Raw genomic sequence first — 71,925 nt, 5'->3', positions numbered from 1 at the left:
TGGGCAGAAGTTTGAGATGCACTTTATGAAGCAAGTGTGGAAGTGAGACAGAAGAGAAAGAATGAAAGATGGGAATGATTAACCAAAACAATGATTGGAATGATAATAGGACAAGTCCTTAAGTTAAAAATGGTTTTCAAGAAAGCATAAATTGATCTGCACATTTTGTGTTTGGGAGATGGCTGTTAATGAGTTTTTTTATATTTACACCACCTCAGAACCTATTACCACACTCTTTTCTCTTTCAACCATCATTTCTTTTATCATTTAATTTTTCCTGTCTGGTTCCACCTGTCACCCTATTTTTGTTCTATCCCTCCCTTTCTCATTCCCTGCCTTGCCTTTAACTTGCTCCATTTCTAATTATTTCTTGACACTTTTGATTAAAATGTCACAAGGAATTAAGGGCTACGGAGAGAGTGCGGGTAAGTGGAATTGAAATGTCCATCAGCCATGATTGAATGGCGGAGGGGTCTCGATGGACCGAATGGCCTTACTTCCACTCCGATGTCTTATGGTCTTAAAATGTTACTTGTTTATCTCCATGGACACTGCTTGGCCTGCTGAAAATTTCCAACACTTTTTTGTTTCAGATTTCAAGCATTTTTTTGTTTGAAGGATGTTTAGTCTACACAGAACATGATGGAGAGTATCCTCTGTGTGGGATGTGACTTACCTTTTCCAAAGAGTCTGCAATAGTCACTTCTCCAAATTCTGTTGGTAGATGCAAATTTCTCCTGATCAGATCAAGTAGAGTTTCCCTCTCAATACTGCCCCCCTGTGAAAAATCACCGACAGACTTAGTCTGGCAGCTATGTGCTTTAAAAGTTGTCAGCTCAGTAAGGGAAGGTATTAATGAGTCACTCCTGGAGATGGGCTTTAAGTTCTCCCACCCACTGTACTTCCTGTGCCTCTTGCCACACTCTGTGATTAGCATCATAGAGTCATAGGAAACACCCTTTGGTTCAACTCATCCATGACGAACAGGTTTCCCAAATTAAACGTAGACCCATTTGCGTATGTTTGGCCCATTTCCCCCTCAACCTTTCTGAATAACTCCATGAAGGCTGGTATTCCATCAGCAAGTCACTCTTTATCTATTTATGCATGCATGGTAAATGACACTGGCCTGGCTAGCACCAAGCTTGCTCCTCGAGTCGTCAGAATCCCTCACACGCCTGTTAATATCTGTCAGTCAGGCTGTCAGCCCCAATTAGGGAAATCATATTCCATGAGATCCTGGCTGACCAAATTCCATTCCCTACACTTTCCTATTCATGAATCTGTCCAAATGTCTTTTAAATGTTCCTGTACCTGCATCTACCACTTCCTCTGGCAGCTCATTCCATATATGCATCACCCTCTGTGTGACAATATTGCCCCTCGGGTCTCTCTTAAATCTTTTCCTTCTCATCTTCTAGGAGAAAGTGAGGACCATGGATGCTGCTTTCCTGTAAGAGGACTTATGCCTGAAACGAGGATTATCCTACTCAAATGCTGCCTGACCTGCTGTGCTATTCCAGCACCACACTCTCTTGATTTCACCCCCCCCCCCCCCCCCCCCCAGCCCTCAAATTTCTGACTTGCATTCCCCTGCCCTGCAGAAAACACCTTATCTATGGCCATCATGATTTTATAAACCATTATAAAGTCACCTTTTAACCTCCTATGCTCTGTGGGAAAAACTTCCAGCTGCTCCTTATAACTCAAAACCTCCACTCCTGGTAACATTCTTGTAAATCTTTGCTTTACAATTTAGTAACATCTTTCTTATAGCAGGGTGACCAGGATTGCATACAGTACTCCAGAAGTGCAGTGCTCCCACCAGCTTCCTGTGCAGCCACAACACGATGTCCCTACTATTAGACCGATATTCCATGCTCTGACCGATGAAGGCAAGTGTGTGCCAAATGTCGACTTTAATAAAAGACTGAAAGAATTGTGCATGCTGTAAATCAGAAAGAAGAATAAATTGCTTGAAAAACACAGCAGACCTGGCAGCATATGAAGAGAAATCTGTTAACATTTCGGGTCCAGTGACCCTTCTTCAGAACTGGAGTTCTAAGGAAAGGTCACCGGACAAGAACATTAACTCTGACTTCTTTTCACGAATGCTGCCAGACCTGCTGAGCTTTTCCAGCAATTTGTTTTTGTTGCCTCCCTCACCACCCTGTCTACCCGGGCCCCCCAATTCAAGGAATTATGAATCTCAACCCCAAAGTCTCTCTTCTAAGTGATGCTCAGCATGGAGGATTGCATCAGCTGGAGGATGATAATCGGCAAGAGGTTTTATGTTCGACCTGATGCCTTGAAATTTTAATGTTGGTGATTTTGGGCCATTGCTTCCTGAGTGTGTGCCATTGTTCTGATACCTCTTGTGGAGGTATCTTGCTTTCATTGGTCAGAGCATGGAGTATAAGTCATGTTATATCTGTACAGGATGTCGATGAGAGCAATTCTGGAGTACTGTGTACAATTCTGGCCACCCTGCTACAGGAAAGATGTTATTAAATTTGAAAGGAATTCCTCCGCATCTGGCAGAGATTTTCCTGCACATCCAAACACTTCATCTATTGCTTTCTATGTGGTCTCCTCTACATTTGGGGCGACAGGGTGCCAACACACTGAACATTTCAAGGAACATCTCTGGGGGACATGGGCCAAACAACCCCACTGCACTGCGGCTGACCGCTTCAACTCTCCCTCCTGCTCTGCCAAGACATGGAAGTTCTGAGCCACCTCGACCGCCAAATACAAGCCACCCGATGCCTGGAGGAAGAATGCCTCGTCTTCTGCCTTGAGACCCTGCAACCCAAGGCATCGATTGTTGACTTCAATAGTTTCCTCATCTCCCCCCATTCCACATCCGACACTCCAACTCTTCATTGCCCTCTTGAACTGTCCAGCTCCCTTCCTACCTATTCCACTCCATCCTGCCTCCAACTTATCACCATCACCGCCCCCCCCCCCCCCCCCGGTCACCTGCATCTACCTATAGTCTCACCCCTCCCCACTCCCACCCTCCTATTTATCTCTAGCTCCCTTTCTCCCAAGCGCCCTCTCCCCATCCCCTCATTCCTGAAACGCCGATTCTTCTGCTCCTCGGCTGCTGCCTGACCTACTGTGACACTTTTTTTTGACTGTGATCTCCAGCATCTCCAGCTCACTTTTCCCCACCTCTTGTAAACCTGTCTTGTCGGTGGAGATGGAGTAACCTGCAGTGTTATGAATGAGAGTATGACTGTCAGACAGCTACTTGACGGGTCTGTGAGAAAGTCTTTCTGATTTTTACCCAAGTCCTGAGATATTAAGAAGATTTAATTTTCACAGGAATAACTTGGCTGGTGTGCCTTTGTTGTATCCTTGTGTAAGTCAACATAACGGTCCGGCTGGTTTTATTCTCATAAAACCACTACAATAATATCTGAGACTCTCCCATTAAAGTATGTGACATCATTCCATGACTTATTAGCTCAATATTTCAGAGTCACATTGTTAACCAGCCTGGGTATGTTTCCTTCCTGAAAGGACATGAGTGAACCTGTTGAATTTAGAGAACAAAAGCAAAATCCTGTGGATGCTCAAAGTCTGAAATAAAAAAACCAAATGTTGGTGAAACTGAGTCTGGCAGCATCTGTGGAGAGAGAGAAAAACAGAGTTAATGTTTAGAGTCCAGTATGACTGATGAGTCGCACCAGCCTCAGAGTGTTAACACTCTCTTTCACAGGTTCTTCCAGGAGTGCTGAATTCCTTCAGCCTTCTCTGAAACTTTAGAACAGTTTGCTAGTTTGTGATCATAATTACAGATTCCAGCTATCTTAATTGTTCAACGTTATTTAAAATCTTCTATCAATGGTTGGGATTTGAGCTCTTATCACTGAATCAATTGGGTGGGCATTTGAAATACTAATCTATCTCTATAACCCTCAGGCTACAGTAACTGTTTCTAACATGAAGCGCAAACTGGCTGTGCCTATTCAATCAATCCATAATGCAAGAGGTGGGAGTCTGCGTTAATTCTCAATGATGTTAAAAATCACAAAACGCCTGGTTTTAGTCCAACTGGTTTATTTAGAACTACTAGCCTTCGGAGCGCTGTTTCTTCTTAAGGTAGCTATGGAGCAGGAACATAAGACACAGGTTTCTTGCTATGAATTCTGTGTCTTATGATCCTGCTCCACAGCTACCTAAAGAAAGAAGTGCTCCAAAAGCTGTTACTTCCAAATAAACCTGTTGGACTATAACCTGGAGGTGTGTGCTTTTTAACTTTGCCCAACCCAGTCCAATGCCAGCAACTCCACATCATGAGGAGGAGGAAAAGATGTCTGCTCCATTTGAATACAATGAAAGGTGGATACAAGTTTATTTCTGTTTGTGTGGGAGGGGTATGTGTGGAATCTATATTGTAGAACTGATGCTATACACTGAGTTATACCGTTTAGTGCTGTTCTTACTTGGTATGCGAGTTTCACTGCACCATGTGACCTTGCTCTTTGAGAAGTTGTTTGACTAAAGAAAGCATCAGCACTGAGTCTGAACCAATCCTCAGTCAATATTCCCACTGAGATGACAGGAGTAGCATATCAATTGCATGGCACTGTGATCTTCTGCTATAAGTTTTGTATCTTATGATCCTGCTCCACTAGCTACCTGACAAAGGAAATGCACTTCAAAAGCTGGTACTTTCAAATAAACCTATTGGACTTTAACCTGGTGTGGTGTGATTTTTAAACCATGATCTGAAAGGGCATTCGTCAGCTGAGCTGAAGTGTGTGGGATAGGAAATGAAATGGAATGAGGTTCTCCAGTGTAAAATTGTAAAGATTGCAGAAGATATTTGTACTTAGAATATTCAGGTTTTTTTCAGGTTATCTTTTCTGATTCCCTATCTATTCTGTCACACACCATACTGGAAATCAAAGTGCTACCATTTCTAGAGTCATCCCAAAAGTTGAAAGTTTTATCGAAGTACGCAGAGGCACTAATTTACTGCTTAGAGCAAGATTAACAAAACATGGCATGTTTCTGTACTTATTGTTATTTATTGCAAATAAATTGATTCTACTTAAGCACAAGTAAACAGCTGTAAACATATAACTCAGAGTTGTAAGCATGGAAACTTCAATCCAACTTGACCATGCCGACCAGATAACCCAAATATATCCAATCCCATTTGCCAGCACTTGGCATGTATGCCCTGCAACCCTTCCTATTCATATGTCCATCCAGATGTTTTTTAAATGTTATAAATATACCAGCCTCCAACCACTTCCTTTGGCAATTCATTCCATACACACACAACTCTGTGTGAAAGTGTTGTCTATTAGGTCCCTTTTAAGTCTTTCCCCTCTCACCTTAAAACCTATGCCCCGTAGTTTTGTACTTCCCTCACCCCGAGGAAAAGCACTTGGCTATTCACCCTATTCCTGCCTGTCATGATCTTGTAAACCTCTATAAACTCAACTGTCAGCCTCTGATACTCCAGGCAAACAAGCCATAGCCTCTCCCTGTAGCTCAAACTCTCCCATCCTCGCAACATCCTTGTAAATCTTTTCTGGGCCCTTTCAAGCTTTGCAACATCTTTCTTGAAGCAGGGAGACCAGAATTGAGACCATATTTTAAAAGCGGCCTAATCAATGTTCTGTACAGTTACAACATGACCTTCCAACTCCAATACTCTATGCAATTGCCAATAAAGGCAAGCATACTAAACACTGCCTTCACTTTCCTGTCCTTTCTGGGCCTCCAATTTCAAGGAATTATGAACATGCACTCCAAGGTCTCTGTTCCCTTACACTTTATCTTTCTAAAGTGCACAACCTCACATTTATCTAAATTAACTGTGTCTGTCACTCTTTGGCCCATCTGATTAAGGTCCTGTTGTACTCTTGAGTTAACCTTCCAAGTTCGCTATACCTCCAATTTAGGTGTCATCTGCAAACTCACTAGCTATACCTCTGATGTTCACATCCAAATCATTTATATAAATGATGCAAAGCAGTGGACCCAGCACCAATCCTTGTGACACACCACTGTCTCCTACCTTTGAGCCATGTCTGTATACCATGTGATCTATCTTGCCTGCCTGTCTGCTGTAAGAAGCCTTGTCAAACAATTTATAGATCACTTCCACTGCTCTGCCCATATCAATCCACTGTTACTTCAACAAAGTCAATCAAGTTACTGAGACATGATTTCCCATGCACAAAGCTATGTTGACGCTTCCTAATCAGTCCTTGCATTTCCATGTGTAACACTAGAGCCAGGTTGCAGTAGACCCAGACTGGGCACGCCTGGTCATCAGCGGGGTGGTGGTGGTGGTGGTGGTGACGGCGGCGGTGGCAGTGGCAGCTCTTGGTTGTAGTAGGCCCGGAGCCGGGCTGTCCTGGCTATTGGTGAGGTAGCAGTGCCAGAGACGTCTAGTTGCAGAGAGAGTGTGAGTCTAGCATGGGATCTGGCATCAGCCAGGTGGGCCCAGTGACAATGATGGCACCTGAAGAGTGGTAGCTCCAACTTGGTGGGTCCAGTACAGTTGATGACAAGGTGGTGGAGGAGGCATGGTGGTGCTGATGTCATTGATGAGTTAGCTGAAGACTCTTGGTGGAGGAAGCAGAACAAAGCTGCACTCTCTTTTAGCAAATCTTTTTATTCTTAAAACCATTTAAAATGGCATTGGATTGTTACAGCAGTTGAAGCTTTCCACTATTTTACTGTATCATTTACTGTCAAATAAAAGTGACAATAATTCATCATTCATTCACATTAAGTGCGAAGATTGTCAAGTTACTGGTTAAAGCCACAGCTTACAGCAACTGCTGAAGTGAGGTTCTTGTGATACAGTGGGCGTGTCCCTACTTCTGAGCCGGTTAATTAGAAAATATTTACAGCAATTAATGAGGTAAAATAAACTGGCGTTTTTTCAGGCTTCAGATTTGTTTTTTTACTGGAACAAAAGACATGCCACTTCCCCTTCAGGGATGTCCAAAGGCTTCTGCCAGTATTGCTCCCACCCACAAGCTGTTGAGGTACAAAAAATACAATATTTGCACCTATCCCTCCAATCCTTCCTTGTTTCTGAATTGCTCGATGAGAAGCAAGCACGCTCCTTTAGACAGTTTCTTGTGTCTGAAGCCTTTTATTCTGCTGCAAAAGAGATAACAGAATAAAACCAAGCATGCTTTGGTACAGCAGTCATTACCTTGAGTATAGTAGTGCAGCAATCATGTTACTGGATTAATAATCCTAAATCTGAGATTTCAAATCTCACCATTTTAGAATATGAGCTTAGCTTTCAAAACATCGAGTGAAAGTCATTGTGATAAGCATGTAGCTGGTTCGTTAATGTCACTTAAGGCAAGAAAACAAGGAACAGACATAGGCTTTTCAACCCTCCAGCCCAATCTTGTATTCAGTAAGGTCAGGCTGATCACATTTTAACCTCAAGTCTATGTTGCTGGTGACCTTTCACCCTTTGCTTATTCAGAATCTATCTGCATCGTGACATAAAAATATCCAAGCACTGCTTCGACGGACTTTTCATGAGTTACCCACTTCCCCTTTTAAAATTCTGTTTTTACCCCAGTGTTCATGCGACTCTCCTGAAAGTGATTGCAATCCAAATCAAAGTTAATCAAGCTCCTTTACTTTGTGAGATTTCAACATGTGATCCTGGACTCAGTGTTTGCTTATGTTTGGAGACTAGCAGTTACCTCCACTGAGCTCTCTGGGATACCAGTTTAATAAACATTGGCATAATTCAAACCCTAGTTACTTCAAATTCTTTCACTTTTGATGTAGACTCGAAGAGTTAACTCTGTTTCTCTCTCGGCAGATGCTGCCAGACCTGGTGAGTTTTGCCAGTGTTTGTTTCAGTTCTGCGACTGACTTGTGACTCTGCTGATATTCTCTTGCAATAATGTGTGTCTTCATTTTATCAACACCCCATCTCCATCCCATCTTACTCACTGCCTTCTCAAACTCCACGCACACAAAAAAAAATTGTCAGGCATGACTTGCCTTGTGAGACTGACACTGGGCTGACAAGTTTCAAGTTACCGGGTTTATCTCTCTCTCTTGTTACACAACCACCCACACCTATAATTCTTTGGAATATCTTCCATGTCAAAGGAGATTGAATGTCTGCGAACAGAGCTTTGCCTTCCCTCGGTCGATAGGATGTAAATCATCTTTTTAATTAAAATTCCCTACATTTCACCAGCATTTCCTGCTCTATAATTATCATTCCAATATCTCCTTGTGCTCCTAATATCCTTCTCTCACACTGTACAGAGGAAGCTCAATTATCTAAAGGACATGGGCGGGAAGTATTTTGTTCGGTTAATTGAATGCTGGATAACAAAGCTAGCCACGCATCAGGACCTTACGATCTTGTTCAGATGATCCAAAGTCCCGTTAATCGAATGCCAGATAATTGAGGCTCCTCTGTATTGTGTTGCCGCGAGCAAAGAGCAAAGTACACGTTCATAGTTGATTGAAAGTGGAGTCACAGGGCAATGGAGAAGGCATTTGGTACGCAGTCCTTTGTTGGTCAGTGCACTGAGTATGGTAGTTCAGAGGTCACGTTGCAGCTGTACAAAACATTGGTTGGGCCACTTTTGGAATACTGTATTCAGTTCTCATCTCCCTGCTATAGGAAAGATGTTGTGAAACTTGAAAGGGTACAGAAACGACTTACAAGGATGTTGCTGGTTTAGGGGGTTTGAGCTATAGGGAGAGGCTGAATAGACGGGGGCTGTTTTGCTTGAAGCATCGAAGGCTGAAGGGTGACCTTATAAAGGTTTATAAAATCATGGGCAGGATAGGGTAAATCAAAAAGGTCTTTTCTCCAGGGTGGGGGAGTCCAGATCTAGAGGGCTAGGTTTAAAGTGAGAGATCCATTTTAAATCCTTCTCCTCCATGGCAACATTTTCATGCAGAGGATGGTGCATGTAGGGAATGAGCTACCAGGGGAAGTGGTGGAGGCTGATACATTTACAACATTCAAAAGGCATCTGGATGGGTATTTGAATAGGAGGAGTTTAGAGGAACATGGGCCAAATGCTGACAAATGTAACTAGGTTAGGTTGGGATGTGTGGTCACATGGACAAGTTGGACTGAAGGGTCTATTTCAGCGCTGTACATTTCTGTGACTCTTCTAATGAGGTGAGGAGAGATGAATGCACTTCCCTCTTTTCAACCTTTCTGGTTCCGGGTTTTCTGATCATTTTAACCGCAATGCTATACCTCACTCTAGTTATTCTTCTATCCTAGCGTGCTGGTGTCACTGTTATGGCAGGCATTTATTATCCAACCTGAGTTGGCCTTGCTTTGTCTGGCTCTTTAGGCCATTTCAGAACAAACCACATGGGTCTGGAGGCACATGTAAGCCAGACCAGGTAAGGACGGCCGATTTCCTCCCCTAAAGGGCATTAGTGAACCAGATGACAAACCATAATTAGATGACCACCATTGGACTAGCTTTTAATTCTAGATTTATATCAAATTCAAATTGCACTATCTGCCATGGTGGGATTTGAACAGATATCCCCAGTACATCAGCCTGGGGTTCTGGATTACTGACCTGGTATCATTACCACTGAATCACCATCATCAATCAGAGAGTGCACATAGCAAGGGGAATGCAGTAGTAATGGCTGATATCAAGCTACATACAGACTGGTGAATCTAATGGTAATCCTAATAGAAGTTTATAAGATTATGAATGGCATCGATAGAGTGGAGGTATGAGGCTTTTTTGTGAGATGGAGGTGTCCATTACTAGGGGACACAGGTTCACGGTTGGGGGGTGGTGGGGGCGGGGTGGAGAGAGATATTTAAAAGAGATGTGCAAAGCAAGTTTTTTTCCATGCAAAAGGCAGTGAGTACCTGAAACTTGTTGCCAGAGGAGGTGGTGGAAGGAGACACAATAACAGCTTTTCAGAAACACTCATATATAAATCGGAAGGGAATAGAGGGTTACAGATCCTATAAGTGAAGACTGTTTTAATATGGAAGGGCAAAATGTGGTGGTGGAGGTTTGAAGGGCTGGAGGGCCTGCTGCTGTACTGTATTGTTCTTTGTTCTTTTTGCACTGATACCCTGGAACCATCCAGGGCATAAGGTATTTTAAATCTAGTATTAAACAGTGAGAAAGGTTTATTAGTAATCATGTTATAACAGAAACTTCAGGAACTGGAGGCCTTAGTATTATAGAATTTTCCAGTGACTTTGTAAAGGCAAAGATTGATCTAAAATTGGGACTTTAGATGTTAACAGGGGCAATTCATCTAAATTGTGCAATCCCCACATTCTATTAAGTTCACACCAACCCACTGAAGAGCATCCCACCCTCCTTCCTGGGACTCTGCACTTTCCATGGCCCAACCACCTAATTTGCATATTTTTGGTCTGTGGGAGGAAATCAGAACATACCCGCATAGACACATCGAGAATGTGAAAACGCCTGATGGTAGAATTGAATTCAGGTCCTTGCTGTTGTGAGATAGCAGTGCTACCTACAGAGCCGCTGTACTGTCCAATTATGGAGGTTTGAGAAGGAAGTTGGCTGTAGTGGATTAAAAGACACATTAAATGGTTTCACAATAGATGGGCAATGCCTAATATTTCAAAAAAATTCCTTCCTCCAAGGCAAATGCACCCAACAGAAGTGTAAGAGAACCATGGCTAACAAAGGAAGTTTCAGATAGTATTAGATCACAGCTGTACACTTATAAAGTTGCCAAAATAAGTTGTCAGACTAATGATTGGGAGAATTTTAGAATTCAGCAAAAAACTCATAAAGAGATTGGAATATGAATATAAATTTGCAAAAATTACAAAAATAGACTTTTAAAGCTCCTATAAGTTTCTAATAAAGAAAGGATTAACAAAGACAAATATGGAAGGAGTACATGAAGACTTACCAAAGAGCCAAGTGGCCTACTGCTGTTTTTGTTTTCAATGCTGCTGCTCGACAGCACGTAACCTATTTCAAATCCACAAAGTACATGACAGTCATTTGGTTTTTCATTGCTGGGACAAGGCCCTGATGAATCAGGGTCAAACTGACTGACTATTAACTGTAAGTCATCATTTATTGGTGTACTCTCCGTGGTAATGGCTCTATCATTCAAGAATTCACTTGCCAAACAATCAGCACTCTCCTTATGCAGTTTTAAGGCTGAATCGGTATTCTTGCAAATTGTCCTGATGGGTCTGGGAAGAAAGGCTTCAACAGGTGCTCAAATTCTGTGCTTCCAAATGATTGCTTCTCTCACGTCTTATTATTCCTGTTGACTTTCTTCCCCTTATGTTTAAATTTACACCGTTCCCCTCAGAACCACGGTGGCACAGCGGTTAGCACTGCTGCCTCACAGCACCAGAGACCCGGGTTCAATTCCTGACTCAGGCGACTGACTGTGTGGAGTTTGCACGTTCTCCCCGTGTCTGCGTGGGTTTCCTCCGGGTGCTCCGGTTTCCTCCCACAGTCCAAAGATTAGATTAGATTAGACTTACAGTGTGGAAACAGGCCCTTCGGCCCAACAAGTCCACACCGACCCGCCGAAGCGCAACCCACCCATACCCCTACATTTACCCCTTACCTAACACTACGGGCAATTTAGCTTGGCCAATTCACCTGACCCGCACATCTTTGGACAGTGGGAGGAAACCGGAGCACCCGGAGGAAACCCACGCAGACACGGGGAGAACGTGCAAACTCCACACAGTCAGTCGCCTGAGTCGGGAATTGAACCCGGGTCTACAGGCGCTGTGAGGCAGCAGTGCTAACCACTGTGCCACCGTGCCGTCTAAAATGTGTGGGTCAGGTGAATTGGTCACGCTAAATTGCCCGTAGTGTTAGGTAAGGGGTAAATGTAGGGGTATGGGTGGGTGGCGGATCGGTGTGGACTTGTTGGGCCGAAGGCAGTCACTATAACTAGTGACTTGAGTCACAAATCTGTTCCCAGGCCCATGCACCTCAACGCTGGGTTCTTCTCGGTCTCAGTACAGGCTGCAGTTCCAAACTCAGTTATAGAATTCTAGAGTCACATAGCATGGAAACAGACCCTTCAGTCCAACCAGTCCATGCTGAACATAATCCCAAACAAAACTAGTCCCACCTGCCTGCTCCTGGCCCATATCCTTCCAAACCTTTCCTATTTATGTATTTAGCTGAATGTCTTTTAAACGTTGTAACTGTACCCACATCCACCACTTCTTTGGGAAGTTCATTCTACACACAAACCACCCTTTATAGAAAAAATTCTGCCCATCATGTCTTTTTAAATCTCTCTCCTTAAAAATGTGTCCCCTAGTCTTGAAATCCCCTATCTGAGGGAAAAGGTAACTGCCATTATTAACTCTATCTGTATCCCTCATTATTTTATAAACCTCCATCTTTCAACCTTCTACGATCCAGTGAAAAGACTCCCAGCCAATCCAGCCTTTCTCTATAACTCAAACCTTCCGTACCCAGCAACATCCTGGTTAATCTCTTCCAAGCCCTCTCCAACTACCTTCCTATAACTGGGTGGCCAGAACTGGATACAGTGTTCCACATGAGGTCTCACCAATGTCTAGGCCTGTCCGCATTCACTGGCCACACAATGGGCTGCACAGTCAATGATGGGCTGATATTGAGGATGATTTCTAATTTCTTCATTGATGCTCGTGATATAATACAATGAGCATATGGGATTATGTCTTCAGTTCGCTTGTACTTTCCCAGCCCCTCTCGCTGTGTTTCCATTCAACACTGGCCTGAATGTTTTCTCATAATGGAGAGATTTTTTTCTCTGTTGTTTTCTCTTTTAATAAATGTTTGTTAAATTCCTGAATCCTTTGAGTCTAATCGCCTGACTGATCTGGCTCCTATTGTTTGAGCGACATTTGGCTCCATTGATGAATTTAGTTTCCCAGAGGAGCAGGACTGAGGGAATTGAGAGGGAGACAGGGAAAGTTCACATTGTGTCTCTTGTATTGAACATACAGGAAGATCTGCATTACTACGATAAACCCAAGGCTGTGATTGCAGCAAGACTTGTCATACTTTGACTCCTTATTCATTATTTTCTTGGACGTGCTATTTATTTTCCTGTTATTTATGGTTCTCTAACCACACAAATGTGCCTCCCCCCATCCCAATCCCCAATGCATTGCAACAGCAGGTAGAATCTGTATGTTTGGAGACATGACCAACTGGCTCAAGCAAAGAGATTACATTCAGCACTGTCCCCCTCAAACACTCCCTGGATAGGGATAGCACGGAGTTAGATACAGAGAAAAGGTATCTCTATACTGTCCCCCGAAACATTCCCCAGATAGGGACAGCACAGGGTTAGATATAGAGTAAAGCTCCCTGTACACTGTCCCCATCAAATACTCCCTGGATAGGGACAACACAGGGTTAGACACAGAGTAAATCTCCCTGTGCACTGTCCCCATCAAATACTCCCCGGATAGGGACAGCTCGGAGTTAGATACAGAGTAAATCTCCCTGTGCACTGTCCCCATCAAATATTCCCCGGATAGGGACAGCACGGAGGTAGATACAGAGTAAGTCTCCCTGTGCACTGTCCCCATCAAATACTCCCCGGATAGGGACAGCTCGGAGTTAGATACAGAGTAAATCTCCCTGTGCACTGTCCCCATCAAATACTCCCTGGATAGGGACAATACAGGGTTAGACACAGTGTAAAGCACCCTCTATATGATCCCTTCATGTGAATCATCAATAATTGCAGGAAATATGCTGACAATGGTCTTGAATCATGACTTCATCTCAAAGCGTGAGAAGGGAAGGGAAGTTGCAATAAAATCGATTTATCCTGGAAAGTGGATGCTTTATCTAGATGTTCATTTGTCCGCTGTGATTTATTACTGATTCAGCTTCTAAACAAGTCCTCCTTCAGACCACAATGGCCATTCTGTACGTAATCATTGCTTGTTCAGATACAACATTGATGTTTTACTGTAGAACCCAAAAAATTGCACTCAGTGACATTTCACCCTGGGCGGAGAGGGCCAGCCTGGTTTTAGTTTTAATTTTAGTAATGGTTTTAGTTTTGGCGTGGCCATGAGACAGTGGAAGTTGCAAACATCACCACTGCTCCCCCGCAACCCCCACCCCCAGCACAATCCTTCTGCAAACACCGCCTCCTCACTCCGAGTACTTGTCAAATGTGTTCCAATCATGAGTAACAACAATACGAGTGTGTAATGCTGATGAGGAGTGAGATAGTGTGTGGGGGCCATTGTAATAACCAACCTTGTCCCAAAGTTGGAGGGAGAATCACCAACAAACTTCTTGTCAATAAGATGTAGAAGCAGATGTAGACCATTCGGTCCATTGAGTCTGCTGCAACATTCAATAAGATCATGGCTGATCTGATCATCCTCAACTCCACTTTCTGGCCTTTTCCCCATAATTCTGATTCCCTTACTGATTAAAAATCTGCCTCTCTCAGCCTTGAATACACTTAATTACCCGGCCTCAACAGCCCGTAGTGGTAAATAATTCTCTCAGACTCATTACTCTCAGAGAGAAGAAATTCCTCCTCATCTCTGCCTTAAATGGGGGATCGTTTTATCTGAGATGATGCCCACTGGTTCTAGAAGCTTCCACAAGGGGAACCAACCTCTTCACATCCACCCTGTCCAGTCTCCTAAGATTCTTGTATTTTTTTTATGCCTCTACATTACTGCTTATTTTTATGCATAGCATCTGTGTCGTGTGTGTGTCGTGTGTGTGTCGTGTGTGTCGTGTGTGTGTGTGTGCAGTTATGGGAGTCAGTAAAGCACCATTGTGGAAAATAATTTTATTCAACATTTCTACCACCAGGAAAAACACCTGTGTAACCAGGGGACCAATAACAAGCAAAGCCCAGTAGGAGCAATGCTTAGATGAAAGAAAAAATAAGGGGGTGGATAGGGACTAAATCAAAATAGAATTGGAGGAAGAAATAAAACACTCCATTCCCCCTGCGATGCCCACCTCTCCCTGAAGGCATCAACTGTGCTGGTGGACACCATGTGCTTCCTCTCCAGGGTCACCCAGGCTCGGACATAACCGCAGATGAGGGGCAGATAGTCAGCAGAAATGACCCCCTCCACAGCCCGCTGCCTGGACCTGTTTATCGGCAGCCCAGCCAGGCCCAGGAGCAGGCCCATGAGGAGATCCTCCTACCTGCCTGCGCTGGGTGCCCCAAGATCTGGTGTGGGGCTGAAGTGTAACCAGAAGCAAAGGAGAAGATAACTTAAAAAAGCAAGTGCAAATCCCCACAACCAACCTAGGCATGGTCCATGGACTTCGCAGCACTGCAAACCATTGGGCAGAACCTTGTATGTTTCAATAAGATGGCCTCTCAATAGACAATAGACAATAGGTCGCCATACTATAGGAAGGATGTGGAAGCTTTAGAACGGGTGCAGAGGAGGTTTACCAGGATGTTGCCTGGAATGGTAGGAAAATCTTATGAGGAAAGGCTGAGGCACTTGGGGCTGTTCTCATTGGAGAAGAGAAGGTTTAGGGGAGATCTGATAGAAGTGTATAAGATGATTAGGGGGTTTAGATAGGGTAGATACTAAGAACCTTTTACCGCTAATGGAGTCAGGTGTTACTAGGGGACATAGCTTTAAATTAAGGGGTGGTAGGTATAGGACAGATGTTAGGGGTAGATTCTTCACACAGCGGGTTGTGAGTTCATGGAATGCCCTGCCCGTATCAGTGGTGAACTCTCCTTCTTTATGGTCATTTAAGCGGGCATTGGATAGGCATTTGGAAGTTATTGGGCTAGTATAGGTTAGGTAGGATTCGGTCGGCGCAACATCGAGGGCCGAAGGGCCTGTACTGCGCTGTATCCTTCTATGTTCTATGTTCTATGTTCTATAGGTGCAGGAGTAGACCATTCGGCCCTTCGAGTCAGCACCACCATTCATTATGATCATGGCTGATCATCCACAATCAGTATCCTGTTCCTGCCTTATCCCCATAACCCTTGATTCCACTATCCTTAAGAGCTCTATTTATCTCTTTCTTGAAAGTATCCAGAGATTTAGTATCCTTAGGAGCCACACACTCAGATGACAAGCAACATGAGTTCGACTGGGGCAACACTACTATTATCGGACAAGCCAAACAGAGAACAGCCAGGGAATTCCTAGAGGCATGGCACTCATCCACAGATTCAATCAGTAAGCACATCGACCTGGACCCAATATATCGGCCACTGCAGCGGACAGCTGGAACTGACAACTGGAAGCGGCAGATACAAATCACTATAAATGTCGGAGGAAACATGACAGAAGCGCTTCACAGGAGGCTCCCCAGCACTGAGGATGTCACCTTGACAGGGAACGAAACGTCTGCAACACAAATTCCCAGCTCGGCGAACAGAACCACAACAACAAGCTCCCAAGCTACAAATTAGATTACTTACAGTGTGGAAACAGGCCCTTCGGCCCAACAAGTCCACACCGACCCGCCGAAGCGCAACCCACCCATACCCCTACATTTACCCCTTACCTAACACTACGGGCAATTTAGCATGGCCAATTCACCTGACCAACATATCTTTGGACTGTGGGAGGAAACCGGAGCACCCGGAGGAAACCCACGCAGACACGGGGAGAACGTGCAAACTCCACACAGACAGTCGCCTGAGGTGGGAATTGAACCCAGGTCTCTGGTGCTGTGAGGCAGCAGTGCTAACCACTGTGCCACCGTGCCGCCCCAAATCTTCTCACAAACTTTGAACTTAGCCTCCACTGCCCTCTGGGGCAGAGCATTCCATATATCCACCACTCTCTGGGTGAAGATGTTTCTCCTCAACTCTGTTCTAAATGGCCTATGGGCGAAAGTGAGGACTGCAGATGCTGGAGATCAGAGTTTAGATTAGAGTGGTGCTGGAAAAGCACAGCAGGTCAGGCAGCATCCGAGGAACAGGAAAATAGACATTTTGGGCTAAAAGCCCTTCTTCAGGAATCTTCATGAAGGGCTCCTGCCCACATCGATTTTCCTGTTCCTCAGATGCTGCCTGACCTGCTGTGCTTTTCCAGCACCACTCTAACCTAAATGGCCTACCCCTTATTTTTAAACTGTGTCCTCTGATTCTGGACTCACCCATCAGTGGAAACATGCTTCCTACCTCCAGATTGTCCAATCCTTTAATAATCTTATATGTCTCAATCAAGCCCAGTCGCTCAATCTCTCGATATATGATAGTCCCGCCATTCTTGGAATTGACTTCATGAACCTGTGCTGCACTCCCTCAATAGCCAGAACGTCCTTCCTCAAATTTGGATACCAAAACTGCACACAATACTCCAGGTGCAGTCTCACCAGGGCCCTGTACAGCTGCAGAAGGACCTCTTTGGTCCTATACTCAATTCCTCGTGTTATGAAGGCCAGCTTGCCATTAACTTGCTTCACTGCCTGCTGTACCTGCATGCTCTCGTTTGTCTAAATTCCAACAAGCCTCAATCTACTCCACCCCTTCTCCTAAGACATTCTTTCCATTCACCCAAGAACACCAGTGCCAGTCTGCCTTTCCTTAAATAAGACACCCATACTATTCAGTGTTCCTATTGTGGCCTGACATGTGTCCTGCATAACTTTAGTGAAACCTCCCTAAATTTATATTCCATTCCTTTTGAAATAAAGGCCAATGTCGCATTTGCCTTCTTTTGCCTGCTGAGCTTGGATGCTAGCTTTTTTGTGATTTATACCCTAGCACCTTCAAATCTCTCTGTTAGGTAGCTTTCTGTAGTATTTCTAAATAATATTTAGCTCCTCTGTTCCTCTTACCATAGTATATAACCTCGCTTTTTCCCACTATATATTTCATCTGCCCATTCACCTAACCTATCCAATCTTTCTGTAGATTGTCTGCAACACTTGCCTTGCCACCTATTTTTGTGTGATCCACAAACCCCGTTACCATTTGGAATGGGGATGTTGAGGGAGTCACAGATTAATTCCCCTGGGTCAGTTTCTGAAAACACACTGGGCTACAGCCTCAGTGAACCCAGTTTAGCCACTTGTCTCTGCTGTATCAGCAGCTCAGCTATCAGTCTTCTGTTTTCACAGAACAAGTGACCTTAGGGGGAATGTGAATATCCTGCATACTGAGATGAGAACTTGTGCAGTTCCCCCACCACCCACACACACACACACACACAGACTCCCAGCCTTGGTCAGGTTTGTTTAGCTTTCTCCCCCAGCAATGGTCACAGTTTAGTGCAGTTCAACATGTCCTTCTCCACCCACTTCACTCAGTACTGGCAGTCCCTAGAGACAGAAGAGACTGATCTGCCAGAACATTGTGGTCTTCAGGTCACTCTGAGTCAGACTTCAGAGGGAGAAATGACCTCAGTGCCCTCCAGCCTGAAACTGGAGAGATCTAGGGAGTGTTGTTGAACAAATCATGTTCCTATTCCTGATCAAGACCCAGCCTCTTTATCCCTGTGCCCGCAAATCTCTTGAGATCTGATTTGACTTATTATTCTCACATGCACCAAAATATGGTGAAAAGTATTGTTGGGTGCTAACCAGGCAAATCATACCTTATGTAAGTACAACAGGGTAATGGGACAGCCTGCAGAAAATAGTGTCACAGCTACAGAGAAAGATCAACTCCAATGACGGAGTTAATGGAAGGAAGGCTGGTTTGTGTGATGGACTGGGCTGTATTCACAGCTCCCGGTAATTTCTTGGGCAGAGCAGTTGCCGTACTAAGCTGTGATGTGTCCAGATAGGGTGTGTTCTATGATGCATCTTTATCATCAGGATAAGGAGGGGGGGGCAGGATTCAATGAACTTTGGACATGTCTCGAGGAGAAATGTCTTCTCTTGGAGGGTCATGAACCTTTGGAAGTCTCTAACCCCCTCCCTTCCACCCCGGTGGGCCAAGTTGACTTTGATCAGTCTCAGCCTTGGTGTGTGGTGCCTCAGGGATAGCAGGGGGCAATGGACAGAAAAGACTCATTGAAGCTGAAGGCAGTGAATGATTGTATTGAACGGCCAAGAGGGTCCAAGGAGTCATATTGTGCACTGCTGCCAGCCCCAGAGAGATCTCAGGAGGCAAATAAATTAATAAAATATGGAATTCCCCAGCGCCGTACTGAGTGACAATATTTAAAAAGACTCAGCCAACAGGATTTATTGATTATAAATAATATGTTTAAAAAAATACAGTTGTAGGTAACACAGTGATATTGTTGGTGATAAGAACCTGAAGATTGAACACAGAGTAGACACCTCACCCGAGTGCACCGGCCCCACCCTCCAACAGAGTTATAATGTTTGTTTAAAATCCAGTCTTTCCACACATGCAGCTCCAGCTGATGGCACGGTGCTGGAAGTGGTTTGGGATTGTACCATGTTAAGCTGGTATTCTGAAGCAGTGTTGGGCTTCAGTACAGTCAGGACGGCCTCTGGGTGGTCAGTTACCACACCTGCGTCCCTCTGCGAGTGTCATGTCCAACTCAGTAAAGGCACGTCCGGGCACGGCTTAAGCTTGCCGATCACCCGGGGCTGACTCGATCGTAGAGTGGCCGCTTCGATGGAGAACAGGTGCTCGTCCTCCACCTCTGGGCAAGCAGAGCGCATGAACTGGGCCAGTCTGAGCAGGTAGTCCAGGTTGTGGCCGGAGTGGCCACTGCAGCAGAGAATCTGCCCTGCGATGTGCTCAGTCTTGGCAGGGCCCAGGTACAGTGGGTTCTGTGGGGTGGCAATGTAAGCCAGCGCCAGGATGCTGCCACGGGCCTGCAACCCCTGGGGGTGAAAGGTCACCATCTTGCACACGTATCCACCCAGCACGCCTTCCCGATGGTTCAGGTACTCCAGGGAATGCCTGAGCTGCTCCTGCTGGACCTGATAGGCCACCCCCCATGTGTCAGCCTGGGAAGAGGGAGAAGGAGAAGACATTAGATACACAAATGCTTTCTAATCCTGACTCCCCATAGCCTGCCCATGAGGCACACATCAGGAGTGTGATTGAATACTCTACACTTGCCTGGATGGGTGCAGCCCCAACAACACTTGACACAAAAGCTTGACACCACCCAGGATGAAGCAGGCCTCTTGATTGGCACCACATTCACAAAGGTCCACTCCCTTCGCTATTGACACTCAGTGGCAACAGTGCGTAATGTTCCTGATGAAAGACTTTTGCCTGAAAACGTCAATTTTCCTGCTCCTCGGAAGCTGCCTGACCCGCTGTGCTCTAATCTGGACTCTAATCTCCAGCATCTGCCTTACCCACTTCCACCCATGCCCTACAGAAATTCACTGAAGAAGGTCAGTAGACAGCACCTTCCAACCCAACACCGCTTGCTTCTAGAACGGCAAAGGCAGATACACGTGAACACCATCCCCACATAATTCCCTCCAAGCCACTCACCATCCTGGACATATCTCGCCATTACTTCACTGTTGCTGGATCAAAATCCTTGATTTCCCGCCCTAAGAGCATTGTTGGTCAACCGACAGCACGTGGACTGTAGCTGTTCAAGACAGCTCACCATCACCCTCTCAAGGGCCACTAGGGATGGGTAATAAATGCTGGCATAACCAGTGATACTCATGCCCCATCATGAGTGAGTGAAAAAGGCTGGTTTTCCTTACTAGGTGCCAGTTGCTGATGTGATCGATGATCCAGCACTGGCCAAAATGGGGACTACACACCAGCAGGGTCCTGGAACAGGGAAGAAGGTGTCTAAAGAGTGCCAGTCTAGATTATTCAACCCCCCAGTACCATCCTGGTGATTTGACTGAAATTCAATGATTCAACCTGTTTTGGGTACAATGCCCAGAACTGACACATTATTTCAGTTATCATCTAATCAGATCTGAATATATCTAACTTGTATCCTTATATATTCCAGCCATCTTGAAAGCTAGCCATTTTAACTCATCTTATTTATCCTGTCTACTCACTGTTTCTCGGTTAGATTAGAAACTCTAATCTCACAGATCTACAGCTTGAAGATTCTAATTGATCAATAATGACCATGGACCAAATTATGGGGACTGAGATTAGATTACTTACAGTGTGGAAACAGGCCCTTCGGCCCAACAAGTCCACACGGACCGGCCGAAGCACAACCCACCCATTCCCCTACATTTACCCCTTTACCTAACACTACAGGCAATTTAGCATGGCCAATTCATCTGACCTGCATATCTTTGGACTGTGGGAGGAAACCGGAGCACCCGGAGGAAACCCACGCAGACACGGGGAGAATGTGCAAACTCCACACAGTCAGTCGCCTGAGTCAGGAATTGAACCTGGGTCTCTGGCGCTGTGAGGCAGCAGTGCTAACCACTGCGCCACTGTGCCACAAAGCAGCAATGGGAGAACATTTTAGTGACAGCGAGCACAACACCATATGTTTTAAGTTTGTTATGGAAAAGGGAAAAAGATGGTCTGCAAGAAAAGGGTTTTGTATTGAAGGGGAAGGCAGACTTTATTAAAATAAGGCAGGATCTGGCCAAAGTAGACTTGGAACTCTCAGGAAAATCTACAGCAGAACAGTGCTGAATATTCAAAAATAAATTGGGGATAGTACAGACCTAACATGTGAAATGATGGAATGTAGGAGCAACAAGCCCACAGAATTCTGAGCGTCTAGGAGTATTAAGGACTGGCTATGAAAGATTTTTTTTAATTTAAAAAAAAGGCTTTTGGCAGATTCAAAGGGAATAAATCAGATGAGATTCTAGCGGAGTGTGGGAAGTGCACGGGGATTACTTAAGAAAACAATTAGAAGAACAAAGAAGGGGCATATAAAAACACTGGGAGGTAATATTAGGGAGAATCCCAAAACATTCTATGTGTATCAGAGGGGAACCAGGGAGAGAATGGGCCTGTTAGGAATTAAGAGAGCAATGTGTTTGTGTGGAGCTGAAAGACATTGACAGAATATTAAATGAGCGTTTCACATTTACCTTCACTCAGGAGGAGGTTGTAGGTGCAGAATTTGGGAAGAGGGACTGTAGGGTTTTGAGCAGATTGACAGAGGGAGTGCAGAGGTATTGGAGGTTTGGCAGGTTTAACAATGGACAAACTGCAAGTCTGAATGTTTCCCAAGACGCTGTGGAGACAAGGGAGGAAATTACACAGGCTCTGACCCAAATTCTTAATTCTATTCAGGCCACAGGGAAGGTACCAGAGGACTGGTGGACCTTTCAAGAAGGGTGATGGAGATAAACCATGGAATTACAGTCTTGTGTCAGTAGTAGAGAAATTTCTGAAGGAGAGAATTAATCTCTACTTGATGAGGCAACGTTTGATCAGGGATCATCTGCGTGGCTTTGTCAGAGGGAGGTCTGAATTAGAATCCCCACAGTATAGAAACAGGCCCTTCGGCCCAACAAGTCCACACTGACCCACCGAAAAGTAACCCAGCCAGACCCATTCCTCTACCCTATATTTACCCCTGACTAATACCTTTAGCATGGCCAATTCACCTGACCTGTACATTTTTGGACTGTGGGAAGAAACTGGAACACATGCAGACACAGGGAGAATGTGCAAACTCCACAAAGTCAGTCGCCCGAGGCGGGAATTGAACCCGAGTCCCTATTGCTGTGAGGCAGCAGTGCTAACAACTGAGTCACCATGCCGCGCTACAGTTGAGTTTCTAAAGGTGGTGGTCAGGTATGTAGATGAGGGTAACACAGTTGATGTACTTTGTGGTTTTCAGCAAATCCTTTGACAATGGAGACTAAAAAAGGATGTATAAGCATATGGGATCCAGGGTAACTGGACAGGGTGGATCCTAAATTGCTTCACTGGTGGGAGACAGAGGGTGGTTGTAGAAGGCTGTTTGTGTGGAGGCAGTGTTCAAAGGCACACCACAGGGATCAGTGCTGGGTCCCTTTTTCTTCATGATCTATAGAAATTATATCAATGAAAGTGTTTGTGAGATTGCAGGGAGTCAGAGAGAAAGAGATAATAAGTGAATTTGTGGATGACCCAAAGGCCAGTCGTGAGGCAGAAGGTGTCAGGTAATTGAAAGATATAAATGGGTTGGTCAGATGGGCAGATCATTGGCAAATGGAATTTGATCCTGATAGTTTTGAGATAATGTACTTTGGAAGAAGGGTCTAGACAAGGAAGTACTTAATGAACGGCAGGACATTCCTAAGCTCTGAGGAACAGAGGGATCTGGAGGTGCTTGTCCCTGAAGGCAGCAGGACAGGTTAATCGGGAAGTGAAGGCGGCATAGAGGGTGCCTTCTTTAACAGCCGTTGCATGGATTACATGAGCTGGGAGGTCATGTCGGATCTATACAAGACTTTGGAGAGGCCACAGCTGGGGTACTGTGTGCAGTTTTGGTCTCCGTGCTATTGGAAGGATGTGATTGTACTAGAGTGGGTGAAGAGGAAATACTAGGAGAAAGTGAGGACTGCAGATGCTGGAGATCAGAGCTGAAACATGTGTTGCTGGAAAAGTGCAGCAGGTCAGGCAGCACCCTGAAGAAGGGCTTGTGCCCGAAACATCGATTCTCCTGCTCCTTGGATGCTGCCTGACCAGCTGCGCTTTTCCAGCAACACATTTTTCAGTAGAGGAGATACACCAGGATGTTGCCTGGGGTAGTGCGGTTTAGCTATGAAGGCTGGTTAAACTCAGGTTGTTTTCTAGGTGAAAGTGAGGACTGCAGATTAGAGTCAAGATTAGAGTGATGCTGGGAAACTACAACAGGTCAGGCAGCATCCGAGGAGCAGGAAAATCAACATTTCGGGCAGGAGCCCTTCATCAGAATGAGGCTGGAAGCCTCGGGGATAGAGAGATAAATGGGAGGGGGTGGGGCTGGGGAGAAGGTAGCTTAGAGTACAATAGGTGGATGGAGGTGGGGGTAAGGGTGATAGGTCAGAGAGGAGGGTGGAACAGATAGGTGGGAAGGAAGATTGGCAGGTGGGACAGGTCATGGGGATGGTGCTAAGCTGGAAGTTTGGAACTGGTGTAAGGTGGGGGGAGGGGAAATGAGGAAACTGGTGAATCCACATTGATGCCCTGGGGTTGAAGGGTTCCGAGGTGGAAGATGAGGGGTTCTTTCTCCAGGTGTCGGGTGGTGAGGGAGTGGCGGTGGAGGAGGCCCAGGACCTGCATGTCCTCGGCAGAGTGGGAGGGGGAGTTGAATTGTTGGACCATGGGGCGGTGGGGTTGATTGCTCCAGACGTCCTGGAGATATTCCCCGAAGCGCTCTGTGAGAAGGCGTCCAGTCTCCCCAGACGATGTAGAGGAGAGCGCTTCGGGAGCGACGGATGCAATACACGACATTTGTGGAAGTGCAGGTGGAACTTTGATGGATGTGGAAGGCTCCTTTAGGGTTTTGGATGGAGGTGAGGGAGGAGGTGTGAGCACAGGTATTGCAATTCCTGCAGTGGCAGGGGAAGGTGCCAGGATGGGAGGGTGGGTTGTTGGGGGCATGGACCTTACCAGGTAGTCATGGAGGGAATGGTCTTTGCGGAAAGCGGGTAGGAGTGGGGAGGGGAATATATCCCTGGTGGTGGGGTCCATTTGGATGTGGCGGATGATGCTGTTTATGCGAAGGTTGGTGGGGTGGAAGGTGAGGACTGGAGTTGGGGGGGTGGGGGGAAGATACTGTCCTTGTTATGGTTGGAGGGACTGTTTTCAGGTTGTTTTCTATATAGCAGAGAAGGTTGGGAGAACGGATAGAGATGTATAAGATTATGAGGGGTGTGGTTAGGGTGAATAGAATAGGGTTGAAGGATTGATAATGAATGGGCATAATTATAAAGTGAAGGGCAGGAGAGGATTTGAGGAAAAGGTTTTCCACTCAGAGGCTGCTGGGAATCTCGAATGCACTGCCTTGGAGTGTATTTAAGGTGGCAAACTCACAACCTTTAAAAAGGCGTTGGATGAGATTTTGAGGGGTCATTACATTCCAGACAATGGACCCTTGTGCTGGAAAGGGGGACTGGTGTAGGTAGGTGAGTGCAGACTCAATGGACCGAAGGGCCTCTCCTGGGTTCTAAGACTCATTCTTAAACCAAATGGTTTCCTTGACAATGTATTCATGGTTTCCTCAACGTCATTCAAGCTTTGAATGTTTTCTTCCTTCCCCAACTGTGTAAGCTGTGTGATCTGGACCTAGGCAATGTGTTCAGTGTTTCATAACATTACGTCACTGTAAAATACTCACGTTAGCATCTTCCAGCAATGTGACAACACGGCCAGGCTGAAAAACAAAACAAAACCAAACCCAAATAATTAACTTGTATATGGAGACAAACAAGGGGCAGCTCCAGGCTGCAAAACAGAGTTTGTGGGTCACACTGTAAACAGCAGTTTAGAGCCATCCCATGCAGTGATGGGGTAGAGCCTGTCGCTATGATTCCCTCACACTCTGGTTCATGTACTGTCAGCTCAGGGGCCCTGCAGCTGAGCTATCATCAAGTTCTACCCTGGGCTAGGCAGCATCAGGAAGTGGAGAAGTCGACATTTCGGGTATAACCCTTTTTCAGGGAATGCGCAAAATGTTGACTTCTGCACCTCTTGATGCTGCCTGGCTACCTGTGTACTTCCAGCCTCCCCATGTGTCTACTTTGGATTGCAGCATCTGCAGTTTTTTTTGTCTCTAACATGTTAAGGATCCCACAGCACTGTTCTGAAGAACAAGTGAGGGAGTTACCCTCAGTGTCATGGTCACTATCAACATCACAAAAAGAACAGATAATCTGGTCGTTATCACATTGCCACTAATTGAGTAGAAATTGGTTGCTGTGTTTCCTGGGTTACAGCAGTGATGACACAATGAGAGTAATTTGATTCCTCTTGCTTAATGAAAGGTCAAGAGTCTCTGTGTGACACCCCCCCTCCCCACAGAGATGGGGTTTCTGTGTGAGCTCCCTACCCGCCCACCCACAGAAATGGGCCATGTTTTGCAGATTCCTCAAGAACAGGCAACCCCATCACTGTGGGTCTGGAGTCATGTGTAAGCCGGACCAGGAGAGAACAGCAGAATTCCTTCCCTGAAAGGAAGGGATTTACAGTTGATCACGGTTAGAAGGTCTCAATTTCAGATTGATATCGGATTTGATTCCCAGAACATTAGCCCCGTGACCTTCCCACCAACTCCCCTTATTCCGTACAGTCTCTGTGACCCTGTAGCAGTTCCCAACTCAAGGAGACCCCAGTTTGCAGACCCCCTGGACCTCCCCGCCCAGCTCCCTCTGAGAGTCCTTTCAGACATTTCTGATGAACATGTTCACTTACTGCCTGCTGGTTCCCACGGTGATAGGAGTCTCCCTGCCAGAATCTCCTGCTGTATCCCCGGATAAAACCGATCCTCCTGGAGGTGAATTGAAATCCCGGTTTCCAGATGAGAGAGCCGTACCCGAAGATCCACACAGGCTGTTCCTGGAGACTCGGGTGATCCTGGGGCAGTGCAGGAACCTCCACATCCTCACTCACCTGTGGCGGCATCAGTGACCAGTGTAGCCTCACTCCTTACTCCCTGTCTGTCTCTGACAACCTGTCACCTCTCTCACTCCCTGTCTGTCTCTGACACAATCTCTGAAACACTCACTCTCTCTGACACTCTCACTTTACCTGTCTCACTCCGTCCCTCTCCCCGTCTGTCTGTTTCTCTCTGTGTGCATGTATTATGCTTCTCTGTCTCTTTTTCTCTGTCCGTCCTTAATCTCCGTCTTTCTTTTTCTTTCTTTTTTTTCTCTCTCCCTCCCCCCCCGGCTCTCTGTGTGTACGTGTGTCTGCCTCTCTCGACGCTGTCTCACACATTCCCTTTATCTGCAGCCTCACAGTTTTCAGTGGGCGAGTTGTTAATGCAACAGTTGACCAATCGGTGTTTTCTTGGGTGAGGTTTAGATTGAGAACTTACCAATCAGTGAATGGGTCCTTCAGGGAATGAAACAGCTGGAAGAAATTGCATCAGAACCAGCAGGAACAGATAGAGAGAGAGAGAGAGAGCGAAGTTCTGAAAGAGCCAGCTGGGCAGAGACACAGAGAGAGAGACAGATTGAGAGAGAGACACAGACAGACAGAGGGAGAGAGACTGGGGAAGAGAGAGACGTAGGAAGAGAGAGTATTCCTTAACATTGCAAGTGCACAGGAGATATTTCCCTGTTCACTGATGATTTCTGTCTCCACCACCCTTACAGACAGCGAGTTACAGATCCCCACCACCCTCCCAGTCTCCTCTAGATCCTCTGCCCCTTACCTTAAATCCACGTCCCCCTGGTCATTGATCCCTCCATCAAGGGGAAAGGTTTCTTCCTGTCTACTGTATCCATGTCCCTCTTAATTCTATCCATCTCAATCATGTCCCCGCTCAATCTCCTCTGCTGTAAGAAAAGCAACCACAGTCTGTCCAATCTCTCTTCATAACTGAAACTCTCCAGCCAAGGTAGCATCCTGGTAAATCTCCTCTGCACTGTCTCCAGCGCAATCACATCTCTCCTGTAATATGGATTCCAGAACTGCACACAATAATCTCGGGGCCTAACATTTTATTCAGTTCTAGCAAGGTCTTACATTCGACACCCCAGCTAATAAATGCAAATATCCCATATGCCCTCTTAACCATAGCTACCGAGTAAATCCATTTTAAATTGAAAACAAAGCTGCTCTACACTGTCCCCATCAAACACTCCCAGGACAGGGACAGCACAGGGTTAGTTACAGAGCAAAGCTCCCTCTACACTGTCCCCATCAAACACTCCCAGGACAGGGACAACACAGGGTTAGTTACAGAGCAAAGCTCCCTCTACACTGTCCCCATCAAACTCTCCCAAGGACAGGGACAGTACAGGGTTAGATACAGAACAAAGCTCCCTCTACACTGTCCCCATCAAACTCTCCCAGGACAGGGACAGCACGGGGATAATAGAATGAGACTTGCAATGTCTTACAGGTCCAGTCGATGCCCACACCCAGTGTAACTGAATGAACATTAATGAATTTAAAACCAGAGTAATACTCAGCGCAGAGTGTGTCTAGGGTGAGGCCTGACCCTGGAGAATGAAGGACACAAAGAGGCAGATTTTGGAGCAGAAAATGATTTCATTGGACAAAAAAATAAATTCAAACTTTGCCAAGAAGTTAAAACCATGTGTGAAGTGATAAGTGTATTTACATGTGAAGACATTTATAAATATACATTATATACAAAATAATTATATAAAAGTAGAAAGTTCAGTGCTTCACATTTAAATTAATTATGAAATACCCAACCTTAACAAAAATAACATTATCAAGGGATCATAATGGGGCTGTCTGTATTTGAGACCCTGCTGTCTGTCTGCTTCACATGAAGATGTTAATCCAGTCTCTGGGTCGAGGGAGTCGGTGTGTGATCTTGGCTTGGTCCAAAGTGCCCCTGCCTGGGGCTTAACTCAAATCCAGGCCCTGGGCTACTTCAGTTAGTGTGAATGAGGAATTGGGTGCCTCAGGGTTAGAAAATGGTTCTGGTACAATTCACCCACCCTTCTGAAATAATAAATAGAGACCGGGCCGTGCATCAGGCTCCCGGGTCTGTATGCCTTCACAAATACAGCAGCATCTCCAAGGGAGGACAGTGGTGTGAATTCATGTAGTGTCACTCAGCGTGGTGTCCCTGAGGTCCTGGATGCACCCTTGGAGCTTTCCGTTCATTCCGCGACCACGGCTCCCAGCCAATCTCCCGCTTTCTTCCCCTAGCAGCCACCCGTCGGGCTGAAGGGTTGGTGGAGTTAATCGCCAAGGGCACCATGCCATCCAGAGAATCTGAGAGGCAGAACGTTACCCTCGTTGCCCACAGGCCCCAGTCTTCAGCTCCTCAGACCCAGGAGCAAGTGGCGAATAAATAAAAAGAGCAGTCCCACTTTGTGTGAACAGACAGGGCGGAAGAACCTCTCGACAGACTGTCAGCTCTCCTGCATCAAGCAATTAAACCTGCACAAAGAGAGAGGGTGGTCATTTCCCATGCTATCACCTTTTCACTGGGTCAGACCCCCCCCCCTCAGGGACTGTCATGTCCAGGTTATCAGTCATAATGCTGAGGCTCCTCAGTGCTGGATTAGATTAGTTACAGTGTGGAAACAGGCCCTTCGGCCCAACAAGTCCATACCGACATGCCAAAGCGCAACCCCCCACCCAGACACCTAACACTACAGGCAATTTAGCCTGGCTAATTCACCTGACCTGCACATGTTTGGACTGTGGGAGGAAACCAGAGCACCCGGAGGAAACCCACTCAGACACAGGGAGAATGTGCAAACTCCACACAGACAGTTGCCTGAGGTGGGAATTGAACCAGGGTCTCTGACACTGTGAGGTAGCAGTGCTAACCACTGTGCCACCGTGCCGCCCAATTAGGGTTCATCATCTCACTGACTGAGCTGCTCTCTGACAGAGCCCTGACCATTCAAACTACACAAACCTTCCACTCAGAGACAAGCCAGATGCTGAGTGACAGACCTTCCCCACCCAGCCCACAGCCTCCAGAGAGAGTGTCGCTTGGCTCCCCACTCCAGGCTTTCAATAGATGAAAGTGAATGTTTTCGCCTAACTCAGTCTTCAACCCTCAACCTCATCCCAGACTCACAAACCCCCCCAACCCCTCTTCCTCTTGCCCCACCAAGGGACCCTCTGACCCACCGCCACCATGGGAACCTCACCCCCTCCCCCTCACCCACCACATGGCCCTTCCCCCACTCCTTCCCCCACCATGGGACATCCTCCCTCTCCCCCTACCCCACCAAGGGACCCTCTCCCCATCACCCTCCCCCACCATGGGACCCTCTCCCCCCACCCTCACCCACCACATGGCCCTTCCCCCTCTCCTTCCTCCACCATGGGACACTCCCACTCCAAGGGACCTCCTTCCTCTCTCCCTATCCCATCAAGGGACCCTCTCCCCATCACCCTCCGCCACCATGGGACCCTCTCTCCCCACCTTCACCCACCACATGGTCCTTCCCCCTCTCCCCCTACCCCACCAAGGGACCCTCTCCCCATCACCCTCCCCCATCATGGGACCCTCTCCTCCTCCCCTTCACCCATCACAGGATTCTTATCCCTCCCTCTCCCCCCACCATGGAAACCTCACCCCCTCCGTTTTCCACTCCCCTACTATGGGAACCTCTCCCCTTCCCCCCTCATCATCCTCCACCATGGAACCTTCTAACCAAACCCCCCACCCTCTCCCACCCCCTCCCCCACCATGGGGAACTCTTCCCTCTCCTTCCCCCAACATGGACACCTCTCCCCATTTACAACTTCCTCCTCCCACATTGGGATCATGTCTCCCTCTCCCCTCCCCCTCCCCACCATGAGAACCTCTTCGCTCCCCCTTCCCCCTCCATGGGCACCTCTCCATTCCCCCTCCCCCACTGCTGGGACACTCTCCCTCCTCCTCCTCTCCCCCACAATGCTGGTTTCCAGCAGCCCCCTTCAGCAGTGAGTGTGGTTTTACCTCAGTGATGATATCGTGCATCCTGCCCTCACTAGTGCGGTACACGGGCTGGTACATTAAGCCCCGGGCACTTGAAACTGTGGATATTCTGCACTCTGGCTGTTGATGACTAAAACAAAACACAGGAAGGAAACCAGGTGAGGGGATGAGTCAGAGACAGCAGGAAGCTACAAGCAGAACCACTCCCCTTTGGAAGCTAAGGGGTTTGAGCATAGCAGTTTAATTCAGATAAATACGAGATGTTACATTTTGGTGCGGTCACAAGTCACATAACACCCGGGTATAGGTTCATTCGAAATCGCAAGCTTTCGGAGCACAGCTCCTTTGTCAGGACCTGGTTTCAAATAAACCTGTTGGACACTAACCTGGTGTCATGTGACTTCTGACCTTGTCCACCTCAGTAAGACAAACCAGGTCAGGACTTCCACAGTTGATTGTAGGGCCCTGAGGAGTGTTTCCGTTTAAGGAGACCTAGGGACGCAGGTACATAGTTCCTTGAAAGTGACGTCACGGTAGACAGGGTGGTGAAGAAGATATTTGGTACACTTGCCTTCATTGGTCAGAGGATTGGGTACAGGAGTTGGGATGTCATGTTCCAGTTGCACAGGACATCAATGAGGCCACATTTGGGGTGCTGTGTACAATTCTGGTCGCCCTGCTATAGGAAGGATGTTATACTGGAGGGGATGCAGAAAAGATTGACAAGGATGTTACCAAGGTTTGAGTTATAGGGAGAGGCTGGATAGCCTGGGACTTTATTCCCTGGAATATAGGGGGCTGAGGGGTGACCTAAAAGAGATTTATAAAATCATGAGGGACATAGATAAGCTGAATAGCCAAGATCTTTACCCCATGATAGGGGGGTCCAAAACTAGAAGGCATAGGTAGGATTAGGTGGGGACAGATTGAAAGAGAACTGGTGGGGTGAGGGGGGTTACTTTTTCACACAGAGGGTGGTGCATATATGGAGTGAACTGCCAGAGGAACTAGTCGAGGCGAGTACAGTTACAACAGTTAAAAGACAGGTACATGGATAGAAGAAATTTAGATGAATATGGGCCGAAGGGCTTGTTTCCTATGACTCTATGAGGCTAGTGTTGGACTCTCAATAGGCAAAAAGAGTCCACCCACTGGGTCCAGATGGGGTTGGGGGGATGCTATTCAGAGCTGGGCATGGTTCTAGTACATAAAAATCAAGTCCAAATATCAACTGAGGGTGGGCAGATTGTGGTGAGAATGGGAAGGATCTCCATTGTACCCAACACGGTGCCACATTATTAGGGTGGGTAGACAGAGATAGGGAGAGACAGGACTAGGATGACAATCATGGTGAACATGAGGGTATGGCTTTTAAATGACCACCATGAGTGAGAGACTGACAGAATAACATTATATTTCTGGGACATTGCTACAGAAGTGAACTCAGCTCATCAACTGATTCTGAAACTGCAGGGAGATCCACTTTGTCTCATCACTTCAGTAACTGCTTGAATGAGAGCTCACTGTTAATGTGGACCATCTGAAAGTGCAGTACTGCCTCAGTACTGACCCTACCATAGTGCAGCACTCTGCATGGATCCAGCTCCAATAGTACAACACTCCCTCTGCATCAACTCTCCAACTGTGCATCTGTCCCTAAGTACCAACCCTCTGGCAGTGTCACATTAACTCAGTAATGCCCCATCTAACAATACTGCACTCCCTCAGTACTGACCCTCTGACAGTGCAGCACTAACTCAAAACTGACTGTCTGACAGAGCAGCACTCCCTCAGTAATGACACTCTGACAGTTTCATAATACCTCAGTACTAGCCCTGAGACAGTGAAGAATTCCCAAAATATTGAACATTTGACATTGCAGCACTGAGTCAGTACTGGTTGTCCCATGTGCAACGCTCCCTCAATACTGACTCTCTGAGAGCATGGCGCTCCCTCAAATGACAGTGCAGAGCTCCCTCTGTGCTGATCTGCTGATACAGAGTGGCACTCCCTCATTACTGACAGTGCAGTACTCCTTCAGTACTGACCATCTGGTAGTGTTGCACTGCCTCAGTGTTGACCCTCCGACAGTGCATAGTTCCTACAGGACAAAACCCATAATAAGTGCAGTACTCTCTCTACATTTAGCCTCCAATAGAACAGCATTCTCTCACAGTATCAACCCTCAATGCATCAGTCCCTAAAACCTGACTGTCTGGCAGTGCCAAATTAACTCAGTAATGCCCCACCATCAATGCAGTACCCCCAGAGTACTGACCCTCTGACAGTGCGACACTCCCTCAGTACTGACACTCTGACAGTGCGGCACTCCCTCATTACTGACACTCTGACAGTACGGCACACCCTCAGTACTGATGCTCTAACAGTGTGGCACTCCTTCAGTACTGATACTCTGACAGTGCGGCACTCCCTCAGTACTGATACTCTGACAGTGTGGCACACCCTCAGTACTGATGCTCTAACATGCGGCACTCCCTCAGTACTGATACTCTGACAGTGTGGCACTCCCTCAGTACTGATATCCTGACAGTGCAGCACTCCCTCACTACTGACTCTCCAACAGGACAGCATTCTCTCAGAACCATCCCTCTGACAATGCAGTGCTCCCTCAATACAGACCCTCCGACAGTGCAGTGCTCCCTCAGTACTGACACTCTGACTGTGCGGAACTCCCTCAGTACTGATACTCTGACAGTTTCGGTAATCCCTCATTACTGACCCTTCATCAGTACATCACACCCTCAGTAGTGATATTCTGACAGTGCAGCATTGTCTCAGCACTGACATTTTCACAGAGCAGAGGATCACCCTAAGTGCTGACTCTACATCTCTGCAGTGCTCCCTCAGTATTGACCCACAGACTGTGCAGTGTTTCCCTCAGTCCTGGCCCTCTGACAGTGCAGCACTCCCGCAGTACTGACCCTTCAACAGTGCTGCACTCTCTCACGACTGAACCTCCAATGTGCAGCATTCCTTCAGTACAGAAACAGTTGCAGTGCAGCACCTGCTTAGCACTGATGCTCTAACAGTGCAGACCTCCTTCAGTGCTAACCCTCTGACAATGCCTCACTGCCTCAGTATTGACTCTCCAACACTGCAGCACTACCTCAGTACTGACCCTCTAACAGTGCAGTGCTCCCTCAGTACTGATCCTTTGACAGTAGAGCGCACATTCAGGACTGAGCTTCTGGCAGTGTCACGCTCCCTCAGTCCTGACCCTCTGATAGTACAGCACTCTTTCAGTGCTGTCATTCTCACAGTGCTGAAATCAATCATTCCTGACCATCCAACAGAGTAACATATGCTCATTATAGAACCCCTGAGAATGCAGCACATCTTCAGTGCTGACCCTCTGAAAATGCAGCACTCCATCGGTACTGACCCTCTGATAGGGCAGTCTCAATCAGTACTGACCCTCCAACAGTGCAGCACTCCCTCAGTATTGCCCCTCCAACAGTGCAGCACTCCCTCAATACTGACCCTCCAACAGTGCAGCACTCCCTCAATATTGACCCTCCAACAGTGCAGCACTTCCTCAGTACTGACCCTCCAACAGTGCAGCACTCCCTCAGTATTGCCCCTCCAACAGTGCAGCATACACTCAGTACTGACTTTCTCACAGTGCAGAGCTCCTTCAGTACTGGACCTGTGACCATGCAGCATACCCTCAGTACTGACCCACCTGACATTGCAGCACTCCTTAAGTATTGACCCTCTAACAGTGTCAGTACTCCCTTAGCACTGACGCTCCAACAGTGCAGAACTCCTTTATTACTGACCCTCTGAAAGTGCAGCACTCCCTCAGTACTAATTCTTTGAAGCGCTGCACACCCTCAGTACTGACCCTCTGACTGTGCAGCACTCTCTCAATACTGAATCTCTGACTATGCAGCACTCCCTCAATACTGAACATCTGATGTGCAGCACTCCCTCAGTACTGAACCTCTGACTGTGCAGCACTCCCTCAGTACTGAACCTCTGGCTGTGCAGCATTCCTTCAATAATGATCACTTCCTTAGCACTGATGCTCTAAAAGTGCAGGATTCTTTCATCACTATCCCTCTGAAAGTATAGCACTCTCTCAGTACCTACCCATCGACAGAGCGGCACTCCCTCAGCACTAACAATGCAGCATTCTCTCAGCATTGACCATCAGACAGAGTGGCACTCTCTTAGTATTGACCCATCGGCAGTGCAGTGCTCCCTCAGTACTGACCCTTTGACAGTGCAGCATTTCCTCAGCACTGACTCTCCAACAATGCAGTGCTCCCACAGCACTGACTCTCCAACAGTGCAGTGCTCCCTCAGTACTGAACCTCTGACAGTGCAATGCACATTCTGTACTGCCACTTCCACAGTGCAGCACTCCCTCAGCACTAACCCATCGACAGTGCAGCACTCCCTCATTACTGACTTCTTCACAATGTAGAACTCCCTCACTACTGATCCTCTGACAGTGGAACACTCTCTCAGTACACAGTGCAACACTCCCTCTTGATATACCCCTTGACAATGTAGCATACTCTCAATACTGACCCTTCAACAGTACAGCACACCCTCAGCCCTAACCCTTTGACAGTGCAGCACTCCCTCAGTACTGATCTGCCAACAGCACAGCACACCCTTAGCCCTAACCTTTTGACAGTGCAGCACTCCCTTAGTATTGACCTCCAAAATGTATTGCTCCCTCAGTACTGACCCCCAACAGTGCAGCATACATTCAGTACAAACATTCTCACAGTGCAGGGCTCCCTCAGTACTGACCCTTTGACACATGGCACACAGTCCATACTGTCCCTCTGACAGTACAGCACTCCCTCATTACTGACTTTTTCACAATGCAGCACTCCCTCACTACTGACCCTCTGACAGTGAAACACTCTCTCAGTACACAGTGCAACACTCCCTCTTGATATAACCCTTGACAATGTAGTATATTCTCAATACTGACCCTTCAACAGTGCAGCACTCCCTCAGTACTGATCCGCCAACAGTGCAGCACTCCCTCAGTCCTGACCCTCCAAAATGCGGCACTCCCTCAATACTGATCCTCCAACAGGACAGCATTCTCTCAGAACCATCTCTCTGACAGTGCAGTGCTCCCTCAGTACACACCCTCCGACAGTGCAGCACTCCCTCAGTACTGACCTTTCAACAGTGCAGCACTCCCACTTGACAGGCCCCTTGACAGTTCAGCATACCGTCAGTACTGACCCTCTGAATGTGCAGCACTCCCTCAGTACTAACCCTTTGACACTGTAACACTCCCTCTTGACAGACCCCCTGACAGTGCAGCATTGTCTCAGTATTGACATAATGTGGAGGAGCCATGTTGGACTGGGGTGGACAAAGTTAAAAACTTAGTACTGACACTCCAACAGTACAGCACTTCCTCATTACTGACCCTCTGAAGGTGCTGCACCTCCTCAGCACTGACCTTTCAAAAGTGCAGCAATCCCTCAGTACTGATTTTCTCACACTGCAGCACTCCCTCAGTACTGACCCTTCGACTGTGCAGAGCTCCCTCTTGATAGACCCCTGATTTTCTTACAGTGCAGTACTCTCTCAGCACTGATGTTCCAACATTGCAGCATCCCTCACTACTGAGCCTCAGACAGCGCACTGGTCCCTCAATACTGACTCTTTGATAATGCAGCACTCCCTCAGCACTGACCCTCTGACGGTGTAGCACTCCCTCAGTACTGACCCTCCGACAGTGCAACACTCCCTCAGAACTGACCTTTCAAAGTGCAGCCCTCCCTCAGTACTGATCCTCTGGCAGTACAGCACTCCCTCTGACAGCGCAGTGCATCCTCTATGCTGACCCTCTGACAGTGTAGCACTCCCTCTGCCCATCTCCAAGTTGGATAGACAGCATGAATGCAGGGGAGTGCCAACTTTCTCTCTTGTGCTGGAGTGATGTGTTCAAACTGGGTTGATAAGTGAGTGCGCGCCTGAAAGGAAGCTCAGTGGGAAACAGAACGAATGCAAATGTAGAATACGCATGAGGTGTAAGCAAGCAACATATCAGATCTGTATGGAGAATAATATTAAGAGCAGAATTAAGGACATTATTCACATAATGTTCGACTGAATGCATAGTGTGTGGTCAGTGGATTTTATATAACCACCATTGCAGTGAGCTGGCTGCAGGGTGATCAAGATTGGGAACTAATTGTCCAACAATACTCAACATTTAGGAGGGATGTCAACAAAGAAAAAGAGGTGGGACCGTTAGTTTACCAAGTGTTGATGTAATTACATCAGTGAGAGAGGACTTTAGGTCAAAGGAGCAGTTTGTGTAGAACTAAGAACCAGCAAGGGACAGCTAACCTCAGTGGGAGTTGTGCACAGGCCATCAAACAGTCATGGTCACACTGGGGATATGTTAGCTCAAAAAATTAGAGCTGCATGTGACATGGGTAATACAGTAACAATGGGCAATTTCAACTTAGCCACAGATTGGATGAACCAAATCTGCATTAGTAACCTCCTGGAGTATGTGCAAGACATGTTTCTAGAGATGTACATTGAGGAACAGCTAGGAATTGGTTTATTTTTGGTCATGAGAAAGTGCTAATTGATAACCTTGCTGTAAGGGAATCCGGCAAATGGTGACCTCGACAGAATCTCACATTAGGTTTGAATGTAATGTGGTTGAGAGTATGCTGCTGGAAATGCACAGCGGGTCAGGCAGCATTCGAGGAGCAGGAAAATTGACATTTCAGGCAAAAGTCCTTCATCAGGCTTCCTGACCTGCTGTACTTTTCCAGCACAACACTCTCGACTCTAATCTCCAGCGTCTGCAGAATTCACTATTTTGTTGAATGTAATATGGTTAATTCTGAATGTAAGATCTTACACCAGACGGCATGGTGGCTTAGTGGTTAGCACTGCTGCCTCACAGCACCAGGTTCAATTCCAGCCCCGGGCAACTGTCTGTGTGGAGTTTGCACATTCTCCCCATGTCTGTATCGGTTTCCTCCGGGTGCTCCGGTTTCCTCCCACAGTCCAAAAATGTGCAGGTTAGGTGAATTGGCCATGCTAAATTGCCCCATAGTGTAAGTTGCATTAGTCAGAGGGAAATGTGTCTGGGTGGGTTACTCTTCGGAGGGTCGGTATGGACTTGTTGGGCTGAAGGGCCTGTTTCCACACTGTAGGGAATCTAATCTGAAGCAAGGAAATTATGAACGTATGAGGGATAAACTGGCCATGGTGGATTGGGAAAAAGACACAGATAGATTTGACGCTAGAGAGGTTAGTCTTAAAAGAATACTACACAGATATAGAGATTCTGGAGTGGGCAGGTTCTGGTAGTGAAAGGGGTTTGCTCATGGCCTTATCCAACCCTTCCTTGATTTGGGAGTTGGGGGCAGCTACAGCTCTCAGTGACCAGACTTCCTCTGTAAGGCTTGATAATGGCTGGATAGATGGCAGGCAGAGAGCTATAAAAACTCATAAAATTGGGAACTACTGCTCTAAAGCACAAACACTCAGAAGGAAATGTAAACCAACAAAAGAAATTAAAGATTGCAACAGATCAAAGGAAGTGGTTTAGAAAGTTACCGGAGAAACTGGTTAGCCTGAGGAGCGGGAATAATTTAGAAGTCAGCAAGAGAGGACCAAGAAGCCATTAAGAAACACAGAAATGTACATGAATGCAAACTAGTAAGGAATATAAAGGTGGACTTTAGGTAGCTGAAGAGAAAACAAGATTAGTTAGGACCAGTGTAGGCCAGGAGAAATTAAAAAGTTTTTTTTCATCTGTCTTCATAGAAGGTGTTTGAGAAAATCTCAAAAATGGTAGGCAACCAAGGGTCTTGTGAAAAAGACAAACTGAAAGAAATTAGTAAAGAGGGTTTACTTGAGAAGTTAACTGGATAAGTGCCTTGGCCCAGATCAGAGCATTCAAGGAAGGTAGCTCGAGAAATAGTGGCTATCTTTCAAAATTCTATCATCTCTGGGTAGGTTCCTGCGGACCGGAAATTAGTAAATGTAATCTTGCTATTTAACAGGGAAAGTGGACACAGGATAACAGACCAGTAGCTCGACATCAGTAGGAAGGAAAATGTGAGGATCCATTTTGAAGGTTGTTATTTGACAACACTGATAAAGCTGGACAGAGTGAACATCAAGTTATGAAAGGGAAATCATATCTCAGAAACGTGTGGAGTTGTGTGAGAAAATTACTTGTAGCACAAATAGAGGAGAACCAGTATCAGTACTGCATTTGGATTTTTAGCTTTTGATAAGGCTCTACAGAGGAGGTTAATAAATAAAGTGACAGCGCAGGGGATGGGGGGGATGTTGTATTAGTACAGATTGTGAATTGGTTCACAAGCAGAAAACGGAAAATGGACTTGTGTATTGGACACCCCACCCTCTTTCCCTCAGTCAGACCCCTGATTCAAGCCCCTCAGTAGACCCCCAGGCCCTGTGCAGCCTGAGGTACGGGGAGTCGAATTTAGAGAGCTGGGGCCTCAACCTGGGTTAATTCCCAGACCACTGTTGAACTCAGAGTGAGATCAGTGCCACAGACCCATGGCTCTTTCCCTACGCTTACCTCAAGAAACTGTCATCCCCCTCGCAGCCTCTCCACACTCATTCCCATTCCATAGTCTGCTTCCTCCTCTCCCCAACCTCCCTAGCAGTCCTCTTCTGGCACAATGGTTAGCACTGCTGCCTCACAGCGCCAGAGACCCAGGTTCAATTCCCGCCTCAGGCGACTGACTGTGTGGAGTTGCACGTTCTCCCCGTGTCTGCGTGGGTTTCCTCCGGGTGCTCCGGTTTCCTCCCACAGTCCAAAGATGTGCAAGTCAGGTGAATTGGCCATGCTAAATTGCCCGTAGTGTTAGGTAAGGGGTAAATGTAGGGGTATGGGTGGGTTGCGCTTCGGCGGGTCGGTGTGGGCTGAAGGGCCTGTTTCCACTGTAAGTAATCTAATCTAATCATATCATCCCTCCACTGTGTCCACGCCCTCTGCTACTTCACTTTCTGGCTCTCTCTTCATTAGGCCTTGTCATGAGACCAGTCCAAGTTAATTTAGAGACCCCTTGGGTTCTTCAGAGTGAACACAACAGCAGGCAGTATCAATTCAGTTATCCTCCCCTCAACTCCAACAAGTCACACTTAGTTTCCCCATGCTGAGTGGGATCTAGGATAACTGCAGGCAACTTCCTGGATCTCCATGACGACTGGGACAATCATCCTAGATCTCCACAACAGCAAGCAGATTCGTCCTGGATCTCCACAACAGCAAGCAGCATCGTCCTGGATCTCCACAATGACAGGGAGCATCGTTCAGGATTGCAACAGTAACAGTAAGTGCTGCCTGCAGTTTCCATGACGACACTGAATCCTGGTTGATATGACCTGCTGGTGAAGGAGGAGCTTGTATTTAACACAAGGTGTTTGTTGTTGTGACAGTGTCCTGCTCGCTCTCCGATAAAGCCGTGTCTTTTACAAGACATTTAATAGGCTTGACGTACTGCGAGTCTAATGTTACAGACAGCTAGTCAGGAGGAGCTGCAGGCTCAGTCCTCTGGATATTCAATAAGGAGGAAGCAGACTGCTGAACAGTTCTGTTTTAGCAGAGACACCCCACTGACAACAAATGGGATAAGCAAACCATGGTTAACCAGTGAAGTTAAAGATAGCATTAAACTAAAACAAAAAAAAAATACAATGTGGGCAACATTAAGTGGTAGGCCAAAGGACTGGGAAAGTTTCAAGAACCAGCAAAGGACAACCAAACAATTATAAAGAAGAAGAAGATAAATTTTGCAGGCAAACTTGCAAGTAATATCAAGATGCACATCAAGAGCTTCTTTAACTATATGAAAGGGAAGAGAGAAGCCAAGGTGAACAAGCCTCGTGGAGAACAGGGCAGGGGAAATAATAATAGGGAACCAGAAAGGGGCAAGGGAGTTGAATAAATACTTTGCATTAGTATTTACAGTAGAAGATCCCAATAGCATTCCAAAAATACTGAACATTCAAGGTGCAAAAGGAGGAGGGGAAATAAATACAATAGTTGTCACTAGTGAAAAAGTGCTAGGAAAACTGATAGTATGACCCCTGAATCTGGTGGGTTGCATCCTTAGGTATTAAAGGAAGTCACTACAGAGATAGTGGATGCACTGGTAAATACCTTCCAGGAATCCTTAGATTCTGGAAAGTCCTAGAGGATTGGAAACCTGCCAATGGAACACCTTTATTTAAAAGGGGAAGGAGTCAGAAAAGCAAATAACTGTACATTTAGTGTTGGTTATTGTTAACGTCTATCATAAAGGATGTAATAGCAGAGTATTTAAAATTACATGACATGAGTTGGTATAGAAGGGGAAATTGCACTCGACAAATTTACTTGTAGCAGGATTGATAAAGGGGAAACGGATTTTCAGAAGACGTTTTAAGGTACCACACATTAGGCTACTCGTTATGATAAGAAGCTATGGTGTTGAAGGTTGTGCATTAGTGTGGATAGAGGCTGGGTCAAATGAACAGAAGACAGAATTGGCATAAGAACCTTTTTTTCAGATGGCAACCTATGACTGGCGAAGTGCCACAGGGGTCAGTGCTGGGGCTACAGTTAGTTTGGGCAGGTAAGAACATATGAACATATGGTTCAACCTGCTCAACCATTCAATAAGATCACAGTTAATGGTCTGTTTGCGTTTTGAATTCTACATTCCCATATGTACATTCCCAGTCCACACATAACACCCCCCCATCACACCCCACATACTGTTCAACCTTCACCCACATTCCCCCTCCCTCACGGCCTGCCCCAACAGGGGGTTAATGTCCCGAGGGAGCAGTCAGACCACGGTTCCTTCAGGCTCCTCTTGTCTCTGTGTAAAGACACAAGGTCTGAGAAGTCTCAGTTTGTTCGGACCCAATCACTAGACTTCACTAGGCCCCAATCCTTGCCTTGTGGCTTTTGGGTTGTCAAATGCTTAATTTAAAGAGCTAGCAGAGTGAAAAGGTCTTACCACGGGTTTCTGAGGGGCAAACTTTCCTCTTTTCTATGATTTTTATGGCATTTCAGGTCTTGAGTCAGATCAGGCTTGAGGCCTGCAGCTAAATTCCAATCGAGAGCAAAGTTCCTGTCTTTGTAGTTGGTCTTCTCTACGATGCAGTCAGAATCCAGGTCCACCTTCTTGTTGGTGAGCTTGAGCTGCGATTCCACGATCAGGTTGTCCCTCTGGGACTCAGTTAGGTTGTTCATGGTCTCCGTGTCGTGGCGCTGCCCCCCGCCTGGCCTCTGCACGTGCCTCAAAGCAATGGCCAGGACGCACAGCAGCATGACGAAAGCCATCAGTCCAAAGGCCAGGGACACTGCGACCCAGGGGAAGGGGCTGGGGGGCTGCTGCTGTTTCTGCAATGGGACAGAGAAGACGGGAATCTCGCAGAGGAGCCCCATGAAGTTGACGGGACACTGACACACGAAGGTTTGACCGTACACGCCAGCGTGGCACGTCCCGCCGTTGTGGCATGGTATGGAGTCACACTCGCTGCCCAGCGGCTGGTCACAGTCCCGGCCTGAGAAGCCAGCGGCACACAGGCACGTGTAGTTGTTGATCTGGTCAATGCAGGTGGCCCCATTGGCACATGGGCTTCTGGCGCAGTCGTTCACGTTGATCTCACACCTTTGCCCAGCAAAGCCGGCCTGACAGCGGCACATTCTCGAGAACCCCAGGTCGAAGCATTGGCCTCCTGAAGGGAGGGGGGAAGGGAGGGGAACAGGATTAACAGCAGGTCAACAAAGGGCAGCTCTCAAGCTGAGATGCAACCTAGGCTTCACTGGCAATTCTCAGATCCCACAAGCAAAGCGCAGGCCCTGCTGGCAATTCATGGGCCTGAGCGGTGATTTGTAGGCCCCACCAGTGACTCACAGGCCCCACCGGCATTTCACAGGCCTCACTGGTGATGCAGAGGTTGGGAAGGCACTATCTGTAGCCTGTACCCACCACAAAGCTGAACAAATTTCCCTGAGAAGCCAGCTGAGCATTTGCTACACAGACACCATCATACACACTATTCTACCCTAGGCCCAGGCCCAGTGATCAATTAAAACAGCGAGAAAGATTTAAAAACAAGTGACATCGCCAATGGTATCCCGAAGTAACAAGATGAACCAAACGAAAATAGATTCACCTCCCACACTTCCACTCCCATACCCATCCTGTCCAAAATCAAACTCTGCTGAGCCATCAAGTCAACCATCTCCCTGTCTGCAAACCTTCAGTCTGGGAATCTTTCCTGAATAGTCTTAATTACCTGCAAAGATTTCCTAATGCTTCCTCAGCTTGAAATTCTGGCAATTCAAGCCATCATGGTTGATTTTTTTGAGGAGGTGACAAGGGTGATCAATGAGGGTAGATATTGTCCACATGGATTTTACAAAGTCCCTCATGGTAGACTCATCAAGAAGGTTAGGATACAGGGGATCCATGGCAACTTGGTCTTTTGGATTCAGAATTGGCTTGCCGATAGAAGGCAGAGGGAAGTGGTTGAAGGGTGTTTTTCTGGCTGGAGTTTCATGAGGAGCAGTGTCCATAGAGATCCATACATAGTGGGGCCTCTGCTGATTGTGATCTATATAAATGACTTGGATCATGATCTCTTATTAAATGGTACAACAGACTCAAGAGGCTGAATGGCCTACTCCTGCTGCCAGTACAGGTATGTACAAAGTCAGAATGAGGGTTGTGAGAGAGCTATGGCCCAAAAGCAAATAGAATGGTTAGTCTGAGGTTTGACATAGGGTTATTGGGAGAGCGCGGGGCAGTGGGAATAGCTTAGGATTAATACAGGGCTTTGGGGAGAGAGTGGAGCAGTGGAATTAGTTTGGGATTGATACAGGGAATTGGGGAGAGCAGGGCAGTGGGATTAGTTTGGGATTGATATAGGGAATTGGGGAGAGTGGGGCAGTGGGATTAGTTTGGGATTGACACAGGGAAATGGGGAGAGAGTGAGGCAGTGGGAATAGTTTGAGATTGACACAGGGCAAGGAGGAGAGAGCAGGACAGTGGAATTAGTTTGGGATTGATACAGGGAAATGGGGAGAGAGTGGGGCAATGGGATTAGTTTGAGATTGAAACAGGGCTTTGGGGAGAGAGTGGGGCAGTGGGATTAATTTGGGATCGATACAGAGCAGTGGGGAGAGAGTGGGGCAGTGGGATTAGTTTGAGATTGATACAGGGCAGTGGGGAGAGAGTGGGGCAGTGGGATTAATTTGGGATCGATACAGAGCAGTGGGGAGAGAGTGGGGCAGTGGATTAGTTTGGGATTGATACAGAGCAGTGGGGAGAGAGTGGGGTAGTGGGATTAGTTTGGGACTGATACAGGGCTATGGGGAGAGAGTGGGGCAGTGGGATTAGTTTGGGACTGATACAGGGCAGTGGAGAGAGAGTGGGGCAGTTGGATTAATTTTGGATTGATAAACAAAGACATAATAAAACAGCAAATGGCTAAATGGCCACCCCATGTGCTAGAGGACGTTATAGTTTGATACTAATTTATAAATCAGTTTGTTCCGCACTGAAGCAAGGAGAAACACATTAGAGATGTGGGCGAGAGGACGAGAGTTACCATTTGCACACAGGTTCCTGGTGCACCAGTCCACTTTCTGCTCACAGTTTAAGCCGGTAAAGCCCAGTGGGCAGATACAGCTGTAGGGAGGGCCCTGTGATCTCTCGATGCAGGAGCCGCCATTGAAACAGGGGGACTCAGCGCAGGTGAGGGTGCTGTCCTCACAGTGTTGTCCATAGAAGCCAGGGAGACAGGAACACATGTACGAGTTGTCCAGTTCCTGCAACAAAAGCACCAAACCAAATGAGGAACAAACTAACAAAAGCTACCCTCCCTCCAGAGTCTCTCCATCTGTCAGCAAGGGTTGACCACACCGAAGTAGGACATTCGGCCAATCGTAGCTGTGTTGTCCCTCTGCAAGAACCTCAGTTGATCCTACAGTGCTGATCGCATAGCCTTGTCATTATTTTCATCTTTCTGTTATTCATAAAATATCCTTTACAATACTACAGCTTTAAGTCCTGCCTTCCCTGTGTTGTCAGAGGGCACAGTGCTAGTTCTATAAACTCATTGTGAGAGAATGGTTTCTCCTCCCATCATCGCTGCTCCTTCTCTCCTTATGATTACATTAAACCACGCCCACCCTGTACTCTCGACCTTTCTGCCCCTCAGAAACAGCAGGGCGTTTCCCTCTCTGTCAATGGCCCACACATTCCAGATCTCCCGAATAACGTGGAGATGCTGGGAGCAAAGAAAATGCTGTTGGCAATTCTCCTCCTCTCCACGATGGATATCCCCTTCTCTCTGATGGAAATTCCCCTCTCCCCAATGGATATTCCTCTCTTGGATATCCCACTCTCCCTGATGGATATCCCCTCTTCCTGATGGATAGTCCCCCTCTCCCTGATGGATATTGCCCTCTCCCTGATGGATATCCCCCCATCTCTCTCCCTGATGGATACTGCCCTCTCCCTGATGGATATCCCCCTCTCCCTGATGGATATCCCCCCTATCTCTCTCCCTGATGGATATTGCCCTCTCCCTGATGGATATCCCCCTCTTCCTGATGACTATCCCCCTCTTCCTGATGGATATCTCCTTTCTCCCTGATGGATATCCCCCTCTCCCTGATGGATATCCCCCTCTTCATGATGAATATCCCCCCTATCTCTCTCCCTGATGGATATCCCCCTCTTCCTGATGAATATCCCCCTCTTCCTGATGAATATCCCCCCTATCTCTCTCCCTGATGTATATCCCCCTCTCCCAATGGATATTCTCCCTCTCCCTGATAGATATCCCCCTCTCCCTGATGGATACCCCCTCTCTCCCTGATGGATATCTCCCTCTTACTGATATATTCCCTTTCTCCCTGATGGATATGCCCCTATCCCTGATGGATATCCCCCTCTCCTTGATGGGTTCCCCTCTCTCCCTGATGGATATCCCCCTCGTCCTGATGAATATCCCCCCTATCTCTCTCCCTGATGTATATCCCCCTCTCCCAATGGATATTCTCCCTCTCCCTGATAGATATCCCCCTCTCCCTGATGGATATCCCCTCTCTCCCTGATGGATATCTCCCTCTTACTGATATATTCCCTTTCTCCCTGATGACTATCCCCCTCTTCCTGATGGATATCCCCCTCTCTTTGATGGGTTCCCCTCTCTCCCTGATGGATATCCTCCTCTCCCTGATGAATATCCCTCCTGTCTCTCCTCCTGATGGATATCCCCTTCTCCCTGATGGATATCTCCCTCTTACTGATATATTCCCCTTCTCCCTGATGGATATGCCCCTATCCCTGATGGATATCCCCCTTTCCTTGATGGGTTCCCCTCTCTTCCTGATGGATATCCCCCTCTCCTTGATGAATATCACCCCTCTCTCTCTCCCTGATGGATATTCACCCTCCCAGTGATGGATATCCCCTCTCTCCCTGATGGATATTGCCCCCCTTCGAAAGCCCTTCACTTCCCTCAATGGATACCCCCTCTCCCCAATAGATATTCCACCTCCCCTTAACAGATATCCCTTCTCTACCCAATGGATATCCACCCACCCCCCCACCCCCCCCCCCCCTCCCCATGGCCCTTCCCCTCCCCCGATGGATAGTTCCCTTCTGCGTGACACATACCCCCTCCCTGATGAATACTCCCCCTCTCCGCAACAGATGCCCCCACTCTCCCTGATGGATATTTCCATGCCACACTGGGTACCCCTTTCTCCCTGCAACCCCTTCCCCTGGTGGTGACTACCCCGCTGGGCCCTCTGAGCTATGGCTGAGGCCTGGCCTGGTCACGCCGCACTCTCTCTGTCTTACCGTGCACGTTCCCCCGTTTCGGCAGGGGCTGCTGTCACATTGGCGAAGGGCCGATTGGCAGTTGGTGCCGGTGAAGCCGGGCTGGCACGTACAGGTATAGCTGCCCTGGCCAGTGTTAGTACAGGTTGCGTTGTTCAGGCAGGGCCTGTTGTGAGTGCAATAGTTCAGGTCTGGAACAAACACAGAGCCACAAGGTCAGTCACAATCCATGCACAGCGAGGTGGGGGGCATCAGGACCTTACCCTTAATCCCCGGGAGGGCAAACCTCACTCCCCCATCCCATCCCATCCACTGTCCAGGACAACCACTGCTGACCCTCGCCTCTCTTGGGGCAACTATTAATAATCACCTCATACCCTTCCTGGGGCAACCCTTAAATAATACCCTGCCCTCCCCACACAAACAACTATTAATAAACCTCCAAACCCCTCCCCGTAATCCCTAGGAGTGAACGTGACTGAACCCAACCCCAGAACTCATATAACCAAACAAGGTGACCAATCAGATTAACACAGTTTGTAGGATAAGGGGGCAGGTTGGGGGGTCTATGCCCTGTGGGGAGGGGGATGTGGGAAGAACCTGAGAGATGGGGGTCACTTGAAGAGAGGAGTAGGCACAGGGAAAGGGGAAGGTGACAGGCACAAGGTGGTGGGGGTGGGGGGGAGGATACAGAGCTACCACAGAGGGGAGAGGTTGAGGGGACAGTTGGAGGGGCACTGTGGGGACTGTGGGGGACACACTGAGGGGGCGGGAGACACTGAGGGAGGAGAGATACGGGGAGGGGGTGGGGCAATGGGCTGTGGTATGGGGAGGGAAGGGAAGCACTATTGGGGCGGGGACACTGTGAGGAGGGAGAAATACTATGGGGAATGGGGACACTGTGTGGGGAGAGTAATACTGGGGGGGGCATAGGGGTACACTGTGAGGGAGGGGGCATTGTGTGGGAGGGGAACACTGTGGGGGAAGGGGACTCTTGGAGTAGGTGACTCTGTGGGGAAGGGAGCACGCTGGTGGAGGGACACTATGGGGGGAGGGGACACAGTGGGGGAGAGGGACACTGTTGGAGAGGTGTCATTGTGGGGAAGGCAGCATACCTGGGGAGGGGTAGGGTGAGAGTCGTCCTCATGGTGATATATTCTCGCTATTGCCCACCCTGGAGTGCTTGTAGCTCCCAAGGTGGGGTGATAGACTCTCCCTGCTGCTCTCTCCCAGCACCCAGTAACAGGGAGCAAGCTGGGAACTCTCTGCCCTGTTCTGGAGGAGTGTACCAAAGAACCTGGCTCTGGTCCCCTTCAGAACCAAGTGATCCTCTGTCAGCCAACGTCACCAGAGTATTGGAGAGTCAACTGGGGCTTTCGCTCTGACTGTGGGGAACTTGTTCCTGTGAAGCATGTGGGTTTGGTTACAGACTAGACAAGAAGAGAGAGTCCCTGTGGATGGGACTGGAACACTCACCCTGATTACAGAAGAGACCGCCCCAGCCCTCCTTACAGGTACACTGAAAGGGCTGCTGGCATGTCCCATGTAGACAGCCAGGATAGTGCATGCATTGATCACACAAACGGCCCTGCCATCCATAGTGGCACCTGGGGGACAGGGAGAGAGAAAGGCACAGGATTAATCACACCACTCGTCTTGACCAGAGAAATGAGCAATTCAGAAACAGGCATATAGTCACAAACCCATACATTGATAGTAACAAACCCTATTGTCATATAAAGGAATGGTGGTGTCACATTGCAAATTAAGGAGTTAGTTACTGCAGTAGGAAGGTTTATCTTGAAAGCATCGTTAAATGGAGCTTTGTGGATAGAACCTGGGGCAGTCCCATTGCTATTATAGGCCCCTAAACAGTCAGAGGCCAATAGAGGAGCAGATAGATAGACAATTCACTGAGGTGTGTAAAATTAGTAATACAATAACTATAGCAGGGGATTTCAACTTTCAATTTGGGATAATTGAAGTGTTTAGAGGGGGCAGACTTCTTGAAATGTATCCAGGAGAGCTTTGTATGTTAACATGTGGAAGGTCTATCAAAGTGCTACAATTCAAAGGAAATAGGAAAGGGAACTCTGCCATCTATGACTGGGTCCAGCCTACATTTGACTCCAAACCCACAGCAATGTGGGTGACTGAGCTGCCCTGTCTTAAATGGCTCAAGCAAGTCACTCAATTCAAGGGCAATTAGGGTTGGGCAAAAAATGATGGTCATGCCAACGATGACCACACCCTGAGAATGAATAAAGAAGATGAAAACCACAGGGATGGTAGAAAAACATTTCACCTTTACTTTGAACATTTCTCTATCCAATATTAAAATATTGAAAGTGTATAATAGGGCAGTTAGGCTGAGGGTTAAGCACTATCCAATTGGATATTGAAGCTTCTCGTTTTCCAGTTGGTTTTTGAGAAACTGTGTGTCACAAGTGATACAGGGTGGGACAAAGTGGGATGGCAGCCATGTGCTAAAACCTCCAGAAATAGGTTGTTGGCAGCTTAAGAAATGAGGATGTGGCTCAGTGTTGGGAGTGTGTGTGTGTGTGTGTGTGTGTGCGCGCGTGCGCGCGCACCTGTCTGGGTTTGTGTGTATCTGTGTGTGTGTCTGTATGTGTGTCCATATGTGTGTGTATCTGTGCCTGTGCTTATGTGTATGCATCAGTGTGTGTTGGTCTATGTGTACCTGTATGTGTATCTGCGTGTGTGTGTTTGTATGCGCATGTGTGACTGTATGTGTGTGTGGCATCACTGTGTATGTATGTCTGTGTATGCCTGTGTGTGTATGTGTCTGTGTGCCTGTCTGTATGTATGTGCTTGTACATCTGTGTGTGTCTGTATGTGTGTCTGTGTGTGTTTCTGTGCATGTGTGTGTGTGTGTCTGAGCGTGTGTCTGTGTTTGTGTGCTTGTATGTGCATGTGTTTCTGTATGTGTGGAGGGGCTCTCTTTGTATGTATGTCTGTATATGCTGTGTGTGTGTATGTGTCTGTGTGCCTGTCTGTATGTATGTGCTTGTACGTGTGTCTGTGTGTGTTACTGCATTTGTCTGTGTGTATGTCTAAGCGTGTGCCTGTGTTTGTGTGTCTGTGCGTGCATGTGTGTTTGTGCCGATGTGTGTGTAGGGGGTTGTTGGGGAAGGGCTGAGGTGAGGAGGGATTTGTCTTGGCTGGAGGTTATGGGCTAGGGTCTGCTGGGGCAGTGTTGGTTGACTCCAGGTATCCGGGGTGGCACGGGCTGGCAGTACTAGTGAGAGAAAACAAGGTGATGTGGTCCAAGTGAAAGTCTGAGTTGGTGTGATGTGTGCGTTGGAGGGACACTGAGGGATGTCCCATCACTGTGGGTGATATTTGCAAATTCTGTCACTTACTTGCACTCTCCTGGTTGGTCACAGTAGCCGTGATCCAAGCTGCATCCAGCCTGGCAAATCGCTGAAGGGAATAAAAGACAAGGAGAAGATATTGTAAGTCTGAGGCAGTGACAGACTGATCCCTGATTAATAATCCCCTGCCCCGGTACTAACCCACAATGCAAGGACAAACACCTCTTCCTCTACACCTTTTCCTCCCCAGTAATAATGCCCTCGGTGATCTGTTCATTGGACTAGCCCCACGTAAAGGATGACATTGTGGGAATGTCGCAGGGCGAGGCCTCAGTTGGTGATCTTGGGGCACGGGTCTAATGTTTTTGAATTTTGATCCAATTAATACGAGCCCACAATGAAACTTGTCTCAGTGATAGTGACTGTGATCATGTAATCGCTGACTGTAAAAACCATCTGGTTCACTAATGCCTGTTAGGGGAGGCAAATCTGCCATCCTTACCCAGTCTGGCCGACACGTGACTCCAGCCCCACTGCGAGCAAGCTGGCTGACTCTCTTGGCAATGGCCCTAGCTGGACACTTTGGGAATAAAAGCTGGGCTTGGCAGCAACAGGATAGGGAGAAGGAACCCTGTGTCAGGAATGACTCCACAGGACAGGGACGTGGCTAAATGGTGCCAGGGTGAAACTAAAGGCTCTGTAGTGCCAGGGTGCACAGTCCTGTGCTTCTCCCTCTGCCTGCATGCTTTGGATCAGAACCACCCACAGTGTGGAAACAGGCCATTTGGCCCATCGAGTCCACACCAACCCTCCAAAGAGTACAACATCCACACACAGACCCCTACCCCTACCCCTGCATTACTCACTGCTAATCCATCTAGCCTGCACATCCCTGGACACTATGGGATAGCCAATCCACCTAACTTGCATATGTTTGGACTGTGGGAGGAAAGTGGAGCATCAGGAAACCCCATGCAGTTACGGGGAGAATATGCAAACAAACAGTTTCCCGAGGGTGGAATCGAACCCGAGTCCCTGGCGCTGTGAGGCAGCAGTGCTAACCACTGAGCCGCTGTACTGCAGTCAGTGCGGATGCTGTGTGCCTCTCGCCTTACATTGTGAGCAGTATTCATTCTGCCAGCCCGGCAGGCAGAGCCTCTGGCCCTCCTTGCCGCAGGTGTAGTGCCCAAAGGTGTCGTTCCTGGGCCGGCAGTAATCGGAGCATCCCTCTCCGTAGTAATGCTGACTGCATACCACCCGGTACGAGTAGTACAACTGGGTGTGCTCCCCTTGCAGGGAATCCTGGGCCCAGGCTGTGCCCACTGGCTGGTGCCTCTGGATGGCAAAACGACTGATCAACGTCTCGGGGCTGGTGACATCTGTGAATAACAAACAGCCTGGATTAATATAGAGGCTTTGATTGTCACATGTGCTGAGATACAGTGGAAAGTATTGTGCTGCCTGCTAACCAGACAAATGATGCCTTACATAACTACATCAGGGTAATAGAACAGAATACACAATGTCGCATGACAGCTACAGGGAAGGTGCAGAGGAAGATCAACTTTAATATACAGCAGATTTGTTCGTAAATCTGATAAATGCGGGGAAAAAGCTTTTCTTGAATTGGTTGGTCTGTGATTTCAAACATTTGCACGTTCTGCCCAATGGAAGAGGCTGGAAGAGGACACCTGGGGTAGAAGGGGTTTTTGATTATCTTGGCTGCTTTCCCAAGGCGGTGGGAAGTAGAGGGAAAGCTGGCTTTCGTGATGGACTGGGCTGTGTTCACAACTCTGTAATTTCTTGCGGTCTTAGGTTACTCCCTATGGTTACATCTGTTGAAAATTGATAAGGATCATTGTGGAAATGCCAAATTTCCTTAGCCACCTGAGGGACGAGAGACGTTGGCGCGCTTTCTTAACTACAGCATCGACGTGGATGGACCAGGAGAGATTGTTGGTGATATTTACTCCCAGGAAATTGAATCTCTCGACCACGTCCATCTCAGCACCACTGATACATTACAGTCCTCCACACCAGTTCCTGAAGTCAATGATCAGCTTCTTTGTTTTGCTGACATGAGGGGGAAATTGGTGTCTTTACACAATGCCACTAAGCTCTCTATCTCTTTCCTGCACTTAGTCTCACTTTTGTTTCAGATCCGCCCCACTATGGTGGAGTCAACAGCAAACCTGTAAATGGAAGCAGCTAAATGATGAGTGCAGAATCACCAGGTAGGCTACTTGAGCAAAACCAGGGCAGTTTAGACCCTCCCTCCCTCCATCCTGCACTTCCTTTCCATAGACACCTCAGTAGCTTTCCCCCACCATTACAATCATGCTAATTAAACCTGGAGCTAACCAGCGGGCATTGGCAGAGATTGGTTGCTTCACAAGTTAACAAAAGACCACCAGCACTTAGGAAGCTGGTGATATTATCACTAGACTATTATTTCAAAGAGGACAAAATGAGGACTGCAGATGCTGGCGAGTCAGAGTTGAAAAGTGTGGCACTGGAAAAGCACAGCAGGTCAGGCATCATCCGAGGAGCAGGAGAGTCGATGGATGGGCTTATGCCCGAAACATCAACTCTCCTGCTTCTTGGATGTTGCCTGACCTGCTGTGCTTTTCCAGCGCCACACTTTTCAACCCCATTATTTCAAAGACCCTCGGGGACCCAGGTTCGAATCCTGCTATAGCTGGGGGTGGAACTTGAATTCAATAACTCTCTGGAATTCGGTGGGGAAACCCTGTAACTGTTTCCGATTGCTAGGGGGAAAACCCATCTGGTTCAGTAACGGAAAGGAAATCTACCTCCTTACCCAGTCTGACCTACAGGTGACTTCAGATCCAAGGCAATGTGCTGGACTCTCAACTGCCCTCTGTGCAAGTAGGGATAGGCAACTTATAGGGAAGATACACTGCCCTGGACAAACTTACAGGAGCCAGCTCCTTAGCCCTGTGTAGATCTGCCAGTACCTTCGGTCAAGAATCACCAGGAATGGGGATGATGGGAAGGGGGAAACAGTGTTGGGCGGGTGGAGAGGTGGACCTGAATGTCTAGAGAGAATGAAATGGGATGGGGTTTGGAGGACAGCAGCAGGGGAAAAATACTGCAGGGACAACCTTTAAACCTGGGGTAGGTCATTGCCCAACTGAACGTGCATTGTGAAACCAACGTGAAAACTAGGCCCGAATCATCAAACATTTCAGAGAGTAAAGGAAACAGTAACAGTTTCAGATGTCTGGGCCGACTCCTTTGCCAACTGGTCCAGCCCGGTCCAAAGGTAATGTCCGATTTCCCACACATGTTGTGGTCTGGAGTTAGGGTTAGAGGTGGCCGAGGCTCCCAATTTCCCTTCTTTCATGTGACTGACCAGGACTACCTCCCACTCTTACCATCTGCCATTGGGCTATATTGGAAGAAGTTACAAGTTGTTGGGCTGCATTGCAAGGACCCATTTCTTGGCCAACAGTACTCAGCTTCTGGCTCAGAGACAGGGACGCTACCTACTGCATCCCACATACCTTGCACAATGCAAAGGATCCAAAAGGCAGCCGATAAAAGTCCATCCCAGGAAATGGTTGGTTGGGAATTGTGGGCGAGTTAGCAATTTGGTGAGGAGATGAGTTGAGTGAAAGGTGACAGAGAGCAGATAGGATTGAGCGGAGGTCTAGAGACAATGGCATGTAACTTGAGTGGATCGGTGCTGGATTCACATTTGTCAATGTCTTCAATGAAGGAATGACAAGTCCCACATCCAAGTTTGCAAATAGCAGGGTGACCCAAAGCTGTGTGGATCAGTGATTCTCAATTCTTGACTGTAGGATCACTCTTTCAAATGGAAATTCATAATTACGGACTCTGTCCATTGAATTATCACTCAAAATAATCAGAATGTGAAAGTGAAGAATGTTGTAAATTTGAAAATGTTCAGAAGAGGCTTACAAGGATGTTGCCAGGGTTGGAGAATTTGAGCTATAGGGAGAGCCTGAATAGTCCAGGGGCTATTGTCCATCGAACGTCGGAGACTGAGGGATGGCCTTATAGAGGTTTATAAAATCATGAGGGGCTTTGGAATTGCCAAAGTCTTTCCCCCTTTAGGGGAGTCCAAAATCAAAAGGAATAGGTTTAAGGTGAGGGGGAAAGATTTAAAAGGGACCTCAGGGGCAACTTGTATGGAATGAGATGCCAGAGGAAGTGATGGAGGTACATGAATAGGAAGGGTTTAGAGGGATATAGGCCAAATGCTGGCAAATGGGACTAGATTAATTTAGGATATCTGGTCAGCATGGATGAGTTGAACTGAAAGGTCTGTTTCCATGCTGTACATCTCTATAACTCTACTGGCTGACAAAGAGTGCTTTAATCTTATTTTGGGGCACCAGCTATTCATCTGTAGTGTTGAGGGAGATGAGTGTTTCCTGTTTCTCTCTATCCTTGGCAGCTATATCGGGTTAGGGTAAGGGCATTACCCAGAAATGGCACAGAAATGCTTTTTTTCTGCCCAGTGAGAGAGCAGGACCTCAAAGGTGGAAGGGGAACCAGCTTCTGGAGAGACCTGCTGGCGCACTCACTGTTAACCTTTCACTCCGACTGGAGGACCCTCTGTAAGGTCTCTGAGATGGTTTTGGTCTACGGTTTGAGAAACACCGTACTGGTGGATAATTGCAAAGTGATATGAACAGGAATGGTTCCAGGAATGAGAAACGTTAGCGACAAGCAGAGATTGAAGAGGTTGGGATAGTTCTACCTGAAGAGAAAAAGGCTGAGAGGGAGACCTGATAGAGGTTTCCAAGATCATGAGTGGGCTGGACAGCGTAAATAGGGAGAAACTGTTTCTGCTTGTAAGAGGAGCTAAATAAAAGAGGGCTTCGATTTAGAGTGATCTGCAAATGAAGCAAGGGTGACGGGAGAAAAATATTATTCAAGCAGGGAGCAGTTAGGGTGTGGAATGCACTACTTGGAAATGTGGTGCAGATAGGTTCCAATGAGGCATTCAAGGGGATGATTATTTGTATAGAAGTCGTATGCTGGGATATGGAAAAAAGGCAGGAGGTTGGTGCTTGGGGTTAGAACCAGTGCAGGTGGGTTGGGCCGAACGTTCTGCATCGTAACAATTCTGTGATTCTGACAGTGGGCAAGACTATGGCAAATAGTTTTTTGACATGAGCTCATTCACTTTGAATAGAAAGGGACTGGGCTAGGTTCCACATCAGGAGAAGCTAGAAGCACTGGGAGCTTTGACTGGACTGAAAGGCTCATGTGCATTGATCATTAAATTACCATCAACATCTGCAGAAACTTCAAAAAAGTGAGTGCAATGTTGACTTTTATTACTAGAGAATTGAAGAGGATAAGTCAGCTGCATGAAGATACTAGTTAGAATATACTGGAGTACAGTGAGTGCATCACACTTTACGAGGGACACAGTGGTTGTGAACTGAGTACAGTTACCAGAACAACGCCCATGTTAAATTACGAAGGGAGTTTACACAAAGTCGGATGATATTCCCTGGAATCTCAAAGGTTAAGGAGCAGTGAGGCTGAATGGCTTCCTTCTATTCCCATGGAGACACACAGGCCCTTGAGTATCAGCAAATCCTGGAGTGAGTAATCCCAATGTAGTGGAACAATAGGTAGTGAGAGTGATCCTGGAGTGATAAAGACAAACAGATTCCAGAATGTTCGAGACATGCAGATTCTGGAGTGATCCCGGAGTGGGGAAGATGATTCCAGACTAATCCTGGTGTAATCCATCATTGATCCTGGAGAGATAGAGAGGCACAGATCCTGAAGTGGAGCCCGGAATGACTGAAGTTTGCAGCTCCTGCAATGATCCTGGAATGGCAGAAACAAACTTGACAGGGACAGACAATCCTAGAGAGATGGGAACAATCCTGCAGTGATGGGGTTAAATCCGGAGTGGTGTTGACAGTCCTGGAAAGGTAGAGACGGATGATCCTGGGTGAGGGGGATAGACAATCCAGCATGGTGGGGGAAACCCCAGAGTGATGGGACCAAATTCAGAATGATGGAGACTGACAATTTGGAGAGACGGAGGCAGTTGATCCTGGAGTAATAGGAGTCTATCCCAGAATGTTGAAGTCAATCCCAGAGTGATTGGAACAGAATCTCAGAGTGTTGGGGGTCAATCCTGGAGCGATGGGAACAGAATCCTGGAGTGATGGAAACAATCCTGGAATTATGGGGTCTCTCCCAAGTGATGGGAAAAGTTCAAAGTGCTGGGAATAGTCCTGGAGTGATGGGAACAGAATTCCGCAATGGTGGGAGCAATTCTTGAGTAATGAAATCTATTCCAGAGTGATGGGAACAATCCAGGAGTGATGGGAGCATTTCCAGAGTGATGACTGTATGTGGATCCTTGAAACGTTTTCCCTAAATTTCCAAAGAGCGTGTCAGCTCCTTCCCACCCTGGATGACCAGGCCCTGAAACCAGTCCAAAAAGGGCGGCGCTGAATGTGAAAAAGGTGTAAAACGCAGGAAAAGGCCGCCTTGACTTCTTGGCAAAGCTCAGCTTTTCTCACCAGCTCGGTTTCCCACACCAAAAATAACCCGAGAGGAAGTTGATTGTGTTGTGAACACTGTGGGAGATGGAGGAGCTGCTACATCAGCACTAAATAAATGGAAGCTGTGACTTAAAGAAGAAAAAACCCCACACCGAGCATTACAATCAAACTAAACAAAAAAAACAACAACAATAAAAGTGGAGGGAGTCTGCGAGAAGCCTTTGTTCGAGTTTATGATAGATAAATAAATAAGATTTAAACTTGGGGGCTTTGTCCCAAGGGTTATGCTCCAGGAGGAGCGGCTCGCTGCCGCCCCCTCGCGGTCTCTGACACTTACTGAGACTCGGCAGGTTCGAGGCAGAATTCCAGGCTTCAATGATCAGAGAGAAGGTTCCCTGTCAACACAGAAGAGAGAAGAGACTGGGGGTTAGCAAACCACCGCCCGATAGCCTGCTGTAGTCATGAGATTCAGATCGCTGCACTGGGCACGGAATTTAAGGGTATCATTCGGATTTGCTGCCTGATTTCTGAGGGGGTCCTGGGTTATCCAAACACTACCCACCGCCCCCCCCCCCCCCACACACACCCTCCCCTCTCTGTAAAAAGGGGGTCCTGTGTTGGGTACAGCTGAGAGCTACTCCCTTCACAAGTGTCGTCAGGTTCTTGTGTCGCTGCATCCTAGCACAACATCTTTTCGGTTTGTAATTGTCCGGGTTTCTGTCTTTGACAGTGTGTTGTGTGCGTGACTGTATCTCTGAGTGTATCTCCATCAGTGCGTTTGTGTCCGCTTAACTCTTGTGTGTAAGTGTGTGTCAGTATTTCTGTGCCTGAGTGATTGAATATCTCCCTGTTAATGTGTCTCTGTGTGTGTTCTGTCTGTCTGTGTGTGTCTCTCTGTTTGTGTTAGTGTGTGTGCACGTCCCAGGGTATGAATCTGTGTGTCTGTGTCAGTGTGCCTCTATGTTCTGGATGTCTGTTCCCTCCCCGCCACACCGTTAGCATTGTAGGCGGTAGTGCACATTAAGCACAGGGTCCGGTTCCCATTCTCGTCCTGCGTTTTCTTTCAGAAATTATAACTTTCTGCACACAGTGAGCTCCCAGCGTGCACTAGACCCCCATCCCTCAGCTATGTGTCGGTTAGCAGCACTCTCTCTATGTCTCTCTCTATGTCTCTGTCTCTCTGTCTCTCTCTATCTGTCTCCTTGTCTCTCTGTGTGTGTCTCTCTGCCTCTGTGCTTCTCTGTCTCAGTCTCCCTGTGTCTCTGCCTCTATCTCTGTGTCTCCCTGTCTCTCTGTGTCTCTGTGTGTCTCTCTCAGTCTCTGTGTGTCTCTGTCTCTCACCGGCCACTTGAAGGTGAAGTTGATCCTGAGCGGAGGTTGGTTATCTGGCACAGTGAACGAGTTTGTTCCCAGCAGCGGGGTCAGCACATTGCCGTAAGTACACGGCTCCGGGGAGACCACCTTCTGGAAATGCTTCAGACACACCCGAAAGAAGGTTCGGCACTCAGGTACACAGCGGTTCCCAGCAGCTAACAGAGCCCCGGAGTTCTCAAACTGTTCGATCCTCAACTCGAATGTACCGCGAGCAGAAACCTTTCAAAAACATAGACACCGAATGTGAGAGAGAGAGAGAGAAAACAGAGATAAGCACCGGGAACACACAGAGAGGGGTGTGGTGATGGGTGATGCTGAGGAGGGGGAAGAGAGTGGGGGTTATGGGGGGGGGGGTGATGGTATAGAGAGGGTCATGATAGAGAGAGGGGGTCATGGTGGAGAGGGAGGGTGGTGATGGTGGAGAGAGGGTGATGGTGGAGAGAGGGTGATGGTGGAGAGAGAGGGAGAGAGGGTGATGGTGGAGGGGGGGTCATGGTGGAGAGAGGGTGATGGTGGAGAGAGAGAGAGAGGTGATGGTGGAGAGAGGGTGATGGTGGAGAGAGGGTGATGGTGGAGAGAGAGAGAAGGTGATGGTGGAGAGAGGGTGATGGTGTGGGGGGGGGTGATGGTGAAGATGGGGAGGTCTGCTTGACGTGGAAGAAGGAGGAAGGGAAATGGAAGATAGAGCGATGTAGAGAAAGCTCGAAAGATAGCGAGAGAGCGAGACAGCACGTTTGAGATAAAATCAGAAGGAATATGTATATATACAGTGCGCTGGGGAGAGAAAGCGGCTTAGAGTGAAATAAAGGTGAAGAGAACGATTCAGAGTGTGTGTGTGAGAGAGAATGGAAATAAATGTAAGGTAAGGCAGAGAAAGAGAGAAATCAGTATAGAGAGAGAAATAGGGAAATGAAAACGAACAGAGAGAGAAATTGGAGAGATTTTTATACAGAAAGATGGGGGGGGAGAGTGTTAAGCTGGGAGGGAGCTGAGGGAGAGAGAGGAGGCAGAGTGAGCTCTCAGGAAGTGGGGGTGGGGGTGGGGAGGGGGTTAAATGGGGGGGGGGGGGGGGTAAGTGGTGGAGTTACCTGGGGAACTAACAGCAGGAAGAGCGCGGTGCCAATGCTGGGAAAGGTTGCCATCGCCGGCTGTAACACTGTCCCAAAGCCGCTCTGCTCCTGCCCCTTGTGACCGGCTTCCAGCGACAGATTCCCAAAGAAACGGGGGAAACAAATCCGAGGAAACGGGGCTCCTTTCTGCCCACAAAAAATAATCCCCGCCGGTGGAGCGAGAAACCAGGTGTCCGAGTGCTGCTTAGTGGGTTCCCGTCCACTTGGGGCTCCGGGACCGGGCACTGGGCTCGGTTCCTCCCCGGTTGATGGGGCTGTGTGTACAGTATATGTGTGTGTGTGTGTTCCTGTCTCTCTGACACTTCTGTGCGCCTGCACAGCTCGGACTCCGTTTAAATAGAGAGGCTCGATTAGCCAAGCTGTCAATCAAAGCGAGAGGAGCATCTCCGTCTGCATGTATTAAGTAGCCCGCTGCTCATTGCCTCGCTTCTTACCCTTGTTTCTACTCTTACACTTTCCTTTTCACTTACACCTTTTCCTTTATCCTACACCCCCTCCCCCCACCCCCCCCCCCACGAATCACTCACAGCTCTAGTGCCTGGTTCTCCCTGTGGCCAGAACTATCCATTTTTAAAAACAATCATTCCCTATTTACCTTTAGAGAATAAAACTACCTGCTACCTGCGAACTCTAGTAAGGTCACTAAGAATGTCATTCATTAATGATAATACCAAGTTCAGAGAGAGTTTTGTTTTAAACCACCAACACAATAGTCTCCCCACAAGATTTTAGCTCATTCTAAGAGATCTTCGACTTAGCCAATTGATCTTATTTTAAAAATATCCTCAGATTAAGCTGAGAGTAGGTGGGATTTGAACCCCAGCTCCGATCACTGTATCACAACAGTTCAACCATGGGGCTACATTTTGATACTTATAGAGTCATAAAGATGTACAGCACAGAAACAGACCCTTCGGTCCACCTTGTCCATGCTGACCAGACATTCTAACCTAATCTAGTGGCATTTGCCAGCACTTGGCTCATATCTCTCCAAATCCTTCCTATTCATCCAGATGCCTTTTAAATGTTGCAATTGTACCAGCCTTCACCCACTTCCTCTGGCAGCTCATTCCATACACACACCACCCTCTGTGTGAAAATGTTGCCCCTTGGGTCTCTTTTATATCTTTCCCCTCTCATCCTAAATCTATGCCTTCTAGTTATGGACTCCCCCACCCCAGTGAAAAGACTTTGTCTATTTATCCTATCCATGCTCCTCATGATTTTATAAACCTCTATAAGGTCACCCCTCAGCCTCCAACAGTCCAAGGAACACCCCAGCCTGTCCAGCATCTCCCTATAGCTCAAATCCTCCAACCCTGACAACATCCTTGTAAGTCTTTTCTGAACCCTTTCAAGTTTCACAATATGCTTCTGATAGGAGGGAGACCAGAACTGCACGCAGTATTCTGGTTAAATAATGCACAATTGGTCAGATTTCTTTTGCCTCCTGGAGTATTTGTAAACCTCCCCCCAATTGCCACCCCACATACACGTCCACACACATCTCTGAATCCCAACTTACGTCAGTGTCTGACACCAGGTTTATTTCTGTCTGTGCAGCGGAAGCTCGGATTCTGAAGTTGGGTGAAGATGCACACTACACTTAGCTGCGACCCCCCATCCCTGGGTTTGTGACCTTGTCATTGACAGTTCCACTGGGAATGGTTGGCATTGGAGAGGATGCTGGGTATTTACTCTGAGGCATTAAGGACACCATTTGCTCTTGCACTGCCTTCAGAGACATGTGTGTCTCCTTCACCTCATCAGAACATGAGAAACAGGAGCAGGAATAGGCCAATTGGCCCCTCAAGCCCATTCCAGCATTCAATAAGGTCAAGGCTGAGCTAATGGCTTCCTTAACGCCACTTTCCTGACTGACCCTCCACCCCAGCTCCAACCCCATAACCTTTGGCTCCCTTGTAAGATCAAAAACCTGTCTATTGATCAGCCACATTTAAACATAAACAGAAGGCCAACAGAGCAGGTCAGAAGCCAAGAATACTGCAGCGACTAACTCAACTCCTGACTCCCAAAAGCCTGTTCACCATCTACAAAGTACAAGTCAGGAGTGTGATGGAGTATTCCCCACTTACTTGGATGGGTGCAATTCCAACAACACTCAAGAAACTTGATACCATCCAGGACAAAGTAGCTCTCTCGATTGGCATTACACCCACAAGCATCCACTCCCTCCCCTATCGATGCTCAGTAGCAGCAGTGTGTACCATCTACAAGCCGCACTGTAGAAATTCACCAAAGATCCTTAGAAAGCACCATCCAAACCCACGACCACTTCCACTGAAAAGGTCAAGGGCAGCAGATACATAAGAACACCACCACTTGCAGATTCCCCTCCAAGCGACTCACCATCCTAAATTGGAAATATACTGCTGTTCCTTCACTGCAGCTGGGTCAAAATCCTGGAATTCCCTTCCTAAGGGCATTGTGGGTTAACCTACAGATCAAAACCGATTTCGGTACTCTAGGTATGATCTCAGCAATGTGCCACACTTTCCGACATTTATACTCCATCTACAAAGTATAAATACCTCCCTATTTCTCCCTCTTTTTAGCTTTGACAAAGGGTCAGTTTGACTTGAAACATCAGCTCTTTTCTCTCCTTACACATGCTGCCAGACCTGCTGAGATTTTCCAGCATTTTCTCTTTTGGTTTATATTCCATCTTGCTTGTTAAAAAAACATTCTATTTGAGTTACTAATTACTTGCTGTTCCTGTATGTTAACGTTGTGTGATTCACATACCCAGATGCTCTCTGCAGTCTTTAAGTTGCATTCTGATTTTATACATTTTCTGCTAAAGTGGACTAGATGACTTTTTTCCACATTATACAGCATCTGCCACATTTTTGCTCACTCAGTCTCTCTCCCTGCTATCCCTCTGCGTTCTCCCCACAGCTTGTTTTCCTACATCTCTTTATATTGTCAGCACATCTGTCTACAATATACTCTGCTCCCTCATCCAAGTCATTAATACAGATTGTAAAGCACTCCAGCACTGCCGCATTCTCTGGTTACAGTTTGCCAACATGTAAATGTGTTATTCAATCCCAATTCTCTGATTCCTGTCAGTTAACCTGCTATCTGTCCTGATGATATACCACCCCCAATGCCATCATCTGTAATAACCCTTAATGTGGCATCTTATCGGATAGCTTTTAAACATGCTACATAGTGTAAGGTGAAGGGAGATTCCCTTTTCAATGGTGATGGGGAGATTAATATAAATAGTCAGGGTCAGTCCATCCATTTTGATGTATTTGTCAGTTCACAGTCCTGTTAGATATCACAGTTCCTGGTCCCTGCATCATTGTTGGATGCAATAACAGAATGACAGGATTGGTAAGATTTTCAGAAAGATGGCAATTCAGCCCATCATATCTCTGAATAATCGCGTCATTGTGCTATTCCCCTGCCTTTTCCCATACCGTGACATATTGTTACTGTGTGAGCAAACATCCAATGACCTCTTGAATGCCTCAATTGAACCTGCCTCCATCAGATTTTCAGATGGTGCATTCCAGACCCTCACTGTGTGAAGACGTGTTTTCTCATACTGTGAGATTAACTGATCAATACACACAATTTGCCATCTTCAGTCAGGGAGCTGTAGGGGAGGTGATGACATTGTAGTGTTATAGCTGGACGGTTACTCCAGAGCCATTTCTATTCTCAGTTCAGACTGGTGTCAAGCAGGGCTGTGTCAATGCCCCAACGCTGTTCTCGATCTACCTCGCTGTGACGCTTCATCTCACCGCTGACAAGCTCCCTGCTGGAATGGAGCTAACTTAACCGAACCAATGGGAAATTATTCAACCTCTGCCACTTTCAAGCCAAAACCAATGTCACCTCAACTAGTGTCATTGAGCTGCAGTATGTGCATGATGCTCTTGTATTTGCAAACTCAAAGGATGAACTCTAGTACATTGTCAGCACCTTTACAGGGGCATATGAGAGCATAAGTCTCACCCTGTACATTTGCAAGATGAAGATCTTCCACTAACTTGACCTTGCTTTGCAGAGCGAACCGCTGATCATTGAGGTCCATGGGGAGGCCTTAGAGAACATTGGCCACTTCCAATACCTTGACAGTGTCCTGTCAACCAAAGCGGTTATTGATGAAGAGGTCCAGTACCATCTCTAGTGTTGCTAGCATAGCCTTTGGCTGTCTGAGAAAAAAGGTGTTCAAGGACAACAACATCAGATTAACACGAAGATTTAGTATCATGTTTACATAGACCGTAGACTATTTGCTGCAATGTGGGCTGTAGATGGATTCTGGAGGCTGATTGGTGGATGTGGGGTTTATCCAGAGTGGTGATTGATTCCTGTAATGAGGTGTTTGTATGGATTGTATGCTGATTGCTATTGTTACAGTTTATGTAGACAGCAGACTGATTGCTGCAGTGTAGTGCTTATACAGACTGTGGGCCGATTGATGTTGCATAGTGTTTATTTATATTGTAGGCTGTTTGCTGTAGTGTGGGTTTGAATCGACTGTGGACTGATAGCTGTAGTGTGGCATATATATAGACTGCAGACTGATTGCTGTAGTATGTAGTCTATATGGACTGTAGACTGATAGTTGCATTGTGGTCCTTATATGAACTGCTTGAAGTCATGTGGAGTTTATATAGACTGTAGACTGCTGTAGTGTGGGATTTAAATAGACTGGACTTTTTGCTGCAGTGTGGTGTTTAAATAGACTGTGGACTGATAACTGTAGTGTGAGTTTGAATCGACTATAGACTGATTGCTGTAGAATGGAACTTATAGTTGCTGTAGACTGATTGTTAAGTGTGGGGTTTATTTGAACTTTAAACTGATTGTTGTAGTTCTGTGCTTAAATAGATTTTCTAGACTGATTGCTGTACTGCGGTGTTTACATAGACTGTAGGCTGTTTCTGTAGTATTGAGTTTATATAGATTTTTTGTGATTGCTACAGTGCGGAGTTTATAAAGACTGTAGACTGATTGGTATAGCGCAAACAGACTCAATGCACTCGTCTGGTGTTTAAAAAGACTGTAGACCAATTGCTGTAGTATTGAGTTTATACAAGCTGAGGACTGCAGGTGTTGCATGGTGTTTATAGACTGCAGACTGATAGCTGTGCCATGTTTTAAGTAGATGGTAGACTGATAGTTGCCTTGTGGGATTTGAGTGGACTTGTAACCGATAGCTGTAGTGCAGCATTTTACAGAATGCAGACTGATTGCTGTCATGTGTGATCTATATAGATTGCAGATTGATCATTCTGGTGTGTTGTTTATATCAACTGCTTGCTGTCATGTGGTTTTTACATAGACTGATTGCTGCAGTGTGATCTTATTTAGGCTGTTTGCTGTAGGGTTGATTGATTGATAGATTTATTGTTGTCACATGTACTGAGATCCAGTGATAAGTGTTGTTTTGTGTACTGTACAGACAGGACCGTACCATAGAAAAAGCATCAGAATGAAGAATACAGGGTTACAACCACAGTCAAGGTGCAGAGGGAGAGATCAGAACTAACATTTGAGATGTCCATTCAAAAGGCTGATAACAGCAAGGAAGAGGCTGTTCTTGAAACTCTTTGTACGTGTATTCAAATTGTTATATCTTCTGCCCGCTGGAAGAGGTGGGAAGATTCTTTGATTATGTTATTTTCCCAAAGCAGCGGGAAGTATAGGTGGAGTCAATGGATGGGAGGCTGGTTTGTGTGATTGGACTGGGTTGTATTCACAACTTTGTAGTTTCTTGTTGTCTTGGGTAAAGCTATTGTTCATACCAAGCTGTGTTGCATCCAGATAGCATGGTCTCTGTGGTGTGCATCTATAAAAATTGGTAACAGTCTTTGTGAACACGCCGAATTTCCTTAGCCTCTGATAATGTAGAGGTATTGTTGTGCTTTCTTGACCGGTGTATTGACAGGTGGCCCAGAGCGTGCCTTCCACTCTGCTTACTGAAGTCAATGATCAGCTCCTTTGTTTTGCTGACATTGACAGATGGATTGTTGTCTTTACACCATGCCACGCTGCACTCAATCACTTTCCTGTACAACGTCTCATCACTGTTTCAAATTCAACCTACGGCAATAATGTCATCAGCAAACTTGTAAATGGAGTTGGGGTAGATTTGGCCACACAGTTGTGAGTGTATAAGGAGTATAGTAGGGGCCTGAGTACACAGCCTTATGGGGCATAGGTGTTGAGGACTATGGTGGAGGAGGTGTTGTCACCTACTCTTACTGATTGCAGTCTGTGGGTCAGGAAGTCAAGGATCCAGTTGTAGAGTGGGGAGCCAAGAGTTTAGAAATTAGTTTGTATGGAATTATGGTGCTGAAGGCAGAACTGTAGTCAATAAGTAGGAGCCTGACATAGGTATCCTTTGTTATCCAGATGATCCAGAGACGAGTCTAGGGCCAGAGAGACGTGATCTGCTGTGAACCTGTTGTGCTGGTAGGTGAACTGCAAAGGATTAAGGCATTCTGGCAGGCGGGAGTTGATGTGAGCCATGACTAACCTCTCAAAGCACTTTGTAGCTATTGAGGTCAGAACCACCAGGCGGTAATCATTCAGGCACACTGCATGATTTTTCTTTGGCACTGGGATGATAGTCTACTTCTTGAAGCAGGCTGGGACTTCAGATTGTATAACGAGAGGTTGAAGGTGTCAGCAAATACTCCTACCAGCTGGTCTGCGCAAGATCTGAGTACATAGCCAGGATTCCATCCGGCCCAGTTGCTTTCCATGGGTTCACTCTCAAGAAGACCAATCTAATGTCTGTGGTGGTAACCATGGGGACAGGTACTTCTGAGGCTGTTGGGATAGATGACATCGTTTCACTGATCTTCTGTTCAAAGTGAGCAGAGAATGCATTGAGCTCATTGGTAGGGATGTACTGTTGCCCACGTTTTTGTTTGACTTCACTTTGTAGCCCATTATGTTACTAAGCCTTGCCATAGATGACAAGTGTCCATCTGGTTGGTCTGGGGCTCATGCTTAGTTTGGTATTGCTTCTTGGGGTCTCTGATGGCCTTATGAAGGGTGTACCTGGATTTTCTGTACAGGTCAGTGTTACCTGTCTTGCACACCTCAGATGAGGTCCTCAGTAGGGAGTGGATCTCCCAGTTCATCCATGGTTTCTGGTTGGGGAACATTCCGACTAAATAGGCTGTAGACTAATTGCTCTAGTGTGAAGTTTATGGACTGTAGACTGATTGCAGTAGCTTTGTGTTTAAACAGACTCTATGAACTGATTATTATACTAATGTGTTTACATGTACTGTAGACTGATAGCTGCAGTGAGGTATTTATATAGACTGTGGACTGACTTCTGCAGTGTGGTGTTTAAGTAGACTGTACACTGACAGCTATAGCGTGGTGTTTAACTAGACCGTAGACTGATTGCAGTAGCATGTTGTTTATGTAGACTATAGACTGATAGCTGTAACTTAAGGTTTGAATTGACTGTGGATTGATTACTGTAGTATGGAGATTATAGTGATTATAATTGTTAAAGTGTGGGGTTTATGAAATACCTCTTCTGAGGCCAACATCCCATCACCAATTACCCTTTGTTTGCAAATCATTTGCCTCTCACTGAGTCAGGCATTCAGCATCTCAATATCCCTGACATTCATTCTTTATTTTTGTTTTTTTTCTCCACAAAGTGACATTCATCCTTTTATGTCAGCCAGGTCTCCCTAATTGGACCGATTTAACAGCCCCAATTGGAGAACGCATATTCAATGGGGTCCAGCTTGCTGAACTCATTACAGTCACTACATGCCTCCTCCTCTGAGTCCACAGGCATACAGTGGCCCAATTCCTTTGAAAGCCATCTGGGGCATTGTAAATGGCTCAGGTTCCTCCAACAGGAAGCGTGTAATGATGGGGAACTTGCCCCTTGTGCCAGGTGTGCCTTGGTAGAATTTCTCTCCCTCCTTCTGGAGGCAGAAGCATCGAGACAGTAACTTCCGCCATGTCCACCTCTGATTCAGAAGGTTCAACAACGTTCAATGGAGAGGGTGAAACAAAGGGCCTTTAAGTAGGGGCCAGGGCAAGTTTTGGTCCTGCACAGTCTGTGAATTTGCAGCTTTCAAATGGTCCATATGCTTATTCAGAACCTACACAAACTTTATGAGTCACTTGGTCCTGACCTATGCCTCTTACCGTTACAGGACCATTTTCATGACTTTTGCACCAAACTTTGACCCTTGTATCAAGCTGCCTCTCACATTTGGCAGACTTTTCTGTCTGACATTGGTGTTCCTGATGCTATCTCATTCTTCTCCCCAGATCCGGGAAGACCAGATTTAACCTGGTGGGGAGTCTTCAACCCATTAGTAATTTTGCTGGAGCTACCCCTGTAATTGCATGTGAGATGGTCCTATAATAAATAAGATCTGTAACAGCTTAATGTATGGTGTGGCTTTAGGCCAGTTTTCTTCAAGCCAGCCAGTCTTCAAAGTTTGGACTGCTCTTTTTGCCAGGCCATTGGATGGTGGGTGGTATGGAGCTGTCCTTGTATATTTTTGGCTAAGAAAAAATAATGCATTCTTTCCACATAGTGGGCTCATTTATTGATTGCAGGATCGAATGAGTCAAGCTTCCTGATCAGAGACATGATTTAAGGAAATGACTGCTGTGAGCGAATTTATTCAGGATCATGTTTTACTCTCTTTGCCACTGAAATAACTTTTCAGAGGCCAGCATCCCATCACCAATCACCCTTTATTTACAAATGCATAGCATTTCACAATAGCACTGCCTCTAACTGAGTCAGGCATTCCAGGGGCTCAGATATCCTGACATTCATCCTTTTATGTCAGCCAGGGCTCCCTGATTGGACCACATTAACAGCCCAAATCAGGGAAATCATATTCCATGAGGTCCATCCGACTGACCTTGTAACAATTCCTAACGTTTATATATGTTGCAGGCTGATTAGAGTAATGTTAAAGAGACTCTCTGGACTAATTGTTGCAGTATGATATTTATATAAACTTCAGGCTATTTCTCTAATGTATGAAGACTGTTTTATTTTATTGCTGTCATGTGGAGCTTATAGAAACTGTAGACTGATTGCTGTAGTGTCTTGTTTGAATAGTCTGTAGGCTGAATGCTGTAGTATGGTGTTTTAAAAGACTGTAGATTGATTGCTGATGTGTGGTGTATTAATAGACTGCAGCATGATTGATGCAGTGTGGTGTTTAAATTGACTGTAGACTAATAGTTGTGGTGTGGTGTTTGTATCAACTGCTTGTTATCATGTGCAGTTTACATAAACTGTACACTGATTGCTAAAGTGTGATTTCAGTTAGACTGATTGTTATAGCGTGTGATTTAAGTAGATTGTTGACTGTTAGCTGTAGTGTGGAGGTTAAATAAACTGTAGACAGCTGATGTGTGGTGTTTTAATAGACTGTAGACTTATTGTTGTAGTGTGATTTTTCCACGATGTGTTGTAGACTGAGTGTTCTTATTCTTGGGGTTAATATAGACTTTGTAGTGTTGGGTTTATGTAGACTGTAGACTGATTCTTGTAGCGGTGTTGAAATCAACTGTAGACTGTTGTACAGTAGACTGTTGCTGTAGTGTGGTGTTTATATAAACTGTAGGCTGATAGCTGTAGTGTACTGTAATAGACTGTTTGTTATACTGTGGGCTGAAAGTGTGTTGCTAGAAAAGCACAGCAGGTCAGGCAGCATCCAAGGAACAGGAAATATGACGTTTTGGGCATAAGCCCTTCCATCCAAGGAACAGGAAATTCGACGTTTCAGACATAAGCCCTTCCATCCAAGGATGAAGGGCTTATGCCCGAAACGTCGAATTTCCTGTTCCTTGGATGCTGCCTGACCTGCTGCACTTTTCCAGCAACACACTTTCAGCTCTGATCTCCAGCACCTGCAGACCTCACTTTCTCCTCGAAGATTTTAACCTACTGCGAATCCTCTTGCAAGGATGCCTTCCTTGAAGAAGCTCTCTTCCTGAAGGGCTTATGCCCGAAACGTCGAATTTCCTGTTCCTTGGATGCTGCCTGATCTGCTGCGCTTTTCCAGCAACACATTTTCAGTTCTGATCTGCAGACCTCACTTTCTCCTGTTATACTGTGGGGTTTATATCAGCTTTAGACTGATTTTGGCAGTGTTGTGCTGATTCTGTAGCATGGGCTTCATGTAAAATGTTTTTGCTTGCTGTAGTGCAAGTTTATAAAGACTGTAGGCTGATTGTTGCTGTATTATGGCATTTATGCGTACATATTATGCTACAATGCTCATTTATATAGACTGCAGACTGATTGTTGTAGTGTGGTATTTAATTGGACAGCAGACTCTTGTTGTTGGGGTTAATATAGACTGCAGACTGGTTGCTATGGTATGGTGTTTATAAAGACTGCAGACTGATTATTGTACTATGCTTTTTAAATAAACCTCAGACTGTTGTAGTCAGGTTATATAGGCTGTAGATTGATTTCTGTGGTGTGGTGCTTAACTAGGCTCTGTGGACTAGTTATAGTGTGGTGTTTGTATAGACTGTAGACTGTTGTAGTGTGATGTATTTACAGATTGTAGACTGGTTGCTTTAGGAGGGAACTGAGACACATATTCCCTCCCCTCTTATGTCAGCTTTCCACAAGGTCCATACTGTCTGGGACATCCTGGTCCACTCCCCCATCTCCCCACACCTCCATGGCACCTTCCCATGCAATTTCTTCAAAAGTATGCTTTGCTCTCATTGCCACTGAAATAACTCCATAAAGGCCATTATGTCATCACCAAGTCACTTTTTATTTTGTTACAACATGGGGTAAACCACCCCCTGCTAATTTAAACCAGCAACACAGAAAAGATTTACCACCGGGTGATAATCTGCAAAATTCGAGAGGCAAAGAACTATCCCAAAAGTAAAAATTAACAACAGTTTTTTAAAAGTCTAACAGAGAATAGTAACTAACAACTATTTACAACTCATTTATCTAAACCTATCGGTTTATATAGGGGTGGCACGGTGGCTCAGTGGTTAGCACTGCTGCCTCACAGCACCAGGGACCAGGGTTCAATTCCTGCCTCGGGTGACTGTCTGTGTGAAATTTGCACATTCTTCCTATGTCTGAGTAGGTTTCCTCTCACAAACCAAAGATGTGCAGGTTAGATGTGAATTGCCCATTGTGTCAAGTGCATTAGTCAAGGGTAAATATAAGGTAGGGGAATGGGTATGGTGGATTATTCTCTGGAGGGTTGGTGTGGACATGTTGGGCCGAAGGGCCTATTTCCATACTGTAGGGAATCTAATCTGTTACCCTCCCCTCTATAATACTGGTCTGATAAAACCCCTGATTAAGGTTTACTGAAAAATTCAAATTTCAAAACTGGCCAGCTGTCAAATCTTCTCTTTGTATCTTCCTCTGTAGATTTGCTCTCCAGGTCAATGTTGATGTTTTTCTCTGTGCAAATGCCTTCTCTCAGCTGGTACCTCTCAGAGTTCTGCCTAGCAGCCTACATCTGTTGGTCTTTGGGCAGTTCTCCCTCAACTGTTCAATTTTTTTCTGGTTTTATATCCCAAAGCATTGGATCGTTTCATTGGTTTTAATATTGTCAAAATATTAAATTCAAACTTGATTGGAGTTTGGTATCTTGGGGTATAATTTAAACTGACTGGCTGAATTTGTTTTTGTTTCACAGCAACACAGGTACTGTTAGCTGTTCAACCAAATGTTACATTTTAAATTTTCCAGTACTCTGTGTGCTTCTCTAAGTCCTTGATAGCTTTTCAACTCCCTTAAAGGTACAGTTACACCTTCGTAACAACTTACACGTGGAAAGTTCTTGACACTGATCCAGCTCTCGGGATATCTGACACTCCTGGTTATATCTGTCAGCCAGGGGTCTCTGATTGGACCTGATTAAGAGCCCAAACAGGGAACCTATATACTCTATGAGGTCCACTTGGCTGACCTCATTACAATCACTACATTTGTCTGGGATATATATGGAATCTGTACTCTGGTTGTAGTGTAGAGTTTATATAGACTGTGGACTGATTGCTATAGTGTGGGTTTTAATTGACTTTTTTATTGTTGTAGTGTGATGTTTAAAATGTCTATAGACTGATTGCTGATGTGTGGTGTTTTAATATATTCTGCACAATTAGATTTTAGATTAGACTTACAGTGTGGAAACAGGCCCTTCGGCCCAACAAGTCCACACCGACCCGCCGAAGCGAAACCCACCCATACCCCTACATTTACCCCTTACCTAACACTATGGGCAATTTAGCTTGGCCAATTCACCTGACCCGCACATCTTTGTGACTGTGGGAGGAAACCGGAGCACCCGGAGAAAACCCACGCAGACACGGGGAGAACGTGCAAACTCCACACAGTCAGTCGCCTGAGTCGGGAATTGAACCCGGGTCTACAGGCGCTGTGAGGCAGCAGTGCTAACCACTGTGCCACCGTGCCGCCCATGAATGTAGTGTGTTTCTACAGACTATAGGCTGATTGTTGTGGTGTTGTGTTTATGTAGACTGTAGGCTGATTGCTGAGTCTGGGGTATAGATAGAATGTTGACTGATTGCTGTAGTTTGGGGTTTATAGAGATTATTGACTATTTCCAGTAGTGTGCAATTTATATAGACCATCGTAAGTTGATTAATTCGTGTGAGGTTTACCTAGACTATAAGCTTATTGCTGCACAGCTATATAGACTGTAGCTGATTTCTGTCATGTGGTGTTCAAATAGACTGTAGACTGAGTTTTGGAGTCATAGAGTTATACAGCACAGAAATAGACCCTTCAGTCCACTTGTTTATGCTGACCAGATATCCCAAACTGATCCAGTCCTTTTTGCCCGCATCCTTCCAAACCCTTCCTATTCATGTACTCATGCAGGTGCCTTTTAAAAGCCTCCATCCCTGGTGATGTCATCTGAAAACTTACAAACCGTACCTCCTTTACCCAAATCATTTATGTAAATTATGAAAAGTGTTGTGTTTAAATAGACTCTGCAGACTGATTGATGTAATGTGTAGTTTATATGGAATGTAGACTGATTGTTGCTCCACATATAAATAGGCTGGAGATTGCTGTCATGTGGTGTCCATATTGACAGTTTTTTTGTTTGATGTAGTGTCTCAGTGTCTCTTTTATATGGACTGTAGGCTGATTGCTGTAGTGTGGCGTTGATATCCTCTTTTAGCTGATGGCTTTAGAGTAGTTTCTATAAAGGCTATTGGCTGATTGCTGTAGAATGGAGTTTATATAAAATGTGG

The 71,925-nt window shown here is 46.6% G+C and overlaps 2 protein-coding genes across 2 annotated transcripts; both read right to left on the bottom strand.

Moving 5' to 3' along the window:
- Positions 1–19,155: 19,155 nt before the first annotated feature.
- On the bottom strand, positions 19,156–26,756 carry chac1 (ChaC, cation transport regulator homolog 1 (E. coli)). The gene is made up of 3 exons (XM_060828305.1): positions 26,245–26,756; positions 25,172–25,207; positions 19,156–19,898 (listed from the first exon to the last, which is right to left on the bottom strand). The coding sequence occupies exons 1-3, from the start codon at positions 26,452–26,454 to the stop codon at positions 19,473–19,475; spliced, it is 672 nt and encodes a 223-aa protein (XP_060684288.1). The 5' UTR covers positions 26,455–26,756; the 3' UTR covers positions 19,156–19,472.
- A 1,292-nt stretch (positions 26,757–28,048) lies between these two features.
- dll4 (delta-like 4 (Drosophila)) lies at positions 28,049–58,943 on the bottom strand. The gene is made up of 11 exons (XM_060828738.1): positions 58,609–58,943; positions 57,488–57,739; positions 56,484–56,541; positions 50,732–50,995; positions 49,665–49,725; positions 47,758–47,888; positions 46,303–46,472; positions 44,039–44,258; positions 41,437–42,160; positions 30,443–30,551; positions 28,049–28,920 (listed from the first exon to the last, which is right to left on the bottom strand). The coding sequence occupies exons 1-11, from the start codon at positions 58,660–58,662 to the stop codon at positions 28,915–28,917; spliced, it is 2,049 nt and encodes a 682-aa protein (XP_060684721.1). The 5' UTR covers positions 58,663–58,943; the 3' UTR covers positions 28,049–28,914.
- Between the last annotated feature and the right edge of the window lie 12,982 nt (positions 58,944–71,925).

Source organism: Hemiscyllium ocellatum, chromosome 8, assembly GCF_020745735.1.
Source record: "Hemiscyllium ocellatum isolate sHemOce1 chromosome 8, sHemOce1.pat.X.cur, whole genome shotgun sequence".
Taxonomy (NCBI): Eukaryota; Metazoa; Chordata; class Chondrichthyes; order Orectolobiformes; family Hemiscylliidae; genus Hemiscyllium; species Hemiscyllium ocellatum.
The sequence above is the reverse complement of the archived record's forward strand: the minus strand, read 5'-3'. Positions and strand labels throughout refer to the sequence as shown.

Coding starts and splice junctions, on each gene's coding strand:
- chac1 (XM_060828305.1), bottom strand. CDS start 26,454: ATGCCGCCACAGGTGAGTGAGGATGTGGAGGTTCCTGCACTGCCCCAG. Junction 25,208..26,244: donor ACCGTGGGAACCAGCAGGCA/GTAAGTGAACAT, acceptor TTTGTTTTTCAG/CCTGGCCGTGTTGTCACATT. Junction 19,899..25,171: donor CATTGCTGGAAGATGCTAAC/GTGAGTATTTTA, acceptor CCCTCTTCCCAG/GCTGACACATGGGGGGTGGC.
- dll4 (XM_060828738.1), bottom strand. CDS start 58,662: ATGGCAACCTTTCCCAGCATTGGCACCGCGCTCTTCCTGCTGTTAGTT. Junction 47,889..49,664: donor GACCAACCAGGAGAGTGCAA/GTAAGTGACAGA, acceptor CCTGTCCCCCAG/GTGCCACTATGGATGGCAGG. Junction 44,259..46,302: donor GAAACGGGGGAACGTGCACG/GTAAGACAGAGA, acceptor CTTTTGTTGCAG/GAACTGGACAACTCGTACAT.